The 72089-nt window shown below is 34.7% G+C and overlaps 5 protein-coding genes across 15 annotated transcripts; 3 read left to right on the forward strand and 2 right to left on the reverse strand.

The window, feature by feature from the left end:
* Positions 1-4671: 4671 nt before the first annotated feature.
* LOC140880448 (probable trehalose-phosphate phosphatase D) lies at positions 4672-7224 on the forward strand. Of its 2 annotated transcripts, none has more exons than XM_073284895.1 (11): positions 4672-4769; positions 4873-5214; positions 5320-5463; positions 5566-5637; positions 5730-5822; positions 5946-6002; positions 6099-6200; positions 6308-6455; positions 6598-6668; positions 6813-6905; positions 7004-7224. In XM_073284895.1, exons 2-11 carry the CDS (start codon positions 4966-4968, stop codon positions 7058-7060), a joined length of 1086 nt encoding a protein of 361 aa, XP_073140996.1. In that variant the 5' UTR covers positions 4672-4769; positions 4873-4965; the 3' UTR covers positions 7061-7224. The 2 variants fall into 2 exon arrangements, with proteins under 2 accessions (XP_073140996.1, XP_073140997.1); XM_073284896.1 differs by having other exon boundaries at positions 5323-5463; positions 7004-7223.
* A 4751-nt stretch (positions 7225-11975) lies between these two features.
* Positions 11976-17145, reverse strand: LOC140881392 (uncharacterized). Of its 8 annotated transcripts, none has more exons than XM_073286665.1 (5): positions 15752-17145; positions 15464-15619; positions 14520-14675; positions 12379-12987; positions 11976-12299 (listed from the first exon to the last, which is right to left on the reverse strand). In XM_073286665.1, exon 1 carries the CDS (start codon positions 17014-17016, stop codon positions 15856-15858), a length of 1161 nt encoding a protein of 386 aa, XP_073142766.1. In that variant the 5' UTR covers positions 17017-17145; the 3' UTR covers positions 11976-12299; positions 12379-12987; positions 14520-14675; positions 15464-15619; positions 15752-15855. The 8 variants fall into 8 exon arrangements, with proteins under 8 accessions (XP_073142766.1, XP_073142764.1, XP_073142769.1 ...); XM_073286663.1 differs by having other exon boundaries at positions 15464-15659; XM_073286668.1 differs by having other exon boundaries at positions 14520-14576; positions 15464-17145.
* Positions 17146-19432: 2287 nt separating this feature from the next.
* LOC140880459 (uncharacterized) lies at positions 19433-32658 on the forward strand. Of its 3 annotated transcripts, XM_073284918.1 has the most exons (4): positions 19433-21896; positions 21993-22054; positions 25559-26586; positions 32447-32658. In XM_073284918.1, exons 1-4 carry the CDS (start codon positions 21825-21827, stop codon positions 32494-32496), a joined length of 1212 nt encoding a protein of 403 aa, XP_073141019.1. In that variant the 5' UTR covers positions 19433-21824; the 3' UTR covers positions 32497-32658. The 3 variants fall into 3 exon arrangements, 1 of the variants encoding a protein (XP_073141019.1); XR_012149667.1 differs by lacking the exons at positions 25559-26586; positions 32447-32658 and adding an exon at positions 24958-25186 and having other exon boundaries at positions 21821-21896; XR_012149666.1 differs by lacking the exons at positions 25559-26586; positions 32447-32658 and adding an exon at positions 24958-25166 and having other exon boundaries at positions 19438-22054.
* A 30476-nt stretch (positions 32659-63134) lies between these two features.
* Positions 63135-64472, forward strand: LOC140884183 (uncharacterized). Its single transcript, XM_073290848.1, has one exon. It carries the CDS (start codon positions 63251-63253, stop codon positions 64253-64255), a length of 1005 nt encoding a protein of 334 aa, XP_073146949.1. The 5' UTR covers positions 63135-63250; the 3' UTR covers positions 64256-64472.
* A 473-nt stretch (positions 64473-64945) lies between these two features.
* Positions 64946-67575, reverse strand: LOC140884899 (inactive TPR repeat-containing thioredoxin TTL3-like). Its single transcript, XM_073291784.1, has 6 exons — positions 66756-67575; positions 66480-66675; positions 65881-66387; positions 65575-65776; positions 65392-65492; positions 64946-65207 (listed from the first exon to the last, which is right to left on the reverse strand). Exons 1-6 carry the CDS (start codon positions 67493-67495, stop codon positions 65052-65054), a joined length of 1902 nt encoding a protein of 633 aa, XP_073147885.1. The 5' UTR covers positions 67496-67575; the 3' UTR covers positions 64946-65051.
* Positions 67576-72089: the final 4514 nt, after the last annotated feature.

Genomic DNA, 72089 nt, shown 5'->3' on the forward strand with positions numbered 1-72089 from the left:
AAATTTTTTTTCCATAAATCAATAGTGATCAACATATAACATAGAAAATTACAAAATCATATTTAATATAATTTGATTAATATATCTCACTTATTAAAAAATAAAAAATAAATCATACATATATGAGATAGAAAATAAGACGAATTCATGGTACGAAGTATGTCATAATTTTTCAAGATTAATAAAAAAAAATAGAAAACTCATTCGAGCTGTAATAATTACATAAGTTTCAATATTATAAATATTGTGTTAATGTAAAACTACAATAAACGTAACACTTATATTTATAAGCTTACATGAATTATTGATAATGTCTTATTCTAAACTGTTAATGTGGATGTAAAATAATCATGATCGTAAATAATTAATTCAGTTTTGTCCGCTATCTTTATTTTTTTGGAAATTGTATTCCTTTTTCCGACATGGCGCTGATGTGGCACCAATTCAGTGCTGACATGGAGCTAACGTGTACAGTGTCACGTAAGCATTTTCGAATAAAAAGAACCGAAATTGCCAAAAATCAGAACATGCGGGACTAAAACTGAAATATGAAAACATAGAGGACCAAAATCGCAAAGTGACAAACATACAAGACCAAATTTGCAGTTTTCCCATATTTTTATTAGTTGCAATATCGAAGATTATATTGATTACATCACTAAGACATGTAATAGGCTTTTTTTTCAAAAATTATATATTATTACCATGAAAATCATTTATTAACCGCGTGTTAATATCTTCTCATCTCAATTAATTTATTTAACAACGTTTATCGACAACAAAAGATATTTCCACGTGCATCGCACGTAACTTTTACTAGTATTTTAAAAAGTAAAAATTGTAAGTTTGTTAAGTTATGATTTGACTCTTTTTCGATTCTAGTTTTCTGTGTTGTTAAATTTTAGTTTTAATATGTCGTTTTTGTATATTTTTTGTTGTAATTTTGATTATTTTTTTGACATGACGTTGAAATATATATAAATATTCTTTTAAAAAGGACTAAAATTGTGAAATAATTGAAAAATACGATACTAAAACCCAATTTAAAAGACACGAGACTAAGGTAGTGTTTCAAAGAACTTTTAGGAATTATTTTTCAGTTTTTTTTTCATTAAATTTTTGAAATTTTATGAAAAAAAATTTAAGAAATGTTTCTTAAAAGTGCTTCCAAACATGAGCTAAAACGACAGAGCGAAGGAAATTGCAATTTCCTTTTAAAAAGATGAAAAAGTTTGAGTGATTTTATGCATGATTTTTAAATCAACATATCTTTAACTTTTGTGCTATTGGACCAGTTGAGAATCCCCCAATGTACATACAACACATTTAAGGGTTAGGTAACCCCCACAAGAGAAAAAAAATTAAAAATTGATTCCATTTTGTCTAATTCCAATCGAAGATTAACAAGGTAGCATCTTGGAATCGAATTTGCCTAACTTTCTTTTTGACAATCTTCTTCCTTAAAACTTCGAGCTTATTTTCAAAATTCAGCTATCTTTTGACTAAGAAATATATATATATTCCTTGTTCGTGTAAAATGTATATATATGGACAGTATTCAAGGACGAAAATACTACTACAAATTTATTATTTCAGGTATTATATTATTTACCTTTGCCTCTTTGACTCGGTCACATTTACGAATTACGTAACACAAAAGTCTTTGTTATCCACCTTCCACGCAACTTCGTAGCGTACGAGGATTGCTTAATAAATTAAAAATTTTCAACGTATATATGTTCAAATATCAGACTTATTAAAATATTCCCAATCAACTAGCTAATTAGTATCTGAAATACGTACACAGTCATATTATTCTACAATACGATATATTTTGCACTAATGAACGAACTAAACAAGGGGTTCGAGATATATTCTAATATTCTTTGATACTCTTACTCGCATTTCTAGAAATTCTGATTGAATTGAATGCTATCGATGCATGCATGTGATTGTGATGCATTAATTCAAACTTTAAACTTGCTCACTAAGAAACGTTAATTTATGTACGACGAGTGGTTTAATATATGATTGAATTATAATTTTTTTTAGGAAAACTTAAAAATTTAAGCTTAAACGAAGAATATTTTACTATATTATTACAGTAGAAAACCTTTAATTAACGAAATTTTAGGGAGCTTTTAATTAACGAACTTTCAATAAATTGATATGAGATGAGATTACGATTATATACTAACTTAATTCTCAACAAAACCAAAATTATTAGAGAAATTAGTCATTTTATATGGTCATCTCTTTTTTTAGCTATTAGATTTTGTCTTATTTACCAAAATGACACTCGCTGTCTTTGTTTCTATTTTAAAATTTTTAGATTAAATATTTATCAGTTTTAAATTTTTTTTGAATATCTAATTCACCATATGAGTTTTAAATTATCACTAGTGTATACTATATATATATATATATATATATATATATATATATATATATAGATCGAATCTATCATTTTTCAAATCCTATGAAAAGGCGGTATTCAAATTATCGATGAAATGCACTTTTCACCTAATAAATTAGTTCCTAAACGTTTATAATTCATGATATATTTATTCTTATTCTTGATTTTTCCAAAGCATATATCGAGGAACCTCGTTGTGAATCTTGGCCTGAAAGCATGTTGATATATTGGTATCATCTAAATATATGTTATTCACATTCACTTGTATTGCGTCGGGGTGTCGAAAACATCTCGAAAAATTAATTTTCAAAAATCTCACTACTTCACATTAAAATTTTCTTTTTTGAAACACATTTCAAAAAATATTTTGAGGTAGAGAATTAAAATTAAGAATCAGCCAATACGTCGCAATAATTACTAAATTAATTAGATGGGACCTCAGCAAGAGTAGAATTCATTAATTTGCAAGCGGTTTGTACGTAGCAATGGAAATACAACTTAAAATGGAAGAAAGGACATCATATATACGATCACCTTTCTGTCTGAATTAACTCCAAACAACATACATTGCAGCTTGTTTTGAGCCAACAGTTTAGGTTGAAGTTGTTGGTTTTAATAAAAATTTCAAGGGGTCGCTCTAATTCAAATATATATATATATATATATATATATAATTCAAATATCTAAATATGTGGGATATTTGAATTTCTGTGGCTATTTTAGTCATCTAATTCAAATTTAATTTTAACATGAAACAATGTACCGGAGATCACATTTTGTTTAATCGTCATATATATAGAGAGTTGATATTTACACTCTATTTTGTGTTATCTACACTCTACTTCATGTATAAATGAGAGTGCAAATTTATTCACAAAGAGTGTAAATAACAAAAAATGTAGTATAAATATCAATTTTATATATATATATATATATATATATATATATATATATATATAAATTTTGTGAAAAATATATGTAATGAAAACAAATATGGATAATGTAATAATGTAACTTGTTTCATTCCAGGAAAAGGGCTTAATAATGCATAATTACGTACAGTTAGTTCCCACTAGCAAATTATACAAGGCAAAGGATGTAAACTCCACAACTAACATTTCCCAATATTTTACACCATATTCAATAATTGAATTTAATTTTTTACAAGTCAGCTGTAGGCTGCTTAATCTGTCAATAAATAAAATCATACATTATTAATTATTCATTCATTGTAAGAACCATACATAGTTGGTCCATATATTCTTACCCATTGGATGGGATGGGGTCATGGGAAGGCTTGTCTTGTGATGAATCCCACCCTAAAAATAGTTGGGGTCCATGCCCAGTTATATTATATTTTGTACGAACTTTTTCCATTATAATAGTAAATAATAATTGGATCTTTTAATTTTTCTCCTCCCAAATGATTGATAACATTAATAACACATATTCAGTTGTTTTATTTCAAAATAATTTCCTCTTTATGGAAAATTCTAAACAGTGTACTACTGTATAATCAAAATAATATGATTGCTGCCATAATTGAATAACTTTTTTCTTTTAAAAAAATCCGTTTAAAAAACAATAGAACTCCAAGCATTAGTTAGTTTAAATATGTATTTGAGTATGCTCGAAAAAAAAATATATGTATTTGAGTTAAAAATTTTCGTTTTTACAATATCCCTTTGTTATGACTTCAAATAAATGTTTTTATTATACAAATAAATATAATAATTATTTTGTCAAAACTGTTACATCAATTTACATTAATGCTACAAGAAACATTTCTGAAAGTGGAAAACTAAATAAAAAATTAATCGAGCAAAATAATGTGATATATGTAAATTGATAATAAGTGAAAAATTAACATGACAATGTGTGTGTATAGTGTAGTTGGGTTTGGATAAAAACCATCTCCTGATTGTCACAAGAAGTTAACGTAGGTATTTATCACAATTGAAGGAAAACTTGATTTGGCACTCAAAAAGACCTGAAAAAGAAAAAGATTCTTAAAAGCCAAAAAAAAAAAAAAAAGAAGGAAATTAAATTAAATATTAAAGAGAGAGGGAGAGAGGGAGAGAAAAAAGGGGCATAATGACTCCAAAAGAGTACTTGTAAAATATGAATTTACCCACGCATAATTATTAGGGACTGAATTGTACTAGAAGAGTTGGAAAAATAAAAGTTGGTCTCTATTTTGCTGGGAAGTTACTTATAAATTCAACCACAAATCCATTCATTTGTCACTTGTAACATTTGCCTCTTGTCTTGTTGGCTTCTTTGTTGCATTCTCTCTCTTTATTTTCCTCTGTTTTTTCATTTCATTTCCTGCAAACTTCAAGCCCTTTTCTAGGTACTTTACATTCCATTGTATATTCAATAATTTTGTTGACGATATCAATGAGTCTTGATTACAAAAATTATTATTATTATTTTGACCCTTGATGTCAATGCAGGCTCACAAGGTAGCTGCTATATAATCTTATATATAAAGTGGAAGTGATTTCAAAGAGTATTAATTCATCGATTGTCATATATATCATTTGATCATGACCAACCAAAACATGGTTATTTCCGATGCTAAATCCTGCCTGACCGCGATCGCGGTCGCCATGCCCGACTCGACTATGTTCCCGCAGACTGTTTCACAGAACGGATACAGCTTGTCACGAAAAAAGTTGTTAAAGAAACTCGAAACCTGCGGGAATGGAGCTAGGATCAATGCCTTTCTCGATTCAATGCGAGCTTCTTCGCCCACTCGAAGGGCATCTGATACCAAAGATCAAAGTTCTTGGGATGTAAGTACACGAAAATTAAAGCATTTGTTTGAAATCACTTGATGAATATTTTATTGACGTGGATGATTGACACATGTTAGTTTTTTTTATTAATACAAAATGAAGCAGCTTCACCATCCCTCTGCTTTGAGCATGTTTGAAGAGATGATGAATATTTCCAAGGGGAAACAGATTGTGGTTTTCTTGGATTATGATGGCACATTATCACCTATCGTGGAGGATCCCGACCGCGCTTTCATGACCGACGAGGTTCGACATATGTAATGTAACATCACTATTTTTTACTCGTCTCGACTCATGAAAAAAAATAACATTCTAACTCGTTTAATTAATCTCACGTGGAATAATCAGATGAGGGACGCAGTAAAAGACGTGGCCAAGTTCTTCCCAACGGCCATTGTCAGCGGGAGGAGCCGAGCTAAGGTACATTTTTGTGTTCGAGTTCGTGCCAACAACTATTAAATCTAGTAATTAATAGTATTTATAAATTAGTTGGGAAATTAATTTTGTCGCAGGTGTTTAGTTTCGTTAGATTATCAGAGCTTTACTACGCCGGTAGTCACGGAATGGACATCAGGGGACCGACAAAAGGACACAAACAAGGAAGAGTGAGTATTAATATATATATATATATATATAATTATAATTATGCATTTGATTTTTAATTTAATCTTGTTTATTATATTTTTCCCAAGAAAATAATATCTGTTTGTGCTATAATAATTTTTCAGGAAAATCAAACTGTCATCTGCCAACCGGCCAGAGAGTTTCTGCCAACAATTAATGACGTTAGCATCACTTAATTCTCTTACAATCAACACTAATTTTATTGTGAAAATTAACTTTGTCACTAACACGCCGAAAATATGGCTTTGATTCATTAGGTATACAAAACTTTGATAGAGAAACTCAAACACATCCCAGGCGCTAAAGTTGAGAACAATATATTCTGTCTGTCGGTACACTACCGTTGTGTTGAAGAAAAGGTACATACATACATATATACTGATTAAATTTATATATTCTTCTATTTATAAAATTAAAAATTAAAAGATTAATATAAAAAAAAAATTTGAATATAATTTACTTGCAGAACTGGGGAGATTTGAGTGATCAGGTGAAATCAATATTGAAGGGGTACCAGCAGCTTAGAATAACTCAAGGAAGGAAGGTCATAGAGATTCGTCCCACTATCAAATGGGACAAAGGCAATGCACTTGAATTCTTGTTGGAATCATTAGGTGAGCAATTATGAAATTACTCTTAACTACATATGTGTGCACAGTCATACATATATAATTTATACAAATCTAGCCAGGAATTTTTTTTTTTTTTAATATAAAAAATCTCATGCATTATTATATATTTCTCGATATTCTTCAGGCTACGCGGAGTCGAACGACATTTTCCCGATTTACATAGGAGATGATCGCACCGATGAAGATGCATTCAAAGTAAGTTTTGTGATTTCGTATATATATATATATATATATATATATATATATCTATATATATATATATATATAATTTCCTTTGCTTCACTATATTTTCGATGTCGATTTGAGCTTATAATTAATGAAAAAGTATATGATGATCAGGTTCTACGGAGGAAGGGACAAGGCCTAGGAATTCTGGTATCGAATGCTCCGAAAGAAACCTGTGCATCATATTCTTTAAAAGAACCATCCGAGGTAAGTACGAGGAAGATCAAATATATATATATATATATTTGTGAATTTGAAGATAGGAAATATTAATGGGTGATTTGTTTGATGTTGTTATTCTACAGGTAATGGACTTCTTAACACGTTTAGTGGAGTGGAAGCAATCACAGTATCCCTATTAAGGGCTCTAACTGAGGAACCAAAAACTTACCCTATACCCCAGATGTTTTATTGGAGATCATGGGGTCGAGATTATATGATTTTCTAGCTCTTCTTTCTTTTATTTTTGTAATTGTAATTGTAATTTTAGCCCCAAGGGATTGTTCCCCTTTTCAAAGAAATTGTGAATTAGTCTCTTTTCCATTCTTATATTTCTCCTCAATCTCATCTTATGTTACATAAATGTCGACCCAATCAGAAGACAAATGAACGTTGGTAAAACCATAAAACTTATTAAATCCGTTGTTAAAATCGAGTCTCGATCGACTTCATTTATTTGTGTGATCTGATAAGCGATAAGGCATACCCCGTAGTTCTATTTACAAGAACCCTAAGCTGATGATTAAGACACATCGATCTAACGAATATATGTGCAAACTATTATAGATTCTTAATATAAGTATATATATGTATGTTTGGTAAGTATCGTTTTCATTATTATTTGAGAATTTAGAACAAAATTAAGAAACAAATTGAAATCATGAATGCATATTTATATCGCACGTGCAATCCTTTTGTTCGGTTTCTACTTGTAGATTAAAGTTCTTGGGACCTTCTGAAAATGTATCGAAAGTCTTCAATGGCAAACCAAGCAAGCATAATTCGATTCGTTGCTTTTGTCGTATTTTCAAGGCATTCACATTCAAGCGTGCTTAAAATATGTTTTAATTGATTTTTTTTTTTTTTTTTGCTTCATCAACTTTTATATATATTAACGAGAATATTCCATAAGATACAAGAAGTTATTATGCGTATAATTTTATTTTTTTAAAAGTTGTCGTGCTTTTAAAATTTCATAACATTTATTGAATTTTGAATTTTCTTGTTCGACAAGTGCCGGATGTTATTTTCTTATGATGACTTTTTAATTAAGCTGCCAGTATTAAATAAAAAATGAATATTTGAGTCGGAATATGTCACAATAATTTCAAGTAAATTTCATAAATATATTATATATTCCGCATTCTAAACCATTTACAAAAAACTTCACTCTAAATTATTCTCATATGTGTGTGTGTAAATGTGTGTATTATGTATGTTGCACATGCCTTGATTCTCTGAAACATTAAAGGTGGAGACCTTTCGCCGGTCAAAACATTGTATTCTTGATTGTCTTTTCACTCTTTTTAGGTAAAAAGTTTTGGTAAGAGTATATTTAACTTAATCTACAAGTAATTTAAATTTTTTTATATTTAAACATTCGTGAGATATTATTACAAGTAATCGGCAAGATTTAAGTTTCAAGTTAAAACTTAATTGTAAAAGAAAATGAAATAATTTATAAGCCATCAAAATACCTCTCATATACGTATCAAAATCTTCTATAAATAGTTCGGAAAAATTTAATCCAACCAGCTTTTGGTTATTTAATAATTATAACTATGGGATCTAAAAAGTTGTGCAGAGGCATTAATTCCCCGGCCCGTTATAGTGGCAATTACACAAATAAAAGGTGTATCTTCAACTTACAAACACACTATTTGCTCAGCGGATGTGTTAAATAGAAATGTCACATTTAATTTTTCATCGGGTCTAAATTTATAGTTCAATTTCTATATTTAGTATTATGTTATTTATTTATTTATTTACACATCTGCCTATATAATTAAATATATTAACTATTTTTCCAAAAAATTTATCATATTAAAATATTCATTAGATAATGGTAAATTAAAGTTGAATTTTTTTATAAAATTTATTTTTCAATAACTTAAACTCAAACATAAAAAATATGGGACGTAACTAATTCCCAAGGTAGCTTACTGGAAACTCATGATGTAGCCTTTGAGTTAATTAATTTCGTTTTCCCCCTAAATCGATGCGCGATACATGCATGTATATGATTAGAAAGAAAAATTGTACGAGAGAAATCAATATATTATATGATACTTTAAAATTATAAGCTTGATCATATGACAAAATTAGTGTTTGTTACAAAGTGGGAATATATAAAAGTAAAGAAATCGACTAATATAATTACACCTGTAATTACATATAACAATAGAAATAGTGAAAACTACTTCAACTAATTATATATGTTCCACACATTATTTTGATTGTGATATGAAAAGAAATCTAACAAGAGTACCTTCTATAAACTCTACCATCACAAAAGTACCACGTGCGACGAAATGTTGAAAAATAGTCAGCAGTTCATGAATATTAACCAACTAGTGTCACGTCTCATGAAGCCAATGATGATCGGTACAAAAAACTCAAAATTAAATTTACATATAATTTTTTTTGAAAAAATTTTACGTTGTATCGAATTCCGCACAATATAATGCATAGATAAAATCATAAAACCTCTAAAATCATAGGTAGTACACTTGTACTATTATATACAATAATTGACGACATATTCATCACAGATGAGATCAAATCGATCAATTATATAAGATGTCTTTTTAGCATGATTAACTCTAGCACAAAAATGGCTAAGGCACTCATCCACGGTCATATTCCTAAAAGACTTTCCATTTTACGGATAGAATGATTTGAAACCTGTTCATAACAAATTCTTTTGAGATCATGATGAGTACTAATGAATAATGATAATGTAGGTGGAAATGATATTGGGAACATATGTATATATATAATTTGGTATAAAGAGCATTTATATGAGCAACAGTTGATTTGACATTCACCTATTAGATATATTAACCAGACTCCACATCGATGATATTCCCATAATGTCCACGATAGCTCCTCATGATATATCAATAAAGAAGAAGTGTTGAAAAATTTTAATGTTGTAATTAAATAAATAGGTAGAGAGATATATGATGGGTGGATATATACTTGGAACTAAACGATTGCTCTCACAACACAATCAATATAATTTCACTATTGGGCGCTTGGATTTGTGAGTGCCCACCTCAAAAGATGAAAAGGAATCTATAAGTGTATATTTTTGTTTATGGATTCCATGCCCTCCTTTTACTTTATTGGTATGATTATTTTTATAGGAGAAGTGTTAGGTGGTTGAAAGTGAAAACCCCCCACTTCCTTTGAATTTAGAGGAAAACCCATGAATATTTGTTGAAGGAGGAGTTGGATTCCACTCCGAGTGCTTGATTTATGTGAACAATACATGGGTTTTGGGACACCAACATGCTCCCAATTCATAGAGATAAAAGAATCAACGTTCAAGAACTATCAACTTTTTTTTTATGTAGACGTGTAAAGAAGCCCTTCCAATCTATACATAATTGATGGAAGGGACAGACACAAATCGATATAAAAAAACAAAATGTAGAGTCACGAGTCTTTGAAAACAAGCTTATGATTTTTCGAATAACATAGTTTACATTTTTTTCCCTCGAGAAAACGATCGATATTAATCGTCACTATTAGTATATATATATATATATATATATATATATATATATATATATATATATATAGTCTCTACTAATATATTTCCGTCTTGATTGGAGGGAGGCCTAATGCAAAAAAAAAAAAAAAAAAAGGTTCAAGCAAATAATAATGCCATATCGATCGATGGACACCAATAATTGGTGGAAAAGGCGCATATATATAGCCTTCCCATAAGTACCACATTAAGCTCATAAAGTAATCCACTAATTCAATTAAAGAATGAGCATTTAGATCTCGAACACGAATTAAAAAAACCGCAAGTGAGCATATTATATGCCTAATCTTTCTCATTGGCCTTAATCTAAGGAAGATCTCAAGAATATTCAAGAACATATTTTTTTTTAAAAAAAAAAAGAAAGTTGTAGTCTAACTAACGTGCAACAATAATGTGAAACACTCGGATTACCTCTTGAATAAGAATATAAAAATGGTGTGCACACATAATTCGAGCCATTTGAAGGGCTATATTTCGTGGAACGTGTCCGAGTAAAGAAATTCGGGTCCCCACATCGATGCTCGAGCCGAGGTGGTAGTACTGTTGATTCATTCTGGGTTTTGTGTTTTGTTTTGTGTTTCATTTCCATGTGATCAAAAGTGACCAGGTTGGAGGCGACAGTGCCATATTATGTTGGGATGCTGGAACTTCATTTCCCCTTTTCACCTCTCAAGAATATTCTCCATTTTTCTCAATTTCTTTTAGGCCTTTACTTTATTATTTCACAAATCGAACTCGTACGATTCACCATATATTGAATCTCGGTTATTAATTATTGATTCGATTTGTTAAGAAGAGATTCTTGATTTTATATAAAGATTGGTTTGGTTACTTTCGGCGGGCGAAGGTGTATAAATGTAAGCATGAAATTGAGTGATATTGTTTGTACTTGAAAGATTGATACGATAAATATTTTTTGATATTTTACAATCATGCATTATGTTTGATGAAATTGTGTACTCAGACTGGGGCTATTTCTTAAAGATGGTATTAATTATTATGGGATAAATTTAGTGAAAAATGAAGGGATATAACATACCATCGGGATTCTGATTTAAGAATCGGGACTTTTGGGTTGGTGGGCTGATTATGTTTGGGCCTGGACTGGATTTGATTGAGAATCGACGAGACATGGGATTTGCCTTATCTGACCCGGTTCGTTTGTTGCGGTGTTGTACCAAATAGATGTTCAACGATGGTGGCTATTTATGTCATGATTCCTTAAACAAATAGTGAGAAACATTTACAAACTAACAATATTGAAAGTATACCCAATATCATACACATCGATATTTACATCTATTATATCACAGAATTTTGTATTAAATGTATCATGAAATTTTGAGAAATGATTGTATTTATGTAGCGTTTGAGAAAATTTTGTTAAGAAAAAATTCAGAAATACTTTCTAAAAACTCTCTCAAACACTAACCTTAATGTGATGCGAAGAGTTTTAGTGGATAAAAAAGACGTACAAAGTTATTAGCGAGGAATAGAAATTAACCATGGAAAGTGTCATTTTTGTTCCTACACTGTTGTATATTCTTCAACTACATCTCGTTTCTGGTTCAATGGCTTTAGTTACAACATAAGCATTCAGATTAAACAAGAAACACTTTCAATTTTTATTTTTATTTAAAAAAAAAAGAACATATACAAAATTTAAGAAGAGCAGGAAGAGTGTAGTTCTTTCCACTGGATCCACGCATTGTGAAATCCACAAACTCTGCAATAATTGTTGAGCCCAAAAATCTTTGGCATATAATTTAGATATCGCTATCAGGTTTCTGAGTTGCTGCACTCTCTTTTCTTCGCGAGCCACCGAACTGCACGCGATGCAAACCATGTTTATGTGATGGATTTAAACAAATTAGAAGGTTGTATTCTAAAATTCAGGATACTCACTGGGAAGACGGAACAACAAGATGGACAAGGGAAACAATAAGATCCCTTGTGCTTCTTTTGAAGGGCATGGCGTTCCGCCAACATTAGGGCGTGCTCGGGTGGAGGGACACGGTAGATTTGGTCTTTGGGAACTTGAACCACATACGTTGCTGGTTGAGATGATACGGGTAAGGGGTCGTCATCTTGCGTAGCTGAGCCGTTTTTGGTGAATTCGGGTAAAGGGTCGTCCTCTTTTGTGTGTGAGATGGCTTTTGTGGCTTCATGACTTTGGATGGTTTCTTGACTTCCATCATAAAGAGGTCCGTTTTTCTCATCGGAAACCGACCTCTCCCGCTCCTCCATGGGTGTGAGAAGGGGAGAGAAGGAAAATTGTTGGTGAAATGGTGGGAAAGGGAGAGAGGGGTGTCATTTACAAGGGAAAGAATGTGAGGAGCAGCATGAAATTAGGAATGTCCAAAGTGAGACCAAAAAAATCTTGAAAATTGATGAGTCCAGGAGAATTTTTGATGACCCGATACGGCATAGACCGTTGGATAGCTCATAGCATTTGGACCCCATATGTATAATCTCACATCACTTGACCAGTGGCAGTTTATCACACCAGAGCTCCTAACATAGCCAGAGAAAATAAAATTTGAATGTCGCATTTTACAACACTCCAACAAGAAAACTAAAATATGACGATGATAACATATAATTTCAGGTTTCATTTAGATTGAATGATTATGATTTCAGGAAGTATTTTGTGGGGAAATTTTGGAATGACTTCATGTTGAGACGGATTTTAAATCCAGAAATGACTAAAAAAATAATGATTTGAGATTTGAAATACAATGACACGTGGATTTGTCGAAAAATCAATGTTTCAAAAAGCGATAGACGGGTGGTTACCCACCGCCTAGCCGGTTTTTATCTTTTTAACTTAAATATCTAATTTGCCTATATGATTTTTAACTTAAATATCTAATTCGCGTACGATTTTTTCTTTAATCTAAATATCTAATTCTTCTTGTTCATTTTAATATTTTTTCAATAATTTCTCTTTATCGAATTCAAACTCAAAATTCATCGGATATTCATCGTCTTCATCTGATACAAAAATCTGTCAAATGGTTTTCTTAAAAGTTTAAAATTAAAAAAATATTATATTTTAATCTAGGCGGATTTTGAGCAATCTAGGCGGACAATTAATGAAATAGTAGCGAGAAGCATCAACTGTCTAAATATCTGGGCGGTGGGCAACCGTCTAGCGCCTAGGCGCCGCCTTTTAGAACAGTTCAAAAAAACCAATGGATTTTCTGTTATGTATTTTAAGTCTCTAGCTTCAAATCTCCGAGATCAACAAAAATTCACGGTGTGTTTAATGATTTAAAACAAGAGACTGTATAGAATAGATAATAGGGGAATTTTAGATCAGTAACTACTTAATGTACAGTAGAATAGTCATAGTTTTTTTTATTTTTTTATTTTTTTTATTGTAGAATAGTCATAGTTGATGATCTTGTCTTGAATAAGCCTTAAAATATATGTTATTTCTTGTATTCCACATTCTGTAAGTCCTATATGTTATTATATTCCTCCAAGAATCTTATATTGCGGCAATGATTATACCATATAATCCATACCACAATAATCAAATAGTTCAACAAACTACAAGCAAGAAAAAGCAAAAGAAACCAGCAGTGGAATAAATGAAGAAGGTGAGACGATTTTATCTTCGAACTCTCGAACATAATACATAGCAACAAAAGGTTGCAGGAAATAAAAGTAATTAAGCTTGCAGATAGTGGTCCATTCCTCATTCCTAGATGGCCTTAAAAGATGAGTAACGAATCGTTCGGAAGGTTGTGTAAATATTTTCTAATGTGCATCATATGGGACCTGGGAATATGAAATGTATGAAAGCATAGACTCATGTGCAAAACATACATCGTTTGATTGCACTTAATCAGGACAGAGAGAACCCCTCATTCCACTTTTCTGGAAGGGCAAGTTTTAAGTAGATGGGACTTTTGTGGTTGCTAGAAGTAGCAGCACTTGAAAATTCAGAACAACAAAGAGAAGTTTTCGAATCTCGTGACAAAGAATCTATTGATTGGATGCAATCACTTACTCCAAGTAAGCTAAGTGAAAGTTCAAACCTTATGTAACATGACAGCACGTTGCCAATAAATGATGTGTGCTTTGCTCTCTCTCGCCTGAAACAGCTTGAGCAGATTGAGGCTCGGAGAAAAGAGCGGGTTGGAAAAAAGATGATCTCATTTCTCATTCAAACACCGTCAAATTAAGAAAATGTTCTGCAATTTATTGAAAACTTTTAATCGCTGACATTCATAGGCAGCCAATGGGAGTTATATGAATCTTAGATGTTTTATTCAGTAATCATTTAAAAAAAAAAAGTAGTATCGACAATTATTTGCAACAATGCACAACCTGCCTGAAAAAATGATGATGTCATTTTGTATATTTTTTGTCAATGTTAGATAAAATCTAATTTTGTTGAACTGGTCTCACACTCGACTTGACTTCACCATAGTTATATGCTTCCATTTAGGACAAAAACAGAAACAGTTATAAAACTTGAGATGCAAAAAGAAACTCAAATTGAATAAAAAAATGTGGCCAGTCAACCAGCTCAAGCACTGAAGTAGTTTGTTTCCTATCACTAAGTCAGAGGTTAAGAGTCACAATGGACGCATGAAATATAGCTAAAGAAGCATCAGTTTAAACTTTAAAGTAATTCCAGAAAAAAACTAAAGCAGGTCTCATAAGTGATCAAGATTCTGGGTTTCATAAGGGCAAATGCGTTTTGTTAGTTCCATTCTCTTCTTAGTCCAATTGATTTGGGGAAAATCGATGAAAATCCCACAGTCGAGGGAAAGGGAAACAGTCATTTGTGGTATGTCAAGAAAAACACTTATAGTAAGTTACCTATATACAGGACAAGGACAACACAGGTTCGTAACATACTTCAAAAAGTTCCGTATTACTCAATTCAGAAGAGAAAAATATTTAGAGCCATCATGTAAACTGTAAACATTAGTACTACCGTAACACCCGGCATAAAAATGCATAAGCAAAGTACCTGTTTCTTCAGATAAGCTTCCACAGGTCACAGAACCAACCACCCACTAGTGAATTAGGAAAAGACTTGATCCCAGTATTGTAAGCAGTTGATAAAAGTTTCTAATGTCTTTTGAGCCCGCGATAGCACTCCGGGATATGTAGTTTGTCAACTTTACTAAAATAAGGATCAACAAATTTCTTAAGAAACTCCTCATCTGTCATGCCGCATAGAATTCCAAGACTAGGTCATTCGTCTAAACATTAGTACTACCGTAACACCCGGATTAAAAATGCATAAGCAAAGTACCTGTTTCTTCAGATAAGCTGCTTTCACAGGTCACAGAACTAACCACCCACGAGTGAATTAGGAAAAGACTTGATCCCAGTATTGTAAGCGGTTGATAAAAGTTTCTAATGTCTTTTGAGCCCGCGATAGCACTCCGGGATATGTAGTTTGTCAACTTTACTAAAATAAGGATCAACAAATTTCTTAAGAAACTCCTCATCTTTCATGCCACATAGAATTCCAAGACTAGGCCATTCGTCTAAAAGATTCGAATTTTCCAAATGTTTCAAAACTTGCAGCCGTGGCTTATACCTCTCAGAGCTATACATAAGTGATGTGGGTCTGTTAACAATACATAAAGTATTGTACTTCCCGGTAGCAAGCAGAAGTTCACTAATATTTTTAATCTTCTCCTCCGATACACAAAATACCTGAGGCGCCTTCCTAACCACTTTCAATATGTCATCTTCCGAAAATCCCAATATCCGAAAAGCCTGCAACTTGTGCTCCCATATCTCATTGCTCATAGAAGAAATAATCCTAACAGCATAAATATAACTTTTAGAGCTCCTAGTAACTCCCATTTCATTAACCTTGTCAACACATTTCCTCAAAACTTCCGGTTTAAGTAAAAAAAACCTCGGACAAAAAAATATATGATTAATAATGAGCTTCCTGGGTATGCCACAGCTCTCCAAGAACTTGACATTGGGTAACAAATTCTTTTTCAGATCCACAGAAAGAAACCAGGTTGACTTCTTCAAAACCTTAGCCACGTTGGTCCTGGATCCAATGATGCTCTTTAAAACAGCTAATGACGGGATGACTCTGTTTTTCGCACTAGAATACAATATTGTCGGATCTTTCGAGATTATCCGGGCAGTTTCACTAGAAGAAAAGCCAAAATCATGAAAAATCCTAACTTTAGGTTTGATAATCCTCTCAAGACTCGACGAGAGCAAGCAAGGCCTACTCATTAAGATTTTCTCCAAGTGGGTTTTTGAAAATCCATTTTCTTTCAGAAATTCAAGTATGGAATCAGATTTTTCTGGGTTTTTTAGACGAGTAAAAACAGATGCAACTCGTGAAACCGTTTCGGGAGAGAACTGGTGTTTGTGCAGCAAGAAATCAGAAACAGAACAGGTCTTAGAAAAGTTCCTCCCCCCCGAAGTACAGAAACTCTGAAGGAGAGAAAGTGTAAAAGAAACATTGGATCTGCCAAGATTTGAAGGATTCTTCGAAAACGTAAAGATTAAACTTTTGGGTATAAGTATGTTCATCATCATAATATTAAAAAAAAATGAAATGTAGTTGTGATTATGTATGAAAATCGAATGCGAGAAAGAGGGAAATTTACATGGCCGGACCGCCGAAGTACGAAGATTTTCAGCAGGACGACGAGTTGGGGATGCCAATGGCACTACGCTGTAATTTGTTGGAATCACATAGCAACGTGCGGGTCTATTTAAACCCGATTGCGATAATATAACTCTAAACGGATCTGGATAGAATCCGGCATCCGTTACATTGTTTTTTTTATTTATAGTCAAAATAATTTGTTTGCTTTATTATTTGATTCTGTAAGTATTTAATTTTGGGTTTTGATCATGTAAGTTTAGTTATATTTTGGTTTTTATTTTTTTTTATTTAAGCAATGTTTTTTGAGAGAATTTTTAAAATGGTCTTCTATAAATTCCTATAATGAAATTTGGCCTTAACTTGAGTTAATTTTTAAAATTAGCCTTTAATTATGTTGAAATCCAATTATATCTTTAAACCATTTAAAAAAAACCTCCTATAAATATGTATAATTACTTGTATTTGTATTTACATGCGGATTTATTTTATTTTTTCTTTATTTAATTTATATTATTAATAGTAAGACTTTAATAAAATTATAAATTTAAGTATGTCATTTTCATTTTGTAAAATGTGTAATTATCGTATTTCAACAAATAAATTTGTTGAAATCATTTTTTGTTCTTTTCAATAAGTTTTTCAAATTAATAATAATATTAATTGTCGATTATCATAGCAAAAAATTATTTAACGCAACTCACTACAATATAAATACGTTAAACACTCTTATTTCTTATTGTTAACAATATTGACACATATATAATATACTAGCTTATTAATTATATTTTCTATTATTCGGTAAATTTCTTAATAAAATTATTATTATTATTTTATGATTAATAATTTATTTTTTATCATTTTGTATTGTACGGAATATATAACTATTAATTTATTTTTAATTTTATGCATAAATACAACTATTTTTACATTCATTATCAATAATGTTATTAATTTATTTATTATTATTTGAATAATAATATCATATTATTATCATCAAATATTTATTAAGAAAATAAATAATGCATATTGAAATGAGTATGTATTAAGGAAAGGATATTTTAGGATTATTAACTTATAAAAGGCTATATTGAATAATCATTAATAAAGAAGGCTATTTTTAAAACTAAGTTATTAGCATAGGCTATAATAAGTAATTTCTCATGTTTTTATAATCGGACTGTTTTAACCGGATGGTCGAATCGAAAAAGCCGTTTATATAATATAATATAATTAAAAATATATTTTAAATTATAAAAACCTAAAAATTTTATATAAATAGAAATATATATTTATATAGTTTGAAAACTAAATAACTATATAAATATATTCAAAAAATATGTAAACTATAATATTAATAAATAATATTTTTAATGAAAAAAAAAATTCAAATAATCATGTATATTTTTAATGTTATTAAATTAAGATTTTAAAATAAAAAACTAATTTTTCAAACAAAAAAATCGAAAAACAATTTTTCGGTTCTTGACCAGTTATGCCGGTTCAACCGTTAAAACGGTTTTTTGGAGTGTTTCGGATCAAATCAGTAACCAATTTTAGGTCGAACCGGTTGAATCGATCGGTACAGTCCAGTTTTCAAAACATAGCAATTAATTGTTAATATCACAGCAAACACATCATCATTTTTAATTTCACTTAAACATTTTTTGTTGTCACGTCATTATTTTCTTATGCTACATCAACATTCTATGAAGAAAGGATTAAAAACCAATTATAATTTAACTTATAGGACCAAAATCCAAAATTAAATACTTACAGGACCAACACACAAAATAGGCAAACTTACAGAACCATTTTGACTATATTCCATGTTAAATAAACCAAAATTTGAGGGAAAATGTATTAAAATATTTAAAGGAAAAATAAAAATCCTTGTTATTAAAATATATATTTAAAAATATTATATTCTAAAACATTAGATCCTAAAAAATTTCATTAAAAGTGACTAGAGATTTAATCGAATCGAGTTGAATTTTTTAATGTTTGAGTTTGATTTGTTTATAATTGAGTTGAACTCGAGCTTTATTTAAAATATATATTTATGATTCACGAGCTTATTCGAATTTTTATTAAACTCAAATTAAATGAACTTAAATTATAATTTTATGAGAGAACAATATAATATTTTTATTTAAATTTGTACTTTTATTCTTATAAATAATTTTAAATTTTTTTTTCTATATTTCTTATAAGTAAAAATATAAAATCTATAAATTCAATAAAAAATTATTATTTTTTATTTAAGAGATAATCCACGAGCTTACTTAAAAAAAATATTGAAGTATAGTTTCTGACCAAAAAAAAAGAAAGAAAGAAAGAGAAAAACTCGACGAATTTAAACAAACTTTTATGGAATTTATTTGATTTGGGGTTTAAGGGTTACAAAATGATCGGATAGTAGCCCACACCGCCACTAGGTCATCCGTGCTCGTGTCTTTTCACCTCGGAGCTGAAGATCCCCAATCGCCATTCTGAGAGAAATCTACACGAGAGCTGTTTCTTTCACGTTTATGTGATTGCAGGCTAGTGATTTTATCATCGTTTCTGAATACATTAATAATTTGAACGCAATTGCAATTTTTGTTCGTGATGTATAGAAGTTGTATTTACCTGCTTTCGAGAAGTTATGCATCTGCTGCATCTCAGCGCCAAGCTTCTTTCTCTTTTTCTCGCCTTCGTTTCTTCTCTACCTCTTGGAAAGCAGCGCGACCCTCAAACGGTCTTTCCGTTTCTGATTACTTGATTCGAAGACACCAATTCTCTCACGAAACGGCTTCACGAATCGCCTCTGTTTTAACTCGTCTAAACGACCCAGAAAAAGCTGATTCAATTATGTCAACCCTGAAAGAGAGTGGATTTTCGAAAACCCAATTGGAGAGAGTTTTGACCTATAGACCTTTTTTGCTCTCGGCGAGTATCGAGAAAGTTATCAAACCTAAAATCAAGATTTTTCAGGATTTAGGCCTTTCGAAAAGTGAAATTGCCAATATAATCTCTAAAGATCCTGTGATTATGGGTTGCAGTGCAGAGAACAGAGTTCTTCCTTCGTTAGCTGTGTTGAAAAGTCTTTTTGGGTCCGACGCAGAGGTGACGAAGCTTTTGAAGGTATCTGGGTGGTTCCTCATGATGGATTTGGAAAAGACTCTGGTGCCCAATGTCAAATTCTTGGAGAGCTGTGGTATTCCCAAGAAGCAGATTGTTGATCATATCTACTTTTTTCCGAGATTTCTTTTACATAAACCAGAGGTTTTAAGGAAATGTGTTGATAAGGTTGATGAAATGGGGGTCAGTAGGAGCTCTAAAAGTTTTATTTATGCTGTTAGGATTCTGCGTTCATTCAGCAATGTGAATTGGGAGCTCAAGTTGAAAGCTTTTCGGGATTTGGGTTTTTCTGAAACTGAGATTTTGAAGATGTTTCGGACCTCACCTCAGGTGTTTACAATATCAAAGGAGAAGATGAAATTGGTAAAAGAGGTTATTCTGACCACTGGGAAGTACGATCTGTCCTGTATCGTTCGTTACCCTGTTTCACTCATGTACAGCATCGAGACGAGGTATAAACCCCGGCTGCAAGTTCTAAAGATTTTGGAAAGAAAGAAACTTATAGAAGATTGGCCTAGTCTTGGACTGCTTTGCACGATCTCAAATGCTCAGTTTTCCAATAGATTTCTTGCCCCTTATTTCGATGAATTGAGTAAAGAATCTATTGACGAACCCGGTGGTAAAGATAAAATAAACATGAAACAATTAGCATCTTTGTGGGGAAAATTAAGATGAGATCTTGGCGTGTGTTGTCCGGGACAGTGTCGGTGCCTGTGGTGGGAACTGATTGAACCTAATAGGTTCCTTGTTTTTCCACAGCTTGGCTTGTAGTATTACCCAAACTTTCATAACAGATGGTTCTTATTGTCACTAGACTTGTTTTAGATTTGATTTACACCATTCTCTGCAGCTGAGGCGTTGCTCATTTCATGTTCATTGGAAATTAATATTTTTATTTTTTTTTATCCGTATTTCTACTAATTTATGGAAAATGTTCAGACATTTAATTGATAGTAAAACACGTTCTGAACGTGATATACCTCTGTTCTTGAAATCTTGGAGTTTATTCATGGCAAGCACATGAACACTTTGTCCAACACTGCTGTTGAAATGTCTCTTTCATTTTCTTTTCTTGTCCCTGTTGCTATCGGCGGTATGAAGTTTTAGCAGGCAATTGTCATCCTTTGGAGACTAGTGTTTACTGTAGGACTTCAAAAATACACTGCGGGTGGTAAAAAAAGTTTTGATGCCTGATGCTCCTCGTGGTTGTTCCAGAAATTTTAAAAATTTTGACGTCCTGTTAGGTCTTTGTAGTCGGATGTGATGAAACATTTTCAGAATGAGCACACAATCAATTAGTTCCTTCTCTTCAGACAGTCATGGATACCAAATTGGCTTATTCCTCTGCAGTGTAACACCTGTTTACTTAAGCTAAACTTCATTCAAGTGAGCTACATTCTATTCTGGTGGAGGGAGATTTTCTTCTTAGTGAATTTCATCAAATTTTCTCTTCAATTAATGTGGTGTTACTCTGATCGCAAGAAAGAACTGTGGATACACTAGCAACTTTAAAGGTGCCGACTTCAATTGTAAGGTAGCACTCAGAGGAAAAATTATTGCATCTTCTTTGGAATGCTAACTGGATGCTTGGGTGCTGCTGAATTGGACTGCCACAATGTGGTTGGCTGCAAAATCCTTCAAAATTCCTTTTGCTGCGGGCATACCAGATATGTGCGCTCTCAAACGAGTAAGCAATATCTCATTTTAATGGTGCCTGTGGTTCTGTCATCTAAATTAGTCTTGAATACTTCGCTTAACCATCCATAATCTCCTGAGGATCCAGTCAAGAAGTTCAGCTCACCGTGTATGGGAACCGAATGAGATGCAATGTTCATCTGGTTGCAGGTAATAAGTTAGTAGCTGTTTCTATCTTGTACAAGTATTCTGGTTGACATGTCTTTGTAGATACTGATTCTGCAGCATGGAAGTACTTTATGAAGCCCCCTTCATTGCTTATAATACTGCTTCGAATTTCTTCCAGCAGAAACGTGAAAATTAGAGTGAGAAGAATAAAACCCCTGCTTTATTTTCAATCATCTCCTTTCAAATAAAATGAATTATAAAATAGGTCGATTAAATTATCACCTTTTTTTTTTTACTTTTTCTTTTTTTCATATTGTTCGAGTTAAAATTAACATTGCATATAACTATTAAATCTTGGAAAAATCATATGCGCGCAACAAATTAATTCACCGGAGTTGATACATGTAAACACTAAATTATTTAAGTAAAGATTGAATGCTTCATTCTCATGGTTAAGGCACACGAACTGAGTCGAGCTTGACTCGAAATTAATTAAATATTAATTGAAAATTAAATTTCAAGGTCGAACTCGATTTGTGAAAATATCGAGTTATTTGAGCTCTTGTTTGAGAAAGTTAAAAAAATGTATGTAGCATTATTTTAGAGTTTAAAATTTGTATTTATTTGGACAAAATTAATATATCTTCCAAAAAAAATTATACAGTTATTTGAGTAGCTTAAGAACTATTCATGTAACACCCGATATTTTTAATACGTAAATTCGCATGCATAATTAGGGATTTTATTTATTTAGAATTTTAGATTATGGGTTAAATAATTATGTGAAATTATTTGTGCATGATTTAAGTTATTTTTAAGCATTTAACCCATAATTAGTGATTTTCATGATTTATGGATATTTAATTATTTTATCGCGTTGACGGGACCGTGGACGGACGAGATGACAACTTTCCATCCAAATTATTTTATGAGTCTTTTAGGAGTCCAAAAATATTATTTTGAGTTTTATTTTCTCAAAATTTTCAGTATTTAATTTTATATATTTTTAGGAGTCCGTTTTTATTTAAATTAAGCCAAAATATTGACTTTTTATTATCTTTAAAATTCCCAAAAATTATAATTTCGGGATTTATGTTTTTTTTTAGATTAGTAGGTATTTTAAAAGTTTAAAATCTTATTTGTATGTTATATTATCTACATAATTATTTTTATTCTAAATTATTAACCTATTTTAAAACCTAGACTAAACCTACCCCCAACCCCACGCCCTTCACCATCAGCCGCCCCACCTCCACTCTCCATCATCTTCTTCATTGTGTCAACAGCCAAGGAGACTCCATAGCCACGTTTTGAAGGTCCAAAGCAAGCCATCTTCGTCCCGTCGTCCCGGAAACGTCTACGCAATTTCGTTCTTTTAATTCTTCGGTGAAAGGCATGATTCCTTCTCTATTTTTTTCATGACATATCAGTGTTATTATGTGTGTGTTGAGTTTGCATCGAATCCTTTCAAGATTTTTCAGAAATTCACTCGGTATTGATGTATGCATATGGTTCTTGAAAATTTTGATCATATTCACGTTTTTACTAGCCATGGTGGTTCTAGCTGCTGGTTGAGGGTTCCTAGGTCGTGTGAGGGTTGTCTAGACTCGAATGGCTCGAGTGGTTCGAGCCAAACGAGCCTAGGAAACCAGCTGGTGCAGATCGGCTCCTGTAGGCGCGCAGGTTAGGGTTGTGTGGAAGGGGGCTCGTGTTGGGTCTCGTGGCTTGCATGGGGTCAGGGCTAGGGCCAGGTTCGAACCGCCCAGACGTGGGCTACGTCTGGGCGGCGGGGTTCCGGCCAGGGGTGGCCGGAGCAAAGCGGCAGCAGCCCTAGAAGGGCTGCTGCCCGCGTGCGCAGCAGAAACAAGGGGGGGGGCCGTCGGGTTTAGGTGCTAGGCTTGGTTCCGGGTCGGGTCAAGGGCCTGGGTCGGGTCTGGTAGGTAGTAGGGTCGGGTCAGGTGGTTCGGGTCCGGGTTCGGTGGGCCGGGCTCGGGTATTTTATTTTTTTAAGATATTATTTAAGTTTAAGTGTTAAATGGGCTTAATTAAATCTCAAAAATTTAATTGGGTTCCATTTAATTATTTTGAGTCAAATTATTTATTTTGGGCTTAATTAATTTAATTAAGGGAGTCCATTAATTTTATGGGCCTTGGGGGCCCATGGAAATTATTGGGCCAGTCTTTGGGCTTTTGGACCCATTGTGCCAGATTAATTATTTAATGGGCTTAGAAAAATTAATTGGGCTTTAATAAATTAATTGGGCTTAGAAATGTGTTAATGGGCTTAAGTATGTTAATGGGCCAGTCTCAGTGTTAATGAGCCAGATTTAAGTAAATGGGCTTGAGAGTGTAGGGCCAGCAGTTCAGTACAACCCATGAGAAATTTCATGTGTCCTGATTATATATTTAATTATTTTATGCATGAAAGTTATTTTAGTATTTATATGTTAGTATAAAAATTAAATTAAATATATATGAAGGACACACATTTTATTTAAGTACATGCATTCATGAAATAATTTTATGCATAATTAAATGTTTAAGGTTGAGCAATAATAAAATATTTTATGTTGGAAGTTGAAGTAGTGTGACAATTTAAGGGGGATTCGTCCCCATATGTGAACTATTGAAGTGCAGTTTACTGCCAATTTAAGAGGTGATTCGTCACCGCCACGTACGTTGGTTTTCACACTGATCAGTATTTAATGTATGATTTAAGGTTACACTACGGATACAACCATGCGATGTTAGAAATTTAACTGCTCAACAATATGTATGTATTATGTTATTTAAGTTAATTTAAGTTATGTTTATGCCATGATATTTTTTAAGCATGCTCATTCATGTATATGTTATGTATTAATATTTAATTGTTTTAAATTATTTTAAACCCTTGTTATGTTAGCATGTTGGGCCTCTAGGCTCACTACACTGGTATGGTGCAGGTGAGTTCGTAGAGGAGGATGTAGCTCCCACCGGCGGCGAGGACATATGAGCGGACATGCAGTGACCCCGTGACCGTGATAGATGTCTGAGTCATTGCATGTTTTAATTATGTCAGCATGTTACACTTTTTAATTATTTTTCAGTGGTTGTGGTTGAATATTTTCAGTGCATGCAAATTTTTACATCATTGTTCTTATGCAGTATTTTTTAATTAAATGTTTGACTCAGATATTTATTTTATTTAAAGAATGCAATTTTTATTTAAGTTATTTATTTATTTATTTATTTTAAATATTTTTATTCTGTGCATGTATGTATGGGCATATATGTGCATATTCTATTTAGTAAGTATATATAAAAAAAAAATTTTCCGCATATTTATTTATTTAATAATTATAGAGTTAGGGTCGTTTCAGTTGGTATCAAAGCACGGTCCTTGGAGGGGTCATTACTGCTATGCGAGCTCAGAAATCCACGCTACCGGTCTGTAAGTTTTAAGTGTTTATAGCATGATTTAATTTTTAGAATTTAAGTTAGCATTAATTTTAAACCACTTAGTTATGCATGGCGATTTACGTAAAGAAATATGTGGTGGTGCAGAATGCCTCCTAGACCGATGAACAGACGTGGGGGATCTCCACCTACACCTCCACCTCCACCTCCGCAGAACCCTCTAGCAGCATTGGAGCAGGACAATGCGAATATGATGGCAGGGATTACTGCTCTGTTAGAGCAGCAGGCTACTTGTCCCAGGTTGTCCTATGAGGAGGACGTTGCTGAGAGGTTCCAGAAGAAGGGACCCAAGGAGTTTGTTGGTACCACCGATCCTTTGGTGGCTGAGGGATGGATTCGCTCTCTGGAGTTCATCTTTGCGTATATGGGGATCACAGACACCGACAGGGTGAACTGTGCGACGTACATGCTGAGGGGTGACACAGCGCTATGGTGGGAGGGTGCTGCCAGGGGAGTTCACATTCCTACGCTGACATGGACAGAGTTTAGGCGTATCTTCTACGCCAAGTACTTCACTGAGGATGTGCGCAGTCGCATGATCCGTGAGTTTATGAGTCTCTGTCAGGGGGACAAGACAGTGGTTGAGTATGTGAGACAGTTCGAGGGGGTCTGTCACTTTGTGCCTCTGATTTCAGATAGTCCACCAGAGAAGTTGAGGCAGTTCGTGGAGGGTTTGAAGGTGGATATCAAGCATGACGTTCGCATGACAGACGTCCTTACTTATGAGTCTGCAGTCAGTAGAGCCTTGCGTTCCGAGGAGGGTCGGAGAGAGATCCAGAGGGAGCAGCAGGGGAAGAGGCAGTTTCAGGCTGGGTATCAGCGACCATCTTCGCAGCCTCCTGCGAAGAAGCAGTTTACAGGGCTGGCTAAGGGCCCGAATACACAGCAGAGGCCACATCAGCAGAGGGGCGGGGCCCCTAATGCCATAGGTTATCCTACTTGCCCGAAGTGTCAGAAGATGCATTCGGGACCTTGTCTGTTGGGAGCAGGAGTTTGCTACCACTGTAGGGAGCCAGGGCATCAGATAGCTAACTGCCCGAGGAAGAAGAACACCGCTGGTAGGGTGTTTGTGATGCAGGCCGAGGAGGTAGATCCAGACACATCCTTGATCACCGGTATATCTTACCCTAGCATTTTAATAATTTTCCCTTGGTTAAAATTTCGTCTTTATTTTGGAATTTTTGTTATTTGGGTATTTAACTGCATGTTAGAATAGGAAGCATGTTTTACTTGTGATTAGAATTAAGAATTAGTAGTGTCTCGTTGGGGAAAATTTAGTAGTGGTATGAAATTGTTGGGAATTTTCTGCGTGCAGGGAGAATTCTAGTTGGAGGCAACTCCACGTTTGCGTTGCTAGATTCAGGGGCTACACATTCGTTTATCTCCCTGGAGTTTATCAGACGGGTAGGCATCACACCTGAGAGTAGTGACAGTGGGTATGATGTTACTATGCCGTCAGGGCAGATTATTTCTACCTCGAAGGTTATTCGAGGACTGGAGTTGGAGCTGCAGGGACACTCCATTCGAGCAGATGTGGTGGTTTTGCCATTGAGTGGATTCGATTTGATTTTGGGCATGGACTGGTTGACAGTCAATGGAGCTTCGATTGATTTTCGTTGGAGATCAGTGTCAGTGAGACCAACAGTAGGCGACCCGTTCACTTTTCATGCATCTCAGAGCAGTGATATTCCTCAGGTGATATCTCTTATTCAGGCGAGAAAGTTGTTGACACGGGGCTGCCAGGGGTTTCTAGCGAGTATCGTCACGAATTCAGAGCCATCTAGCAGATCATTATCAGAGATAGAGGTGGTTCGTGACTTTCCGGATGTCCTTCCGGAGGATGTTGTAGGAATTCCACCAGTGAGAGATGTGGAGTTCAGCATCGACTTAGTGCCAGACACCGTGCCTATCTCTAAGGCACCGTACAGACTTGCTCCTACCGAGATGAAAGAGTTGAAGGAGCAGATTCAGGAGTTGTTAGAGAAAGGCTTTGTTCGTCCTAGCTTTTCTCCGTGGGGAGCTCCGGTGTTATTTGTGAAGAAGAAGGATGGCAGTATGAGACTGTGCATCAATTACCGAGAGCTCAACAGGGTCACAGTGAAGAACAAGTATCCACTGCCAAGGATAGAGGATTTATTTGACCAGTTGCAGGGAGCTTCAGTGTTCTCCAAGATCGACCTGCGATTTGGTTATTATCAGTTGCGTGTTAGAGATGCAGATGTGTCCAAGACTGCTTTCAGGACACGATATGGGCATTACGAGTTCTTAGTGATGCCATTTGGGATGACCAATGCTCCAGCGGTTTTCATGGATCTCATGAACCGAGTCTTTCAGCCGTATCTAGATCAGTTCATCATCGTCTTCATTGATGATATCTTGATCTATTCTAGGAGCATCGAGGAGCATAGACAGCATCTGCAGACAGCCTTGCAGACTTTGAGGGAGCATCGTTTGTATGCAAAGTTCAGCAAGTGCGAGTTTTGGCTTGAGCAGGTGGCATTTCTTGGCCACATTATTTCGAGAGATGGGATTGCAGTTGATCAGTCGAAGGTTGAGGCAGTGCAGAATTGGGGTATTTCGAAGAATGCTTCGGAGATTCGCAGTTTCTTGGGTTTGGCAGGATATTATAGGAAGTTCATCAAGGGTTTTTCCTCTATTGCAGTACCCTTGACTTCCTTGACCAAGAAGAATGCGAAGTTTATCTGGAGTTCAGACTGTCAGAGGAGCTTCGATCAGCTGAAGGAAGCACTCACTACTGCACCGGTGTTAGCAGTGACAGTACCACACGAGGAGTTAGTGGTGTACACCGACACGTCTAAGCTAGGTTTAGGCGCAGTGCTTATGCAGTGTGGTAAGGTTATTGCGTATGCGTCGAGGCAGCTGAAGATTCACGAGCAGAATTACCCGACGCATGACTTGGAGTTGGCAGCAGTGGTTTTCGCTTTGAAAATCTGGAAGCACTATCTGTATGGAGAGAAGTGCAAGATTTTCACAGACCACAAGAGTCTCAAGTACTTCTTCACACAGAAGGAGTTGAACATGAGACAACGCAGATGGTTGAAGTTGGTGAAGGACTATGACTGTGACATTAGCTACCATCCGGGTAAAGCTAATGTAGTGGCCGATGCTTTGAGTCGGAAGTCGTCAGTTGTATCATGTTTGACCGTACAGTTACCACTACAGAGCGAGATTCAGAGATTTGGCTTGGAGTGTTATCCGAGTGGCCATGCACCGAGCTTGTCAGTGTTGACGGTGCAGCCAGTTCTGCGAGATCGGATTAGGGAGGGACAGTCTACTGATGAGGAGTTGCAGCGATGGAGACAGAGAGATGAGGCTCGGGGTAACCTCTTGTATACAGTGGTGGATGGTATCGTTCAGTACCGTGGTAGTATGTGGGTACCGAACGTCGATCAGTTGAGAGCTGAGATTTTAGCAGAGGCTCACACATCTCCGTACTACATTCACCCCGGAAGTACGAAGATGTACAAAGATTTGCAGCTATTGTATTGGTGGCCCGGGATGAAGAGTGACATCGGGAGAGTGGTGTCAGAGTGCTTGACTTGTCAGCAAGTCAAGGCAGAGCATCAGCGTCCAGCAGGACTTCTTAGACCTCTTCCTATTCCGGAATGAAAATGAGAGAATATTACGATGGATTTTGTGGTTGGCTTACCGAGGAGTGCCAGAGGTTGCACAGCGATTTGGGTGATTGTGGATAGACTCACCAAGTCAGCTCATTTCTTGCCGGTGAGGACTACTTATTCTTTGACACAGTATGCAGAGCTTTACATCAGAGAGATTGTTAGACTGCATGGCATACCAGTGTCTATTGTGTCAAACAGAGATCCGAGATTCACATCTGCGTTTTGGAAGAGTCTGCACACAGCTTTGGGGACTAGGCTTTTGTTCAGCACAACATTTTATCCCCAGACAGATGGTCAGTCTGAGAGGGTGATCCAGGTTCTCGAGGATCTTCTGAGAGCTTGTGTCATTGATTTTCGGGGCTCTTAGGAGACTAGACTGCCATTAGTGGAGTTTACCTATAACAACAGTTTTCAGTCGTCTATAGGTATGACTCCTTATGCAACATTGTATGGGAGGAGATGCAGATCTCCTGTGCATTGAAATGAGGTTGGTGAGCGGATTTTACTGGGTCCTGAGATTGTGCAGCAGACAGCTGACATAGTGACTCAGATTCGAGATCGGATGAGGACTGCTCAGAGTCGGCAGAAGAGTTATGCAGATGCCAGACGACGAGATTTGGAGTTCGCTGTAGGTGATCACGTATTCCTGAAGGTGTCACCGATGAAGGGAGTAGTGCGTTTTGGCCGGAGAGGCAAGCTTAATCCGAGGTATATAGGGTCATTCGAGATCTTGGAGAGAGTTGGCACGTTGGCCTACCGGTTAGCTCTACCACCGGGGCTAGCGGCAGTACACAACGTTTTCCATGTATCCATGCTTCGGAAATACGTCTCCAACCCGTCGCATGTGTTGGATTTCGAGCCCTTGCAGTTGCCACCAGATCTAGTGTATGAGGAGAGGCCAGTGCGGATCTTGGCTAGGGAGGAGCGGAGGCTTAGGACGCGGGTCATACCGATGGTCAGAATCCAGTGGCTGAATCACTCGGAGGAGGAGGCTACTTGGGAGACCGAGGCAGACATGAGGACTCGCTACCCGGAGTTGTTCGGGTAAGTACTTTAATTTCGAGGACGAAATTCAATTTAAGGGGGGGGGGAGAATTGTAACACCCTTTATTTTTAATACGTAAATTCGCATGCATAATTAGGGATTTTATTTATTTAGAATTTTAGATTATGGGTTAAATAATTATGTGAAATTATTTGTGCATGATTTAAGTTATTTTAAGCATTTAACCCATAATTAGTGATTTTCATGATTTATGGATATTTAATTATTTTATCGCGTTGACGGGACCGTGGACGGACGAGATGACAACTTTCCACCCAAATTATTTTATGAGTCTTTTAGGAGCCCAAAAATATTATTTTGAGTTTTATTTCCTCAAAATTTTCAGTATTTAATTTTATATATTTTTAGGAGTCCGTTTTTATTTAAATTAAGCCAAAATATTGACTTTTTATTATCTTTAAAATTCCCAAAAATTATAATTTCGGGATTTATGTTTTTTTTTTTAGATTAGTAGGTATTTTAAAAGTTTAAAATCTTATTTGTATGTTATATTATCTACCTAATTATTTTTATTCTAAATTATTAACCTATTTTAAAACCTAGACTAAACCTACCCCCAACCCCACGCCCTTCACCATCAGCCGCCCCACCTCCACTCTCCATCATCTTCTTCATTGTGTCAACAGCCAAGGAGACTCCATAGCCACGTTTTGAAGGTCCAAATCAAGCCATCTTCGTCCCGTCGTCCCGGAAACGTCTACGCAATTTCGTTCTTTTAATTCTTCGGTGAAAGGCATGATTCCTTCTCTATTTTTTTCATGACATATCAGTGTTATTATGTGTGTGTTGATTTTGCATCGAATCCTTTCAAGATTATTCAGAAATTCACCCGGTATTGATGTATGCATATGGTTCTTGAAAATTTTGATCATATTCACGTTTTTACTAGCCATGGTGGTTCTAGCTGCTGGTTGAGGGTTCCTAGGTCGTGTGAGGGTTGTCTAGACTCGAATGGCTCGAGTGGTTCGAGCCAAACGAGCCTAGGAAACCAGCTGGTGCAGATCGGCTCCTGTAGGCGCGCAGGTTAGGGTTGTGTGGAAGGGGGCTCGTGTTGGGTCTCGTGGCTTGCATGGGGTCAGGGCTAGGGCCAGGTTCGAACCGCCCAGACGTGGGCTACGTCTGGGCGGCGGGGTTCCGGCCAGGGGTGGCCGGAGCAGGGCGGCAGCAGCCCTGTGCGCAGCAGAAACAAGGGGGGGGGGCCGTCGGGTTTAGGTGCTAGGCTTGGTTCCGGGTCGGGTCAAGAGCCTGGGTCGGGTCTGGTAGGTAGTAGGGTCGGGTCAGGTGGTCCGGGTCCGGGTTCGGTGGGCCGGGCTCGGGTATTTTATTTTTTTAAGATATTATTTAAGTTTAAGTGTTAAATGAGCCTAATTAAATCTCAAAAATTTAATTGGGTTCCATTTAATTATTTTGAGTCAAATTATTTATTTTGGGCTTAATTAATTTAATTAAGGGAGTCCATTAATTTTATGGGCCTTGGGGGCCCATGGAAATTATTGGGCCAGTCTTTGGGCTTTTGGGCCCATTGGGCCAGATTAATTATTTAATGGGCTTAGGAAAATTAATTGGGCTTTAATAAATTAATTGGGCTTAGAAATGTGTTAATGGGCTTAAGTATGTTAATGGGCCAGTCTCAGTGTTAATGGACCAGATTTAAGTAAATGGGCTTGAGAGTGTAGGGCCAGCAGTTCAGTACAACCCATGAGAAATTTCATGTGTCCTGATTATATATTTAATTATTTTATGCATGAAAGTTATTTTAGTATTTATATGTTAGTATAAAAATTAAATTAAATATATATGAAGGACACACATTTTATTTAAGTACATGCATTCCTGAAATAATTTTATGCATAATTAAATGTTTAAGGTTGAGCAATAATAAAATATTTTATGTTGGAAGTTGAAGTAGTGTGACAATTTAAGGGGGATTCGTCCCCATATGTGAACTATTGAAGTGCAGTTTACTGCCAATTTAAGAGGTGATTCGTCACCGCCACGTACGTTGGTTTTCACGCTGATCAGTATTTAATGTATGATTTAAGGTTACACTGCGGATACAACCATGCGATGTTAGAAATTTAACTGCTCAACAATATGTATGTATTATGTTATTTAAGTTAATTTAAGTTATGTTTATGCCATGATATTTTTTAAGCATGCTCATTCATGTATATGTTATGTATTAATATTTAATTGTTTTAAATTATTTTAAACCCTTGTTATGTTAGCATGTTGGGCCTCTAGGCTCACTACACTGGTATGGTGCAGGTGAGTTCGTAGAGGAGGATGTAGCTCCCACCGGCGTCGCGGACATATGAGCGGACATGCAGTGACCCCGTGACCGTGATAGATGTCTGAGTCATTGCATGTTTTAATTATGTCAGCATGTTACACTTTTTAATTATTTTTCAGTGGTTGTGGTTGAATATTTTCAGTGCATGCAAATTTTTACATCATTGTTCTTATGCAGTATTTTTTAATTAAATGTTTGACTCAGATATTTATTTTATTTAAAGAATGCAATTTTTATTTAAGTTATTTATTTATTTATCTATTTATTTTAAATCTTTTTATTCTGTGCATGTATGTATGGGCATATATGTGCATATTCTATTTAGTAAGTATATATATAAAAAAAAAAATTTCCGCATATTTATTTATTTAATAATTATAAAGTTAGGGTCGTTTCAATTCAAGTATAGACTATATATTAAAATTCGAACTTGACTCGAATAAAGTTAAATCAAGCTCGAGTCAAAATTTAATCGAGCCGTTTATAAGTATCTCGACTCGTTTTATGCTTCACCTTGTCCAAATATTATGTCCACATTTCAATTTGAAAATTGAAGTAGAAGAAATAAAATAGTTCGATCAAAATAGGAGAATATTTTGAGTGTCGAATGTAAATATATATATATATTTAACAAATAAAATTAAGGTCATTTAACAATTAATGGTGAAGCTTTTTTTATACCTTCAAAAACACCCTCTAACCATCTAATTATATATATAACATATTTTATTTTCACTTGTAAAAATTCCAAATTAAAAATTCGATAGGTTTCATGTTAATTTAAATAAAAAAATCACTTCACTATTTAATTTTCTTATAGAAGACACGCTACGTGCACCACAATTCACTATTATATATATGAAAAATGAGTTGAATTCATTATTGTACATGTATTAAATATAATAAAAATCAAATAAATGTAATAAAAAAACAAAAATAAAAATGACATGTCTTATTTTAAACCGCAATATTAGTTTGATATGAAATGAGATGAAATAAGACGACCAAAACATGTGGCCTACTTTAGGAAAGAACGAAAAGGGGATGAATTGTATTTGGCATAATAATACTAAAAACGGGTGATTGGTCTTGCATTATTTTCTTCCTTCTTTATTTTCTAATTTGGATTTCATTTTATTTTGTATGAATAGTATATTATTTCGTTAGATAAATTTAAACATGATAAATGATAATACATACACACATATATATATAAGGAAGGTCGGACCAACCCAATCTTTATGTGGAGTGAGAAAAATAATATTTTTTATAGGTCGAATTGACTAGAAGATTCGTCTAAAAAATTAATCTGTTAGTTGGTCTCAGATGGTAGAGTTTTTGCGATATATAAACATAAATTTATATATAGTCGATTTCTTTGAGACGGTTTCACGAATATTTATCTTTAAGATCTTTCGATTTTTACAATAAAAAGTAATAACATTGACACTAAAAAAATACTTTTTAATGAGTGACTCAAATAAGAAATATGTCTCACTAAATCAATCTATAAAACCGTTTAATACATGATATAATTTTCACATACTTTTCATAGCAAGTAAATTCTTACATAATGGAATTTATTATATTTGTCTAAGCTACGAAGTGTGTGAGAATGAAATTGAAAACCCGTCAGTTAGTTTTTTTTAATATAAAGTAAAACAAAAATCTATAATGATAAATTGTTTTTATTCGTTTATCTAACAAATCTCACATATCTATTTGAGTATTCATAAATTAAAACTTTATTTCTCAACTCAATATAATTCATAGCTTTTATTTGCTACGTTCACGTGAATTTGTTGTTTCTCATGATAACTTTTGATTTATTAAATACAATCTATAATTTATGGGGATGGGGTGCCGGGTGTGTTAATATCTCAAAATTGGAAAGTATTAAACCTTCCAATATCTGAGACAGTTTATTTATAGCTGTATCAGGCGAACCAAATATAAATTATCTATTTCAGCATGACAAATATATCACAATCAAACTGCAAGCATTAACAAAAGGTTATTATAAAAGTTTTTTTTTGAAAAAAAATAATTTTTAAAAGTTATTTTAAGAATATATATGTTTTTTATAACTATTCTATAAAAATATATTTATAGCTAAATATAGTTTTAAAAAACTTTTGAATAACTATTTTATAAAAATATTTTAATTATAATTTATTTTTCTTAAATTTTTTTATTTGCGATTTATATATGTGTGCGTGCGTGGGGAAGACTTGAATTGCTGCAAAGAAATGAACATAGTGAAAGTGTGAAGGGCATTATTATGTCGAGATATATATATATATATATATATATATATATATATATATATATATCTTTCCATGAAAGGGTGTTTGATAGCTTTATTGCTACACTTTCTAAGATTATTGCAAATTATTAAAGTAATCTGCCAAAGACCTAACCATATTATTAGACCTATTCTATCTAATAATTATAATTTATCCAATAATATCAGCCAATGTTTTTTTTCCCTTTTTTATTGCATCAATGGGGGGTGGGACTCTATTTTGCCCATTTTGTAGCTTATGAGATGAGATTTAGAGTTTATTACAATGAAACTCTCTGTCCCACCACTGTGTTTCTTTTTTTATTTTTTATTTTTAGGTACAAGAAAAATTTGTTACAAACGATTCTGAAATTCGATAAATTGTCTCAAACTTGTGATAAGCCATCGACAATACATCACTGGTACGAGTTGGTTACAAGTGTTTTAATTTTAAAAAGATTTATATATGAAGTCGGAATCTTCACCAAATTATACAAGTAACATATAAATATTATCAACCAACCATTTATTCACTATAACCACTATACTAGTTCCAAAACTCAACTTGATCCCCTCCATCAATGAATTTGTCTGCCAACCCTAATACAAGAAGCAAAGACAAAAGAGCGTGCACTAAGTTGAAACTTTACATCCTTTTATGCATTTATTTCAACTTTTAAGTCCTTTCTTAATATTGGTGTTGGTCCACATGGGTTTAGTTTGGTATCTCTCACTATTCTAAACACAAAATTTCGTTACTCTATACAAAGATATATGATGCATCAACACGGTGAGGACTTTGGCCAAAGATTATCCAAAATTATATAATTCGAGAGAATATATATATATATATATATATATATATATATATATATATATAAATTAATCCATTATTATGTAAGGGAATGAGGGTTGCACATAAACTATTTGAGATGTTGTCACAAGATGTTGACCATACCTACAATAACACCTTGAGTTATAACTTGCAGCGGAATAAAATTAAAGCGTAAATAAAATAAACAAGCAACCAAATAAATAGACTCAATATGATTTAAGCAAGAGTATAAAATACTCTTGCAGCGCCTCAGGGCAAAAATTCACTAGAAAATAAATCAAAAAGTTTTACAAACCCTAACACTAGTGATTATTGTAAAATTCAATTTCTCAAAACAATTGAGAAAATAAACCATAAAAATAACTCCTAAAAATTCTATTTAAGATAGAATAAATAAAATAGAGTAAGAAGTTAAAAATCTTGATGCCAAAAACTTGTATAGTCGAAACACTCTTCAATCAATTATCTTCAAGTGTTCTTCAAGCATCAAGTAACCTTGACCGATTTGAGCTTTCAAAGATCTTCAATCCTTCTGTCAATGTACGTGTATGAAGCTCTTGGGAAATCTCACGGTCTCTCTCTATCTCTCCTTTCTTGTGAACGCCTATTTTAAATAAATAGACCAAGAATCCTTCTTCAATATATTTCCTTGTAGGCGTAGGATTTCTTTGATTTGATCATATCAAATCTACACAAATAAAGAAAGATAAATATTAGATATGATATGTTAAATATTCTAATCAGCTTATCAATATCGCAAATAGGAAATAAATCACATAAATAAAGATTACTTCATGTCCGAGAAAGACAAAAGATATTTAATAAACTCTTTTTCAAAATAGGATGATTTTAAGGAATAAAATATTCCTTTCAATCTCCCCTTTTTGCCTTTCTGGACAAAACATATTTAATTCACAAACATATCAACTAAACTCCCCCTTAATCAAAACTCCCCCTTAATAGATTTTCCTCCTAAGTATATCCAGAGGTGTTGTTGCAAGATGTTGGCAACATCTAGCTTATGACACCTTAAACAGAAACCATAAGAGCAAGGAGAAACACAATCAAGAAATCATATCAGAGTTAAAACCACATAAAAGACAGTTTTGATTATGATTAGGAAAAAACTAAACAAATAATAAACAAAAATCTAAACTAGCAAAACCAACAAAAAAACTAAAAACGAAGATTAAATTTGATTGCTCTCAGATTCAGCTTCTTCTGCTTCACTTTCTTCTCCCCCTTTTTGTTCAGAAGGGCCAGCTCCGGTTAGTAGTGATTCATAGTGAGCATTTAACCCTTCATAATAGGCTAGGTCAGCCTTTGCTTGTGCAATATTCTGCTCAGTATGCATCAATTGAGCTTGTATGAATGCATGATCAACATCATGAGCAGTAGAGGGGGGGGGGGGGTTACAAAAACAGAAGTGGCAGAGGAGGTGTTGGCAGCACCTGCCACAACACCTGCGGCATAAGCAGACTCAGACCAAGGAAGTTCTATCTTCCGATTTCCTTTGAGCAAAGCAGGTGCGATCTTTAGCAACTCTCCTGGAGAAATAAGTGCTTCATCATCATCCTTCTCAATATCTTGAGATAGCATCATAGAATAGATGAGTGATGGATAAGGCAACTTCAATGTAGGTTGAGCACCATCTGCAAAAGCCATGACTGTGTCAAACACAAGTCGGCCGTAGTTGAATGCAATTCCAGTGCCAATAGCATACAAGACAGGGGCTTGATGCTTGGTAACCACACTGAAATTTCCGGATGGAGTCCAAGTCTTCACAGCAGTTTTATGGAGGACAGAGTAAAAAAAAGTGAGCTTGGCTGCTGATAATTTCATAGGATGAGCTGGGTAAACAGTGACATGTCCTCCAGTGATGACAGATGTCATCTCATCAGTGGTAGGCAGAGCAGCATCATCAGAGGCAAGAGTTTGAAGAAATCCATTTATAATGGCAGGGGTGAAAGCGAAGATCTGCCCACGCACATAGACTTTTCCTTACTTCATGTATCTAGGATCCTTCACAGCTTCAGTGAGATTGCAGTAGAACTCACGCACCAGTTCTCTGCAATAAGGACCAGCAGTAGTAACAGTAGACAATATGTTCCTTACCTCGAAAAATCTCACCATGTTCTGAGCTCCATAGCTCTCAATATCAATGTTATGCTCCTCCAGAAACAGCATAGTTCTCCCAGCAATCAGCAATCTCCTTGGAGTAAAAAACAGATGAATAGAATGAGTTTATCTGGTATTCTTCGCCTAAGGTGTTGGTTGTCCAGGGTGTCGGCAACACCTTCCTCAGCACCATCCTCTTCTTGTTCAGAGTCATCAGAATTGGACTCTTCTTCCAACTCCTTCTCAGCATCTGAATCTTCACTCGAATCAGAGCTGGAACTATTAGAAGGTTGAGGGCGGTTGTCAGCAAATTCTGCGAGCATCTCCTCGTCTGGTTCATCTTCAGATTCTGGGACAGGAGCAGTACCAGTGGATGTAGGCTTCTTGCCTTTAGACTTCTTCATTTTAGCCATGAACTGGGCTATTGACATTTCTTTTTCATCGGACAGAACAGGAGGAACAGTAGATGTCCCCACAACAGTAGGTATAGATGCAGGTGCATCTGCTCTCAACAACAGTAGCAGCAACAAGTGGAGTTCCTGATTCAATGGACTCACTCTCAGAGGAATCACTTGATGATTTACTTTCAGCGGCAAAAGGAACCGGAATAGCTTCTCCAGACGGTTCTTGGGTACTTGAATTTCCTTTTTTTCGGTGTACAAGTTTGAAGTCTTCATCAGAGCTCTCATCCCCAGAGGTGAATTCAGTGTCCACCAGAGATGGTCTTGATGGTTGTCCTTTTCCACGGAATCGTTTGAAGGCAGTGTAATCTGGGTTGTATCCAGCTTGTCTCTTGGATCGGCGAGTTAAGGGTTTCGTGGGAAACACATTATTCACCACGCTCATGTCTGGTAAATTCTCTACATCGATGGCATTGCCAGGCTCTCCTGGAGCGATGGAGTCCAGAGGCATAGGTTCCTCGGCAACATGAATGATTGTTTGCTCAACCACAGGGTGTGGTGATGTAGGTGCCATGACACCTTCCGCAGCATCTTCCGTATATCCCATCTCAAAACAAATATCATGTGAATCAAAACATTTTCTTGCCATTAGAATGTGAAAGAGTGAACAGAGAAAAAATTTTAGGCAATAGAAAAACAGGGAGTACAGAGGATACAATGGTGCGAAACAAAGCAAGGAGATAATATTTTTCCTTAAACAGATAAGCACACAAACATATAAGGCACCAAATCTTTTCCTATTCTAACTCGGATTCTGAGTAGGCCCCAACGGTAACAAAATCTCCAACGGTAACTATGAGGAGAACGGTAACAAATCCGATTTAATTTGGCAATAAATCTCTTTGATTTTCTCCGATAATTTCGGCCCAAATATTTCACCAAATATTTCTAAATTTAACTCCTCATCTGAATATAACACCACTGAAACAAAATCCAATCACATTCAAATTAAAAAATTCAGAGGATAGGGCAAAAATCACAAATTTTGTTCGATCAGAATTTTTAACCTTTTGACTTAGTATATTCACAAATATGCATGCCCTAATTATGTCTAAAAACAGAGTGTGACATAAAAAATAAAATGCAATTTTATGTACAAATAAATGTTGACAAGTGAGGTCTTATCCACGATGTTGGCAACATCTCCCAGCAACACTTCAGGATTCAGAAAAATTATTATATCCAATTCATTATTTTTGCAGAAGTGGTAGCCTGCACACTAAAAAAATGATCTTCAAATGGACCCCTTTAGGTAGATTTTTCCATTTTCTTCTGATTATCAATCAAATTTGATGATTGATTCAATTCAAGCTTCATCATTTTTTTTCTTTTGTTATTCTGAATTTACAAAGTCACTTTTCACTTGGGACAAGATCATGGAATACACGAACGTCCCTCCACTACTTTATGACAAAGTCAGAACTCTTCTTTGATTAATCCACATTAAGCTGTAAAATATTTTGATGAGAATCCTGAGTGAAAACTAGTCGATGGTTACAAAGTATCAACCACATCACAAAACAGAATGAATGCATGAATGCAGTATGCCTAAGATCCTAAAAATGCACATGCATGAAAAGGTGTTGTCATAGGGTGTTGGCAACACTCTTGACAACATCTCGGTTCTGTCTATAATGCACACATACTGAGAGACTTCCTTAGACTGGAAAATCTCTCGAAATCCAAAGCTTTTGTGAATATATCAGCTAATTGGTTATTAGTTCCAACAAACTCAATTAAGATCATGCTTTTCTCGACCAAATCTCGAATGAAGTGATGTCTAATGTCAATGTGTTTGGTTCGAGAGTGTTGTACTGGATTTTTGGATATATCAATGGCACTTGAATTATCACAGTACACAATAAGAGTATCACTCTTAACACCATAATCATTTAGCATTTGATTCATCCAAAGGAGTTGTGAATAGAAACTACCCACAGCAACATACTCAGACTCGACAGTAGACAGTGAGACACAATTTGGTTTCTTACTATACCAAGATACTAAGTTATTCCCCAAGTAGAAACATCCTCCCGAAGTGCTCTTTCTCTCATCTAAATCCCCAGCCCAATCAGCATCACTAAATCCTACCAAATTAGGATTGGTTTCTTTAGTGTACCACAAACCCAAATTCAAAGTTCCAGCCACATATTTCAGTATACGTTTTACGGCCTTCAAGTGAGTAATTTTTGGGTTAGACTGGTATCTAGCACATAGACAAACACTATACATGATATCAGATCTAGTAGCATTTAAATATAAAAGACTATAAATCATGCTTCGGTAGAGGGTGTTGTCAACACCTTCGGAAACATCCTCCCTAGATAGTTTTTCATTAGAACCCATAGGTGTGCGCATGTGTTTAGTGTTGTCATTCAGAAACTTCTTTAAAAGATTTTTAGCATACTTGCTTTGACACAAAAATATACCATCATGCATTTGTTTCACTTGCAAGCCCAAGAAATATGTTAACTCACCAATCATGCTCATCTCAAATGTAGACGACATGCACTTCACAAAAACATCAACAAGATTATCATTTGAAGCACAAAAAATTATATCATCCACATAAATTTGGCAAATTAATATATTGCCTTGAGACTTTTGCACAAACAAAGTCTTATCAACTTCACCTCTTTTGAAGCCAATATTGAGCAAGTACTCAGTAAGTCTCCCATACCATGCACGTGGTGCTAGCTTCAATCCATACAATGCCTTTTTCAACTTATACACATAGTCAAGATGATTTGGATCCTCAAAACCCTTAGGTTGTTTCACAAAGACTTCTTCATTTAGGATCTCATTCAAAAAGGCACTCTTTACATCTATTTGAAACAGTTTCATTCTCATATAACATGAAACAGCAAGCAAAAGTCGGACTGACTCAATGCGGGCTACAGGAGCAAAGGTTTCATCAAATTCCACCCCTTCAACCTGTGTATACCCTTGAGCTACCAACCTAGCTTTATTCCTAATGATGTTTCTCGACTCATCAGTTTTATTTTTGAAAATCCATTTAGTTCCTATGACATTTCCATGAGCAGTACGCGGTACTAAGTACCAAACATCATTCCTAACAAATTGTTCTAACTCTTCATGCATAGCATTGACCCAAAATTCATCTTTTAAAGTTTCTTCTACCTTTTTGGGTTCAATGTTTGACACGAAACAAGAGAATCTTACCTGAGAATATGTAGAACTCATGCACAACAAACCTGCCATCTTTCGATAATCCACTTTCTCTTTCCTTCGAGTTTGCAAGTCTCCATGCACATCTCCAATGACCTGTGAGGTTGGGTGATTCTTTTGAATTCTGCTTGGAACGTTCTTTCCAGCTTCATTTACCTCACTGTTCTCATCAAAATTCTCATCAGTAGGCTTTTCAACTTTTGATTCTAGATTTTCTATAGGAGATGTTGTCAGAGTTGTTGGCAACACTCCTTTGACAGCATACCAGAATTTTCAAGCAGATCATTAACTTCATCCTCAGCTGTTTTCTTCTTTAGATCTGCAAAGTCATAAAAAACAACATTAATTGACTCAAAAATAGTCCGTGTTCTCAAGTTGTACATCCTATAGGCTCGGCTATTTGATAAATATCCCAAGAACATACACTTATCACTTTTTGCATCAAATTTAGCAAGATGATCCCTATCATTCAAAACGTGACATATCCAAAAACATGAAAATATTTAAGGTTTGGCCTCTTTCCCATGAAAATTTCGTAGGATGTCATAGTAGTACTGTAACGTCCCAATTTAACAATCGAAACGTTACTCAAACATACATACTTAAATTTAGTAAAAATAAAAATTTTGCGGAAGCATCATCTTCTTTATTAAAAGGAGCATATAAAAATTGCACATAATAAAATAGTATCTAAAATTTTTTGCCAAACATGGCCAACAACTAAAGAAAATTAAACTTGTTTGCCTCTCATCAAATAAAAAATAAAACAAATATTTTTAAAACATCTCCCAAGCTAAAGCGTTCACACTCATGCATTGCCCGTTGGACCGACCCCGGCCTCTTCTTCATGTTCGGTCATATAATCATCAATATAAGCATCCACATCATCGTTACCTGCACCATTCAAGTATAGTGAATCGAAAGACTTAGCAAGAACAGGCAGAAAAATGATTTTCTACTTTAAAAGAAAAACATTAACTTAAAATTTCATGCAATAAACATAACTTGATGTAGACATAACATAAAAATATTTGAGGTGATGAAGTATGAGTAGTGTGGTAACCGTCATAACGAGCCATTCATGGTTTCCTGTTGATCAACAAGCATATGACATTACGCCCGTAACCTTTCATTCTTTGGATAGCCGCTTCGGCGCTCATCCCGAAGTGCATACCCCATATAACCATCCCGTGAGCCATGTTTGGATAGCCGCTCCGGAGCTCATCCCGAAGTGCATACCCCATATAATCACCACAAAATGCATAATTCATCAAAATATTTTTCATGTATCATATCATTCATCTTATCAAATCATATCATATCATTTTCATAACCCTCGTAACATGCTCATAAAATTTTTCGTGATGCTACATGTTTAAATTCCTTCAAAACATTTCATGAGAAATTAGCTTTCATGAGAAAATCGCATAATCATGCAATACATAACTTGACCGATCCACGTGAGGCATTCCGTCCGTTTCGGACCTTGAAAACTTTAAACTTCTTCATGGACATTCTTAAAAAAAAAAAATTAAAATACATTAAAATATCAAAATCATGATTTTTAGGACTCAAAAACTCATAAAATGGGGTGGGAAAATTGAGCCTGAGGCGCGGGCGCACCGTCACGGCGCTGCCATCAGCGCGGCCGCGCGCACAACCAGCGCGACCGCACTGACCGCTCGCAAAAGTGCGGGCGCGCTGCTTGGCAGCGCGGGCACGCCTCCTGTGCGCAGACATGCGCGACTCAGGTGCGGGCGCGCTGCTTGGCAGCGCAGGCGCGCCGTCGCGACTCCTTTTTCCGAAAACTGATCTTTTCTGCACTTTTTCAAAACCACATTGCTTAGGGATGATTTTCCATCAAAAATACCATTCAACAACATAAAAATTTCAAAATAACTTGTACCAATACATCAAACATTCAAAGATTTTGAGTCACAAACCTTCATAACTACTTTTACCCAAAAATCTGATATATTGCATTCAAATCTTTCAAAACTCAATAAACATGAACCGAACACCTCAGGAATGCTTCACGTATCACAATCAAGCAACATACTCATAAAATTTTCAAGAAACATTCATAGATCATCAATCAACACCTAGGGTTTTATCTTGAAAATATCTATATTCTTGAATGGGTTTAAAAACAGTAAAAACTTGCCTGAATCGTCTGATTGGGATTAACATGGACGGCGGAACGATCGAGGTTTGAGAAGTGAAAGAACCCTAGCCTGAAGATCGCAGTGTTCGAGAGAGATTTTGGGAAAAGAAAAGTGAGAGTTCAAAATGAGTGTTCAGAAATAAATTCTGAACGCTTTTATTTTGTGACTAATGGGCTCCAACACGGCCCATTAGTTACTTTTAAAATCCTTTAATTTTTTTTTTACTCTCCCACTTAAATAAAAATACACTGCATCCCTTTAAACTTAATTTAAAATGTTTTCTTAACTCGTTTCAAGGTTAGACTCGTTCCTGCGACCCAAGATTAATTCCAACATGAAAACTTTAAATCATACATATGCTTACAATTTCAGGCATTTAAATTAATCACATAATTAAACATAACAATTAAACATTCTAAATAACATGCATTAAATCATATAATTTAATCAATTAACCGTGATTAAGCTAGTGGACTTTTTGGACCTTACAAGTACCATTCCTCAAATAAAATCTATTTGAAATATGACATGCAGTATTCAAGGCTTCAGCCCAAAAACGTTTTGAAATATTTTTCGAACTCAACATCACTCTTGCCATTTCTTCCAAAATCCTATTTTTTTTTTCAGCAATTCCATTTTGTTGTGGAGTTTTAGGAGCAGAAAATTCATGAGAAATACCTTTTTTATCACACAGACTAGCAAAAAAAGAGTTTTCGAACTCCTTACCATGATCAGTGCGAATACGGATTACCTTCAGATTATGTAGATTCGTAATCTTAGTGAGCAGTTGTTGTGAAAATTCCTCGCAAGCGTACGAGTGTCAAGTTTTAATATAGTGATTAAATCAAATATCGATCCCTCAGGGAGTAAAATGAAAATATTTAGTGCTTGTAATTAAAATTGTCTAAACTTTATCTAGAAAATCAATAATCAAGAATTTTGCAATAAAAATAAATAATCAGTGAAGTTTTTATAGCACGCACACAACTTTCAGGAAAAATCAATCAGAGAAAATTGGTCTAGAGGTATAGATTTCACCTGGTTTCAACAACAGTCAATCCTAATTAATTAATCTTCATGAATTTTAGTCAATTAATAGCCAAGAACACTTAAGTTTATTATTTCCCTCTCCCGAGCAACAAATAATGTTTATCAACTATAATTCAATTCCAATATTTCTATTAAGAATTTATCGCAGTGATCTATCACAAAACAATGTTCTTTTTAAAAGCTCTGTTAAAATCATACACTCTCCCGAGCTGTATAAATAATTAACAGTGTAGTTTCTAATGTCCTATTCAAAATCCTCTCTCCCGAGCAATGATTTCAAATAAATATAACAAATCAATTATTGATCAGATAATTTAAAAGACAATCAATTCTAGAAAAAAACAATTAATCTAGAAGAAACTCAATTCAATAAAATCAAAAATTCATGAAAGCGTCTACACCAGGTTCCATCCGACCTCTAGACTCTAAAAATTTAGTTCATAATAAAATTTTGAATAAACCAAAACATGTTCAAAAATCCAAACATAAATTCAGAATTAAATAAATAAAGATAAAAGAAACAAATCTGTCGTCGACGCCGTGTCCGGTCTATCGAACTCCGTCTTCGTTCTTCAAGTTAAAGCTCAAAATCCTCCAGAAATCTTCAAAAATCTCCCGATCAAATCTCTGATGTGTAGTGTTTAAGTGTGTGGCGGCTCTCCCTCAATCTGACAAAAATCCTTTTTATATGGTGCACAAAAGCCCACTCAAAAGCCCATAAAAATTATTTCCCGATATAATAAAATTTCCAAATCACAGCGACGGGGCGGGTGCTCTAGTGAAGGCGCGGGCGCGCCTTCTGTTCGACTTCAATTCTCTCGCCTTTTAGGAACTTGCGCGTTTGCTCTTGAAATCCTTCTTTAGCGCTAACTTTTAGCGCTAACTTTTAAATCCCATTAAGAAAGCCCATTTTCTTCCTTCTCTGATCGTTCCTTTCTTCTCTTCAATTTTCTCTTCTTTTCTTTTCCCTTTCTTTTATTCTTCTTTTCTCCTTTTTCCTCTCATTTCCACATAAATTCAATAAATCACTGTAAACACAAAAATAACAAAATACCCACATAAATCTGCTCGAAACAAATATTTAACAATTAAAATCATATATAAATTAAGTGTATAAAATACACTTATCAGCAGTTTCTTGAAGGCATCAAATGTGTCCGATTTTTCTCTCAGAAAATTTACCCAAGTATATCGTGAGAAATCATCCACACAAACAAAAGAATATTTCTTACCTTAAAGAGTGGGTGCCCGGTGAGCCAACTTGTGGCTAAGGGCTTTTATGACTCTATGTATAAACAATCTTTTGTTTAATGTAATTTACACTTTTATAATGGCGTTTACTTTATCTTTTATCATATTATTATGTTGTGACATACTATAATATGTTTAGATGAAGACCTTGAATATACTATAGTGTATGTAAGATGTGGTGGCACATGGGGATGGCTATCATGAAACACATCTTATAGTCACTGTATATTCTAAACAGTTCCTAGTCGATTGAGCCGTCCGTTAATAATGATAAGGATTGCTCGAGATTGAGACTAGCATTTGCGATGCCGAGTACCACGTTTCATTGGTATGGAACATAGAGATGTTCAAAGCATGCAAATGGATATTCATACGATGAATGATCGAACTACCCTATCCGAACTTTCCAAGTGGTTATCACTTATCGAGTAGATAAAGTCCGCGGTTTTGGTTGTACACCATTAGTCCTTACTACTTGAAACATCATTGAGACTCTATATGCTAGTACTGTACTTTGACTCGTTTACCGACTCTATTGGGGTCATCAGGTGTCGGGATTGGGTACAGTTACGACACATATAGGAGTCGATGCTTTGTTGTCAAGGATTCACCACATACTTGCTAGTATGGATATCCTATGCAATCTGAGGAGATATTAGTGTGACGAATCTCTGGCCAGAGTACATGATGTGTTTTAAGAAATGGTTTCTTAGTAGCACATGCGATGTCACTATTTGATCTTCAAGATGCATTGCATAGTTATCGAATCTCGAACGACTCTCAATTTACCAATGGTTGTTGATTCGATCGGGATATATTGATGAAGGGACAGTACTGTATGCTAACCAAAATCTATTGGTTCTTGCAGGCACTATCAGTGATACCTAGGGAATCATGGGGCGATGTTGCTAGGCGCTCTTACCATGATTCGATGGGCAAGTCGGAAATTGTTGTTCCGAGTCACAAGGAGTTGTGAGCCCACGGCTAGCTGTATCCCTGAACCATTGAGGGTCACACAAGTAATAGATTTTTAATCCCCGTTGAGATAGTTAAATTTAAAGAGTTAAATTTAATGAACAAAGAAGTAGGACTTCTTATATCAGAGTAGAAGAGTAAGATTTCCTAAAATGACATAGGGATGGGCATTTTTTGGAAATCACTGAATTCGGATTCAGAAAATTTATCTTGACTCTAAAAGATGCAGAAATGGTTTCTGTGGACATTGGTGAAATTGGTTTATCAATCTGAGTCACGATGAATTTTATATTAATTTCTGAATATGCGGGCTTTGCTTGTCAGGCTTGAACTTATGACTAATGGGCCCTAAGCTGTTAGCAGCCCACATTATAAATAAGTTATTGCAGTACAGAAATTACACAACAGAGGCTCATAATTTTCGAACACTAGGGTTTTTGAGACCTAGAGTGTCCGCCCCTCTCTGTGTTTTCTCTCTGAAATCCAGTCTGTGAATTTCGAATTTGCAGTCTGGTTTAACAGATCAAATTCGTTAATTCTCTTCGTAGAAACTTCTGATAGATTTTCTAGTGCAATCTATCAGAGGGATTAAACTTCTGTTCGTGGACCTGATTGAAGAATTGTTCGTCCATCAGTTCCTGGGATATACAACAAGAGCAGAGTTATCTGTTGGTGTCCATAATCTCGTTTCGAGATTCAAGGTAAAAATTTAATTGTTATTTAATTTTTACACGCACAATTTAATCGTAAAGTTTTGATACCCATGATATGAAATCGTTCCATATAAAATTTTAAAACTTCTGCTGCATCGGGTATCAATTCTAATTGATCTGAACACCGTTTTCCAACAGTGGTATCAGAGCCAGGTTGCTCAGATCAAGCGATTAAATTAATCGATTGTACAAAATTTTTAAGCCTCGGTTTTTGAAACAAAACAAATTTTAAAAATTAAATTTTTTGACGGGCAAAACACGGGCAGCGATTGGATCGCTGCCCAGGGCAGCGATCGTCGCTGCCCGGCCCGAGCCCCTTTTGGGGCGCGGGCTGCCCGGGATCGTCCCGGGCGGCCCGGGAAAATTAATTTTTTAATTTTAATTAAAATTTTAATATGTTAAAATTCTATTTTTGGTCCGATCGAAAATTGTTTTTGATTAATCCACGAGGCGTCGGATCGAATTGTTTGAGTCCGAAAATTTTAAAATTTATTTTTGGATAAATTTGAATTTTTGGAAAATTTATAGATTTTATCCTTAAATTAGATTTTATGAAATTAATTATTTTTGGTACAATTGATGATAAGATATGATCTTATGGAAATATTGAGTAAAATATGATTTTATGTATAAAATTGGATTTTATATGTAAAATATGATTTTATTTGATAAAAAGATAAAATATGATTTTGTATGTAAAATAAGATTTTATATATGGAATATGATTTTATCCTTTTTAATTTAATTGCCATTGCATGTTATCCAATAAATTAATTTTGAATTAAATATTATTGGATAAGGATGATCGATTGCCATGACCAATTTTGTAGGTGTATGTTAGGGAATTTACATTTGTTTTTATTGTTGTTGGATTTATTAATGGGCCTGGTTTATGGCCCAATATGAATTGTCATATGTAATAAAAGTGGGCCTGGTTTATGGCCCGTTCCCACCCCTTAAAATGTATCCCCTACTTGTCATAGTTATTTATTGTAAATACATTATACTTAGTGGGAGATGAAGATTTGAAGACGGAGGTGGGCCTAACAGACAATAAAGACTGAAGAAATGTAAATTGGAAGCACAATGTAATAGGATTGCATTGCATACTTGCATATCACCTAGGATTGGACTTAGACTCGTGATTGGCAACCACGGGTCGATTAGTAATGGAATCGATCATCCTAAAATATAATATATGATATTATCGTTGTATGCATGTTTAGACTAAATTATATGAATCCCGCAAGCATACAAATTTTAAATGATGAGACAAATTTTCAAAAAATAAAATCTCTCATTTTAAATATGATTTAAAATTGATATCAAGATAAATAAAGGGAATTTAAATATTGTTTAAATGTTTCTACCTTCCATCAACGATCAATGTATGAGATGCTACCCGCGGATATGGTCCGGCTCATATTATTGGGGGGGCCCGTTCGTCGGAAAGCTGTACATTGGATCGACAAATGTTGTAAGTTGGGTGGAACTCCCATGGGATCGGCTCATATTATTGGGGGATCCACATGGCGACCGTCCATCACAACTTAATATTGATGAGTCATCTTGACGTGTCACAATAAACGGCGTCATATTATTGGGCCCTTATTGGACATGAGGTAAAAACGTGGAGGTTGCTTTGGAAGCAATTGGGCTCTACCTTTTGAAAATTATGGTTGGCTGATATTATTCGGGACCATAGTTTGTTAATTGGACTCCATGTTCCCACTAAAGAAAATGTTTCTCGTTTTCACTAGAGGGTAGTGAAATCGTTAAAATAGTGGGAGTGAGATTCATAAAATAAATTTTGCCTATTTTATGTCTTAGTAAATTAATTAAACAATCACTGATTATTGTCTGTTTCTTTTCAGTATTTCATTAAGATGAATTCGCGCAATCCACTATTCTCTATTCTCGAACAAAATAAACTGACTGGTGCAAACTATACGGAATGGTTCCGTAAGTTGAAGATTGTCTTGACCTCGGAGAAGATGCTCTACGTGTTAGAAAAATCGCCTCCGAAGGAAGCACCAGCTGATATAAGTCCGAAAGAGTTGGCCAAACTTGATATATGGTGGGACCATGATATCAAGGCCAAATGTTATATGCAAGCTTCGATGTCTGATGAACTCCAGAGGCGATTTGAGGATACCGTGAATGCTGCTGACATTCACGTACAACTCAAGGAACTTTTTGGGGCTCAATCGAGAGCTGAAAGGTTCGCTACTGTAAAAGAGTTAATGACGTGTCGCATGCGTGAAGGGACTTCGGTCCGTGATCATGGGGTACGAGTGATTTGGCTCATTCAGAAGTTGGTAACGCTTGATTTGGTATTGGAGCATGAACTCAATGTGGACTTATTACTTCTCTCTCTTCCTTCATCGTTTGACGATTTTGTGGTGAATTTCAATATGAACAAGATAGAGGCCTCCCTTGAAGAGATGGTCAATATGCTTGTAACTTATGAAGCCACTTTAAAGAAGGATAAATCGGTTCTCTTGGTGGGCTCCTCTTCTTCTGCTAAGAAGGGGCCAAGTACAAAGGGTAAGAAACGTTCTGCCCCATCCAAGAAAACCGACCCCGAGAAGAAGAACAAGACAAAGGCTTCAAACATGGAAAAGTCCAAGGATGTTTGCCATCACTGCAAGAAACCCGGTCATTGGAAACGTAACTGCAAGGAATATCTAGAGCAGTTGCGAACTGCGAAGGGTATGTTTTATATTGAAATAAATGTTTCACTTAATACTACTTCTTGGGTATTGGATACCGGATGTGGATCTGTGCAATGATTTGCAGGTGATGACAAGAAGTCGCAAGCTTAGAATGGGTGAGACCCAGCTGAGACTCGGAAATGGTTCTAGAGTTGAAGCCAAAGCTGTGGGAGACGTTTATTTAATTTTGCAGAACGATTTTAAGTTACTTTTGAGAGATGTTTTATTTGTTCCAGACTTGATTAAAAACATTATTTCTGTTTCTATGCTTGATAGAGATGGTTTTTCTTGCAATTTTGTGAATGAGATTTGCAATATTTACAAGAATGAATGTTTGATTGGAAATGGACAACTTGAAAACGATCTATATAACTTAAAATTAAAAGACGTTCCAATAAATTATGTTGATAAACCGGTAACAACGAACAAAAGGAAAATCGATAGTCAAAACCCGGCAAACCTTTGGCATGCTAGGCTAGGTCATATTTTCTCAAGGAGGATGAACAAGCTAGTGGGAGAGGGCATGTTTGATATGTCTGATATTAACTCTCTACCTACTTGTGAATCCTGCCAGAAAGGAAAAATGACTAAATCTCCATTCAAGGGGAAACCTGAGCGTAGTCAAAATCTGTTGGATTTGATCCATACAGATGTTTGTGGTCCATTTAGAATTGGTACTCAATTTGGCCACACCTACTTCATTACCTTTACTGATGATTATTCAAGGTATGGGTATTTATATTTAATGAAATATAAGTCTGAAGCATTTGAAAAGTTCAAAGAATTCAAGGCTGAAGTAGAAAACAAACTAGGCAAAAGTATTAAGGCACTTCGATCGGATCGTAGTGGAGAATACTTAAGTGCCGAGTTTTTGGACTATCTAAAAGAGAATGAGATTCTCTCTCAGTGGACTCCTCCTATGACACCACAGCTGAATGGTGTTTCGGAGCGTCGTAATAGGACCTTGTTGGACATGGTTCGATCCATGATGAGTTTCACTGAGCTCCCACCATCGTTTTGGGGCTACGCGCTTGAAACAGCGGTTTTGTTGTTGAACAACGTTCACACTAAAGCAGTAGATAAAACACCATACGAGTTATGGAATGGCAAAGCTCCTAAGTATTCGTACTTGAGGATTTGGGGATGTCCTGCTTACGTGAAGCAGACAGTGGGAGATAAGTTGGATAGTCGATCCATCTTATGTTATTTTGTGGGGTATCCGAAGAATTCAATCGGATATTATTTATATCATCCTGCTGAAACAAAGGTGTTTGTTTCAAGGAATGCCACCTTCTTGGTGAAGGAATTATTATTGGATAAGAAAGGCAAGATGATGGAACTCGAAGAAATTCGAGAAGAACCCGAAATACAAAATAATGATCCCATACCTCAAGAATCTTCAGAGGACACGCCTATACTTAGAAGATCCGAGAGGACTTCTAGACCTCCTATTCGATATGGTCTTCTTCTTGAAGGGGATCAAGATGAACCCGACGTTGGATGTGATCCAAGAAACTTCAAGGAAGTAATTTCTGATGCGGATTCAAATTTATGGCTTGAAGCTATGCAGTCGGAAATAGATTCGATGCATACAAACCAAGTTTGGTCTTTAGTAGATCCTCCCGATGGAATTGTTCCAATAGGGTGTAAATGGATCTACAAGAGAAAGCTTGGGCCTGATGGTAAGGTATTGACCTACAAGGCACGATTGGTGGCGAAAGGTTATACTCAAAGACAAGGAGTTGACTATGATGAAACCTTTTCACCAGTTGCAATGTTCAAGTCCATAAGAATCCTTATTGCCATAGCTGCTTGGTATGAATATGAGATATGACAAATGGATGTGAAGACTGCATTTCTTAATGGAAACATTAAGGAAGAGATCTATATGACGCAGCCTGAGGGATACACATCCATGGGAAGCGAGCATAAGGTATGCAAGCTTCAGAGATCGATCTATGGTCTCAAACAAGCATCAAGAAGTTGGAACCAGAAATTTAATGAAACAATAAAGGATTTTGGTTTCATCAAGAACCCGGAGGAACCGTGCGTGTACAAGAAAGTAGTTAAGGATGCTGTGACATTCTTAGTACTTTATGTTGATGACATCCTACTCATTGGGAATGACGTAGGGATGTTGCAGTCAACAAAGATATGGTTATCAGGTAGATTCTCGATGAAGGATTTAGGTGAGGCATCCTATATTCTAGGAATTCAGATCTATAGAGATAGATCTAAAAGAATGATAGGACTCACTCAATCAACTTACATCGAAACCATATTGAAAAGGTTTTCAATGGATGGGTCCAAGAGAGGACATCTACCTATGTGTCATGGAGTTTCTCTATCCAAGTCCATGTGTCCCAAGACTGATAAAGAGATAGAGAAAATGACACATGTACCATATGCATCAGCCATAGGTAGTATCATGTATGGGATGATATCTACCAGACCAGATGTAGCATTTGCTCTGAGTGTCACGAGCAGATATCAAGCCAATCCCGGTCAAATGCATTGGAAAGCCGTGAAGGACATTCTTAAGTACTTACGAAGGACTAAGAATATGTTCATGGTATATGGAGGAAGAGAACTGAAATTGGAAGGCTATACCGACTCTAGCTTCCAAAGTGACGTGGATGACTCGAAGTCAACCTCTGGATTTGTGTTCATGCTCAATGGCGGTGATGTCTCTTGGAAGAGTTCCAAGCAGGACACCACAGCGGATTCCACCACTGAGGCAGAATACATTGCTGCATCAGCTGCTGCTAAAGAGGCCGTTTGGATGAGGAATTTCGTCCAAGAGTTGGGCGTCATTCCTGAAGTTGTTGGTCCAGTCCCGGTGTACTGTGACAACACGGGTGTCGTTGCTCAGGCAAAGGAACCAAGGTCTCATCAAAGATCCAAACACGTACTGAGGAAATACCACATCATCCGGGAGATCATGGAAAGAGGAGACATCACTGTCGAGAGAGTGGCCTCTGCAGACAATATCGCTGATCCACTTACTAAGCCCTTGCCAGGACCATTATTTGACAAACATCGCGAAGCAATGGGACTGCGTAGTATGATTAGTTGGCTTTAGGGCAAGTGGGAGATTGAAAGAGTGGGTGCCCGGTGAGCCAACTTGTGGCTAAGGGCTTTTATGACTCTATGTATAAACAATCTTTTGTTTAATGTAATTTACACTTTTATAATGGCGTTTACTTTATCTTTTATCATATTATTATGTTGTGACATACTATAAGATGTTTAGATGAAGACCTTGAATATACTATAGTGTATGTAAGATGTGGTGGCACATGGGGATGACTATCATGAAACACATCTTATAGTCACTGTATATTCTAAACAGTTCCTAGTCGATTGAGCCGTCCGTTAATAAGGATAAGGATCGCTCGAGATTGAGACTAGCATTTGCGATGCCGAGTACCACGTTTCATTGGTATGGAACATAGAGATGTTCAAAGCATGCAAATGGATATTCATACGATGAATGATCGAACTACCCTATCCGGACTTTCCAAGTGGTTATCACTTATCGAGTGGATAAAGTCCGCGGTTTTGGTTGTACACCATTAGTCCTTACTACTTGAAACATCATTGAGACTCTATATGCTAGTACTGTACTTTGACTCGTTTACCGACTCTATTGGGGTCATCAGGTGTCGGAATTGGGTACAGTTACGACACATATAGGAGTCGATGCTTTGTTGTCAAGGATTCACCACATACTTGCTAGTATAGATATCCTATGCAATCTGAGGAGATATTAGTGTGACGAATCTCTGGCCAGAGTACATGATGTGTTTTAAGAAATGGTTTCTTAGTAGCACATGCGATGTCACTATTTGATCTTCAAGATGCATTGCATAGTTATCGAATCTCGAACGACTCTCGATTTACCAATGGTTGTTGATTCGATCGGGATATATGGATGAAGGGACCGTACTGTACGCTAACCAAAATATATTGGTTCTTGCAGGCACTATCAGTGATACCTAGGGAATCATGGGGCGATGTTGCTAGGCGCTCTTACCATGATTCGATGGGCAAGTCGGAAATTGTTGTTTCGAGTCACAAGGAGTTGTGAGCCCATGGCTAGCTGTATCCCTGAACTATTGAGGGTCACACAAGTAATGGATTTTTAATCCCCGTTGAGATAATTAAATTTAAAGAGTTAAATTTAATGAACAAAGAAGTAGGACTTCTTATATCAGAGTAGAAGAGTAAGATTTCCTAAAATGACATAGAGATGGACATTTTTTGGAAATCACTGAATTCGAATTCAGAAAATTTATCTTGACTCTAAAAGATGCAGAAATGGTTTCTGTGGACATTGGTGAAATTGGTTTATCAATCTGAGTCACGATGAATTTTATATTAATTTTTGAACATGCGGGCTTTGCTTGTCAGGCTTGAACTTATGACTAATGGGCCCTAAGCTGTTAGCAGCCCACATTATAAATAAGTTATTGCAGTACAGAAATTACACAACAGAGGCTCATAATTTTTGAACACTAGGGTTTTTGAGACCTAGAGTGGCCGCCCCTCTCTGTGTTTTCTCTCTGAAATCCAGTCTGTGAATTTCGAATTTGCAGTCTGGTTTAACGGATCAAATTCGTTAATTCTCTTCGTAGAAACTTCTGATAGATTTTCTAGTGCAATCTATCAGAGGGATTAAACTTCTGTTCGTGGACCTGATTGAAGAATTGTTCGTCCATCAGTTCCTGGGATATACAACAAGAGCAGAGTTATCTGTTGGTGTCCATAATCTCGTTTCGAGATTCAAGGTAAAAATTTAATTGTTATTTAATTTTTACACGCACAATTTAATCGTAAAGTTTTGATACCCATGATATGGAATCGTTCCATATAAAATTTTAAAACTTCCGCTGCACCGGTTATCAATTCTAATTGATCTGAACACCGTTTTCCAACATTACCTCCAAAGCTTTCAACATCCATTGGACCCATCAAGTCCATATGTAAAAGCTCAAGGCAGCGTGTTGTCACAGATGTTGGCAACACCTCGTGTGACACCCTAGTCTGCTTCACTTTCTGACACGCTTCACACACAAATGAAATACCATATTTTAAGTTAGGCATACATCTGACAGCATCTAACTTACTTAAGTTCTTTAAAGTCTTGAAGTTTGCATGACCCAATTTTTTATGCCATAGATCAAACTCATTCAATTTTCTGTGCCTACAAGCCATCTCTTCTCCGAGTTGATAGCAGTTATCCGATGACCTTGTACCTGTCATGACACACAAATTTGAATCATCAAAAACTTTGCATAATTTCTTATCAAATTGCACATGCAAATTATCATCATAAAGTTGGCTTATGCTTATTAGATTTGCGGTTAATCCTTCAACATGAAGCACATTGCGAAGCTTGGGCAGACCAGCAACACCAGAGTTTCTTTTCCAACAATGTTTCCCTTTGAACCTCCACCATAGGTTACTTTTCCACTTTTTTGTTCAACATAGTCAGTGAAAAACTTTTTGGAACCTGTCATGTGACGAGAGATACCGCTATCAAAGTACCATGCACCTGAAACATTAGTTCTCAAAGCAGTATAAATCATATGACATTGAATATCAGCTTTTGATACCCAAATCTTTCTTACATAAGATCTGTTTCTAGGGATGTTGTGGGGAGGTGTTGGCAACACCTTAGGCAACACCTTCAATGCAGATCTATACCTGTAGTCTTCCTGCAGCTTAAAACAGTATGGTTTGATATAACCTGGTCTATGACAGTAATGACAGATGTACTTACGTTTCCTTCTAGATTTTGAAGGGGAAGCAGGCTGTGGCTTTGGTTTTGGAGGATCACTTGGTGATGCCTTTTTGCTTGAGCTTTTTGCATTGCTACTTTCCTTGACAAACACAGGGCCTTTTGAACTCTCACCAACCTCAAATATGCTTTTTTCAAAACCTAAATCAGCCGTACCATCTCTTCCCATCATGAGTAACGAATCAAGCTTGGAAGTGCTTGAATTAAACTTGGCCAATGTAGCATTTGCTTTTTCGAGTTCTTTCTTCACTTGGCTTAGTTCCATGTCTTTCTTACTCAGCATGACTTCCAGTCTTGACACATCAGCCTTTAGATCAGAATTTTCCTTCGAAAGAATAGTATTCATCTTATTCCTTTCAACCCAATCAGTATGAAGTTCTTCAAACATCATCCGAGCTTCTTCCATGGACATTGTCTCTTCACCTGTATCATTATCACATATGTTATCAGTAATGGAGGAATTCAAACAAACTGACCTTTGGAAGATGTTGCGGCCAGGTGTGGCAACACCTGCGGCAACACCTAAAGGATTGACTTGAAACTTTTTCTTACTCTTCAGTAGGGCAGATAAGGCAGTATGACTTTCTTCATCTTCTTGTTCTTCTTCTTCAGACTCTCCATCACTCAAGGACGTGTTCATCCCTTTCCTAAGCGTGTTGGCACACTCATTTGCATAGTGTCCAAAACCTTGACAAGCATGACATTGAACAGCGTCCAATTTCTTTGACACAAACTTCTTCTTCCCTTCCAACATCAGTCGAGGCTTAGGAGTATCAACAGGTTTCCTTGGTGATTGTTCTGGTCCATTAATCCTTAAAGGCTTGTTAGTAAACATTGGAGCCTTGAGTTTTTTATCCGTCTTTCTTGACTCTTTCATCTTCTTTAGATAATCATTGAATTTTCTAGTCATAAGAGAGATCGAATCATCTTCCAAGTCAGATTGATGAACTTCTTGATGAAATTGAACATACTCCTCGTATGAGGGTTTCGAGGCTTGAAGGACTATTGATTTTCCTTTATCCTTCTCTTGTTCTGAATTGTTCATCTCAAAAACTTGAAGGATGCTAATCAGTTCAGTCATCTTCATCTTTGAAGTGTCTTTAATTTCTTCAAGCGCCCAAATCTTCCCATTAAGCTTTTTAGGCAAGGATCGAAGAACCTTGTTCACCATAGTTTCACTAGCAATAGGTCCTCCAAGAGCATGTGCCTCTGTAGCTATCTCCCTAAGTTTCTTATCATAATCAGCAATAGATTCATTCTCATCCATCCTGATATTTTCAAATCTTGCGTTTAACAATCTCAATCTTGTTCTTCTCACGCTATCAGTCCCTTCACAGTGTTCTTGAAGAGCATCCCATGCATCCTTAGCAACAGTGCAATCAGCTATGATTCCATACATCCTCAAATCAACAGTTGCAAAAATTGCATTGAGTGCTTTAGCATTGTAGCTTGAACTTTGTGTTTTCTTGGCAGTCCAAGTTTCTTCTTGCTTGATGATGTAGTCTCCATCTTCATCTAGCGTCTTTGGAGGAGTCCAACCAGTCAGAATACTTTGCCAAGCATGAACATCCATAGCCTTAATAGTATATAGCATCCTATTCTTCCATAGTACGTAATTCGTGCCATCAAGAACCGGAGGTTTCAGGAACGAGTTCGCAACAGACGATGAGTCCATCTTATTCCCTGTAATAAAATAAACAAACCAAGATCAGTTCTTAGTGTATCAAGAATATGACTCTGATACACTTGTAAGGGAATGAGGATTGCACATAAACTGTTTGAGGTGTTGTCACAAGCTGTTGACAACACCTACAATAACACCTTGAGTAACTTGCAGCGGAATAAAATTAAAGCGTAAATAAAATAAACAAGCAACCAAATAAATAGACTCAATATGATTTAAGCAAGAGTATAAAATACTCTTGCAGCGCCTCAGGGCAAAACTTCACTAGAAAACAAATCAAAGAGTTTTACAAACCCTAACACTAGTGATTATTGTAAAATTCAATTTCTCAAAATAATTGAGAAAATAAACCATAAAAATAACTCCTAAAAATTCTATTCAAGATAGAATAAATAAAATAGAGTAAGGAGTTAAAAATTTTGATGGCAAAAACTTGTATAGTCGAAACACTCTTCAATCAATGATCTTCAAGTGTTCTTCAAGCATCAAGTAACCTTGACCGAGAATAGACCAAGAATCCTTTTTCAGTATATTTCCTTGTAGGCGTAGGATTCCTTTGATTTGATCATATCAAATCTACACAAATAAAGAAAGATAAATATTATATACGATATGTTAAATATTCTAATCAGCTTATCAATGTCGCAAATAGGAAATAAATCACATAAATAAAGATTACTTCATATCCAAGAAAGACAAAATATTTAATAAACTCTTTTTCAAAATAGGATGATTTTAAAAAATAAAATATTCCTTTCATATTATATTAAAGCCTTAAAGTTATGCATGTATTGATATGTGTATGACGACGAATCTATAGTAAAATTTTCAAACATATTGTACTCATGATGATCAGTTTTTATAATTATCATATTACTTTTATTTTTATTTAAATTACAAAAATATCTTCAGTTTACAAACTAATACAAAAATAGATGAAACAAAATAAATTAGAAACAAAACCATAATAGTATACAAACACACGCGTATTTCGAACGACAGCTAGTTAATATGATATACCTAATACCATTGATAGATTATGTTAATTCTAAACACCAGACTTCAGCTGACTCTTATAATTATTTATTATGATTCCAAAATCTTATTATACAAGGCCAGAACGTATGATAACAATTATTAAAATTATTTATGGTATATTGGCCAAAATTTATCAAGACCGATATATTTTTTTTTTCATGTTTTATTACCTGATTATTTACTATCAGAAGTAAATCAGATGTTAAAAATCAAATGATCAATCAAATTAGAATTAGAGACACTTCAATAAGGATGTAAACGAACCGAACGGTTCGCAAGCTAGTCGAAACTCGGCTCGGTAGAAAGCTCGTTAGATAAGCTTATCGAGCCGAGCCCGAACTTGATTTTGAACTCGACAATTTTCACGAGTCGAGCTTGAACTTAGGGATGTTCGGCTCGTGATTTTGCGAACATGTTTGTTAATAGGCTCGGGAGCCCGAACTCGGGCTTGGCTCGTTTTGGAGGCTCGCTAGTATCGACTCGAGCTCGGCTCATTTAGGAGGCTCGCGAGCTCCAACTTGGGTTTGGATCGTTTCGGAGGCTCACAAATATGTTCATTTAATTTATGTGACTTTATCTAGTTTGAGTTTGAATGGACAAATAAAAAATATTAATATTAATGCAAATGACATTATTAGAACATAATACTTTGTTGAAATAAAGATAAATTTACAATATATAGGATGTAGCCCCAATTTGTATTTTTTATTTTAACTTTAAAATCATTGTATTAAAATTCTCTTAAAAACACAATAAATAAAATATTTATATGTGCAATATTACTAATGAATGACAATTCAATCAATACATTTTTAAAGAACGTCTGAAATAACAATTTTATTTAAAATGTCTTACGAGAATTAGAACTATATGTGATAGATGAATGATATTAAAAAATTTTAGTTAAAAAAATTTGTGAAATTATCTAAATTAAATTTGTTGAGTTAAAACTTGTTAACTCAATATATGTATATATGCACAACATTTTAATAAATTTATATAATATCATTAAATAAAATATTTCATATACGGGCAGATCGTATCACAAGTAATGCTTATATCTCATTATAAAAAATAATAGTGTGGTGGTTTTTTTTTAAATATTTTAAAATAAATATACAATTTTTTGAAATCTAAAAAATATATTATAATAATTAAGCCACACAATGAAGTTTTATATACTTGTGAAATAAACATTGACAGTGTTGATTTCTTTCAAGGGTAAGTGCTCGAAACTTGGTTATAGGATTTTTAGTTGGGAGCTTTAGATTTTATTTGAAAGATATAAAGAATAACGAAGCTTGGATTTTGAGTTTATTAATTATTTTATCGTATAGTGAAATTTTTGAAATGATGAATATAATTGTGTACTATATATATAGAATAGGATAGTGCACATTGAACTTGTACAAATTAAAAGCAGTCGAAGGATTGTGGTTGAAATTTGCACTAGAATTTGATCTATAATAAATTCGGAGATTTCAAGATATATCATGACTTGAACAGTTAGTAATTATGTTGTAAATTCATAAGATCGAAAACTTTGATAAATGAAATTGGTGGATTTTTCGAATTGGGCTGTGTTGGAGGTTGAAGTTTTAGATCATGGTAAGCTTATAAATCAAGTTATAGTCAATTTGATCGAAAAATTATAATAAAAAAAAAAATTCAAAGTCGAGCTCTGTTATATATCTGACGAGCCTGAAAGCGAGCTCGCTAACAAGCCAGCTTAACGAGCCTGAACTTCCTCAACGAGCCTTGCTTAACGAACCCGAAAACGAGCTCACTAACGAGCCTGAAAACGAGCTCTAATGTGCCTGAAAACGAGCCGAACTCGATCCAGTCTCGTTTAATATGATAAACGAGCCGAGCCCGAGCTTTTATATATACTAAACGAGCCGAGCTCGAGCCTTATGATAAAATCTCGGATCGAGCTCAAGCCCTTATTTCTGTCAAACGAGCCGAGCTCGAGCCTGATAATGTTCGGCTCCACTCGACTCATTTACATCCCTATACTTCAAGAATAAATTTAAATAGAGTGATGATCAGAAACAAAGAGATTGCTCAATCAAATTAAGAAGCAGAACATTGCTAGCTCACTAATGTATCCAAAAAAAAAAAAAGAAGACGAATAAATAACTCATTAATTATTTAAATATTCCAAATCATTACCGACATCTTTATTGATATATATGAATTAAATAAAAAGGGAGATCAGTAATCAAATTGTTCAATTTCTTCTTCATAATTGTGCAATTATTTAATTTAATGCAATCGAGCTTTTCAATTAGCTTGATGATGCATGCATGTGGAACCACTTACAAATCAGCTTAAAAATTATGATACCGCCGTATTACAATTGATGATCATGATCAATATCTTAACTTAGTGAATGTCATATTCAGAGTCTCATGATGATTGATGGCATGACATCGAAATGAATATAGTATATAGCATTGGAGTTTTATTTATATTTAATGTATTGAACTTATAAGAATATATGTTTTCATATGGGTAACAAATACGTGTTTTTTCGGTCTCCTAATATTAAATTATTTATTTTTATCTGTCTCAATCATATAATCATGTTTTCATATTTAGTGTTATATTTTTTTTATCCATTAAATTAATAGCATTAACTATTTATAAATTTTTTTTATTATATTAAAATATCTATTAAATAAGGAAAAAATATATATAAAAATTACTTTATAAAATTCGAAGCACTTTTTTAGTTTGTGTCAAAACACACAAACCAAAATATATGAATGAGGCGGAAGAGAATATATATAATCAGTATTTTAAAAAGCTCGTTTTAACGATGCTTAAACTTTACGACACTTATACTCGATTCAACAATCATTTTTTAGAATGGAAGATTAATTTTATTTGTTTTTTTAAATCATGAAAACAATTTTAAAAATATTTATATTTATAGTTTAGAACTTAAAATATATATTAAATTAGCAACTGTGGCACATGCGATACGTGTATACAAAATATAAAAGATGAACGATTTTTTTAATAAAGAAATATGATTATATAATGTTGAATTATTTATAATTGTGACGGAACAAATTCAAACATTCTTTCACTAAAGAAAAATAAAATAAATTTTAAATAAATAAATTTAAAAAGTAAATCAAATTTGAATAAAAAAACAAAAGCCACAAAAAATTAAGGGTATATTTGGAATATTAAAAAAAGCCTCAATAATTATTATTAGGCTCTCTCCCTTTATTAATAGAATATATATTATATTCATGTTCATTTTATTTAATGTTTACCTTAAATTAAATAAAATAGTAAACATTGAAAGTTTTTTGTAATGCTTAAGCTCATACTAAATTCGTTTAAACTTGAAAATTTAAAAATTTTATATTTACGTTTCAACACACTTCACTTTTTTAGATGCTTGTATATAATATTTTGTAATAGCAATTTGTAGTGATCATAATGGAGGGCCCGATTTTGTGCGACGCTCTCAAGTGCCCTACTCCCTTCATAATGTCCTACTTAACCACTTTCATTAATTTAACTAAAACCTTTTTCACATTGGTCACTTTCGGTGTATATATATATATATCCTCTGAACCTTTTGGAAAAAAAAAAAAAATTCACTTCCACCTATCAAAACTAACAAAGGTTTTATATACTTGTATTTATTTATGCTTGGGGATCAGTGCGAGAACGAAATTTCGATCTTATTTTATTACTTTTTCGTCTGAAAGAAAATAAAAATGAAAATAAAGTAGAATATTACATGCTCTGGCAATGCCTTTTACTTTACAAAATCGAACATATAATTTGAGGATCGATCAAGCAGACGCATTATCATGAACAACAACAACAAGGGGAGGTTTTTGTTTGGTAGTTTAAACATTGAAAGTGGGGCAAAGCAATAGCATCATAGGTTGAGAATTATATATCATATATCTGGCATGCATGGGCTCACCAAAGTAATTGATAGGTTCATGAAACAAGGCTCGTGGGCACCAACTTTACTTCTTTTTTATCCGCCTTATTTAATTTGTTCGCCCTAAAAGTAGAGGCCGAGAAATTATATTGGCTCACAAGCTTGTGATTTCTGACCCCATTTCGAGCACAGAAAAAGCAAAAATATTAAATTTGCTCCAAAAAAAACTAAGGAAAACTTGCCCGCTAGCTGTCCCTCCACTCATTCCCCATAAACATAATATATGTCATCAATCAAGTAAGTGTGTGTGTGTGTGTGTGAGTGTGTGTTTTATATATATTTTTCAAGTGTGCTTTAGTATTACATTTACTTCACTTTTTGGGATTAATTAACCAAGTGATTTTAATTATATGCTTCGCCGAGTGGTGGCCCCTCGTTTCCTTCCTTTTTGAATGATCGTTTCGTTTCCTTTTAAAATAAGTCATCGAAACTCAATCTCCTCCCAAAATTTGATAGATCTAAATAAACTCTAAAGCAAGCCAAGGAACCAAAAACAAAGGGATATTACACGGAATACTATACAATGAAAGGTGGTAGAGATGGGAAAGGGCCTCCTTCTGCAGATTTACTCATCTGTTTTCCGTCTAGAGCTCACTTAACTCTGATGCCCAAACCAATCTGTAGCCCAGCAAGGCCATCGGAGCCCAAAAATTTCCACAATCACCGCCGTCACCGGAGGAGACCTAGCCACGCCAGTCCTCTGTTTCGTGCGAAAACTAAGCCCACCAATTCAGATATATCAGAGCCCACTTCCCCGAAAGTCACTTGTGCGGGCCAGATCAAAGTACGGCCCAAGCCCAGCTCTTGCAAGAACTGGCAGTCGGTTATGGAAGAGATCGAGAGGCTGCACAATAACAAGAAGCAGAAAAAAAGAGCTGCTTGGATGGAAGCTCTAGGGTTCAAGAAAGATGTCATGCAATTCTTGACATGTTTACGCACTCTCCGCTTCGATTTCCGGTGCTTCGGCTCGTTTCCTTCGGCTGAGATAACATCAGACGACGACGACGAAGAAGACGACGATCAATTCGACGATGCAGAGTATAATACCAGTGGAGAGAAAATTAATATCCAAGCCACTAATGATGAGAGTGATGAATCCAGAACAATCTTCTCTAAATGGTTTATGATTTTACAGCAGAATAATGATCGAAGCAAGGAAATGATCTCAGAAATGAAAGAAACGAAAAGAAAGACGATCAAGTCTCTGTTTGACGAAGAGTTGATGGAAGACGAAGACGAAGACAAAGCACCAGTACCATGCGTGCCTCCATCAAATGCACTGTTACTGATGCGGTGTCGATCAGCTCCGGCGAAGAGCTGGCAAGAAGAGAAAGAAGAGGAGGAAAAAGAAGAGGAAAGTGAAGAGAAATGTGGGAAAACAGGCGACGAATTAGAGAGTAAAGAAAGCTTAGTAGTTATGGCGTATGGAGCAGATTTCTCCAAGTTTTCATCTGATATTGTCAAGGAAACTTGGGTCGTCGGAGGAATCAGAGATTTACTGTCGAGAAGTCGCAGTTGGAAGAGATGATATTCTTGATTTGGAGATGATGATCCTCTGTTTTGATTCTCTGTTATTTGGGTTGTTTTTGTTTTCTTTTTTAATTGTGCTTATATTATATGATAATATATATAATTCTGTTTATACATGTATAAGTAATTTTAATATGAATAATTGTTATGAACTTGATTTATTTTGTTAGTATGATCATTTCTCTGTTTTTGAAAGTGTATTGCTACATTTGTACATATCAATAAAGTCTTTTTATTTTCTCATCTATGGATTCAAATTAATTGCTTGGTGAAATTTCATGATTGAGAATGAATATCATACTCAACCTTCTTAATTCTTTAATAATTGGTTTATGATAACCGTACTTGATTTTATTTATTTTAAAAAAAGGTGAAGTTATCTTTAGTTTGCAATTTTAATATGATGTTAGTTTGATTATGTGAATTTATTTACAAGTTTTGAAGATACAATACTAGAAAACAAATGATGGCAGTTCAATATTTTGCCGAATAAAAAAACATTTTTAAATTATTGATCGATCAACTCTAACACAGTGAGTCATGCTGAGATAATTAATTTTTAGAAACAAACCGATTCGGATCGTGCTCATAGATTGCTTTTAGTATTTATTAATAGTGGCGAGAATTCGTTTTTCAATATTAACGATACTTGACATATATATATTTTTTCTATCCAAATATTAATTAATTATATATACACACACTACATTTTCTTTCTGCTTTGATTCCTGCTCTCTTTTTTTCTTTAAAAAAAAAAACAAAAACTACATATGTTTCGAATTAACTTTCGTCTGCTAGCTAGCCCCACACAAGTTTAAATGTCTCTCCAACCAATCTATTCTGTCTCCTGGAATTTCCTTTGCTTTTGAACCGTTTTTGTACACTCTAAAAATCGGTATGGCTTTCACACCCTGTGATTTGATTATGCCTGAATTCTCTTCAATTTCCACCTGAAATCTCTTATAAATGTCAGCCACCCCCACAGAGTGCATGTTACTCAAAAACAGTTTATCAAATAAGATATAATAATAATATAATTAGATCTCATGCATGCGGTCCCCGTTAGATCATGTGTATTTCAATCATTAATTTGTGCAGTAGGTACTACGTAGAAAAGAGAATAAATTAATTAACCTTGAGAAAATTGGCACATGGGAATTTTTGGGAAACGTGTTGCAACATCTGCAAGTCTTGTTTGCTGCTGATCTTGCTACAGAACAGCACTACACATAACCCTGCAATACATACATTACTTGAAATAAAATAGTGATCATTTGTAAATTCGGAGTCCAAGCTAGATATTGCATCATATATTACCAGGTTGAGATAAAAAGTAAGTGAAATGCTTGTTGCCTGCTACCGATACAAGATTTCTCGCCTCTGTGCTGATATTGTGCGATGTATTATAATTGTTGAGCTGCGTTTTCGCATTCGACAGCGCGGCTTTCACGTCTCGGTCGTCAGGTGTTTGTTGCATCAACACCTCGTAATCCTCGATCGCGGCCTCCCATCTTTCCAGCTGATTGCATACAAACCAAGAAACCAGCAAGTGCATAACTGTTAGTACTTGTTTTGGTGTAACGTTTTCAGTTTTCCCAGCATAAAAATTAAAAAAAAAAAAACCTCAACATTGCAATTGGCTCTACGCAATCTGGCCTTGGTGTAATTCGATCGGACACTGAGAGATTCCGTGCAATCCTCGACGGCTTTCTCGTACTGTCCTAATTTGGCACGGCAAGCGGCTCTATTGCAAAGCAGAACAGAGTTGTGCGGATCATTCTCCAATCCTTTTGTGTATGCATACGTCGCCTCTGTGAACCTTGATGCCTTGAACAACCTGTTACCGTTCGATCGAGCTCTTGTCACGGACTTCACCCTTTCGAAGATCGACTTCACTTCATCGCTCGAATAATCCAGTTTCATTGCATGTTGAGCCGCAGTCATGGCATCCTCAAACATGCCGTTAGCCATGTAAACGAGGGCATGAACTAACAGTAAACCAGCCGTGGCAGAGCAGCCAAAAAACTTGGCATGGAGCTCGATTCGGAAACTCGGTTGGTTTTGAATTATGGAGTGGGCCTCTTCGTGTCTCTTTAGTTTCAGCAAAGCCTCCGCCTTCATTGCTTGTATCTACATTTATATCAACCAAGAAAAGTACTTTCCTCTGTTACAAAAAAAAAAAGGCAATGATATATATAGAAGGCGAGGAGGTTGTAATTAACCTGTGGAGCCGAATCTGCACCCATGTATAACGCAGCCTGGGTCTCATCAAGCAATTTGCTCCAATCTCCAAGCCTTTGTGCTTCATTGCACTTATCAACACAACTCTTTAGTGCTTGGGATTGAGCCAAGTCCTTGAAGCTAGCCTTCCGTCCCGATGACTTATAGTGCCAAATAGCTTTCTCTGCCACTCCCAATCTGCAAACAAAGGGAGAGTTTTTATCTATAAAATTAACTTTCAAATCATTTGAAGGAATGTGAACAAATTAATGCATCACCTTAAATACAGTTTTGCCAGACGATAATGTGCATTATGATATAAAGGGTCGATTCTTATCGCCTCTCTGCACTCGAAGATGGCCTCTAAAAGGCGGCCTAATCCCATCAATGCCGCACTCTTGTTGCTATAATAGCAAGCGTTGCATGGATCAATAGCAATTGCTTGATCGTACAAGGCCAACGCTTCTTCAAACTGCCCTTTCTCATACTTGTCGTTTCCGAGGGACTTCAGAGCATCCGAATCCATTTTATTCGCGCAACTTCTAACTACATTCCCAAACCCACGGCTAGCTTGAGTTGATTTCTTCACGACAGTACCGTCGATAACATGCTTAGTAATCATTTTATTACCAATTAACGACTGCTCCGTAGCATGTCGCTTCAAGTTACCTAAATGGCCGATAAGCATGACGTTACCCGTGGAAGCCCGATACATGTCTCCATTGGCATTTGCATCGGATTTTGGCTGATCCCTTGAAATGGTGAGGCTCAAGTCACTTGAGGTGAAAATCGGTTCTTTATTCATCTGTTCGGTGTAGGATAAATTCACTACTTGCGACGTTCTTTGATGTTGTAAAGGTGTCGGGTTTATCATAGGTTTTCTCGAAGGAGGCTTAGCAAATTCATAGGAATCCTGGATTGATTTTCTTGGCTTCGAGCTTCTTAAATGAAGAATTGAGGTCAGGAAACCACAACCTTTCTGAATTTCTTCCACTCTACATTTTGCAGTTTCCGCCATTATTTCAAGTACTGTGTGATACGCTTACGCTTATTTGCAGTGTAATACACAGGGAAAGCACATCGACAAATAGAGATCAGTGATCGAGAAAGCGAAGGGTTTCAGTGTGATAGCTAGTTGTAAACAATGGAAGTCGTATTTATATATCTTGCAGGCTACGGGCCAAGTCAAACATCAAATGGGATCAGTCAATGGAGAAAATTTTACCTTTTTTTTAATCTTAAAACATGGAGTTGGTATATATATATATAGCAACCGTGTCGGGAACTAAGGCCCCGTTTGGATTTGGTAGATATTTTTTAAAAAAAGCACTTTTTTAAGCTATAATTTTTGGATTTTGAAAAAACTCTAATTTTGACTTTAAGGACAACCAAACACTTTATTAAATGAAAAACACTTAAAAAAGTGTTTTTTTGGTCTAACTTTTGAAACCAAACGGACCCTAAGTTAATCAAAATGATTTTAACATTCTTTGAAACAAAACGAGTAGGCCTATTAATTTCAATACATTTATTTTTTTTTTTTGTTCTTAAATGATCGAAATAGTTTAAGTCCCAAATATAGAGCAATCAGCGTTGCAAAAAAAATAAATATCTCCTATGACCAAGTCGCAGGAAAATGAACTGTTCAAACAACTAAACATATACGATTTGATTCTTAAAAAGATTATGTCTGTCGGGGAAAAGTTTAGAAGGTAAATAAAAGCTCACTTTTAAGATCGATGGAGTTGATCTTACATAATACCGCAGTCTCATAAATGTATATTCGTCACCGATCCATTCGATCTATACTCAAAATAAAAAATAATATTTTTTTTTCTATAAATATGTGTGAGAATAGTTTTTGTGTTTGTCATATCCTACACGTAAATTAAAGTTGCCCATCAAAATTTTTTCACCACATGAAAAAGCATGCTAGCTGTCAACTATTGCCATTCAATTTATCCGGATTGTCAATGGGTAGGGTAGGGTAAAGATCTACTTTACAAGCATTTTCTTTTGACCAAAATCCTAATAAAGTTCTTATTTTTCCCGGCCCCCATATCAGTATTCAAACTCCAAAACAAGCACAACATTAAATATATATATCACTTCCATTAATGAAAAGCAAATTTGTGTTGATATATATATCGTGTCGGGGAATAGGATGGAGGACTCATTTCCTAAGTCAAATTTGCACGAACGGCATGAATTGTTTGCGTCGGCCTGCTTCATATGTGTCGGTGGTGCCGTCTTATGCGCATTATTTGTGTTTCGTGGTTGGTGCCATTATCTCGAGTTCACTGGTATTATCGATCGAGAAAAAATACATATTATTTATCATTTCACCCGAATGATCATAACCATTAATTGGGTATATAGTCCACCCATTAATTTGTATGAGCCTCGTGTTCAAAATACGATGAATGTTGCATCGAGCGAAAATCACTCGATATATGACATTTTTCTCTTTTCTTCCTCTCCATATAACTTGAACGAAACTGCAGTGTTGGAAAACAAACGGGAGTCGGCAGCAACCAGGCAGTAATAATGAGGAATCTTCGAAATAGTGATGCTGAGTAAACCATGCATCATTGTGTCTCGCAGAATTCTAGTATAATAATTTGAGCATTGACTTGACAAAATTAGAAAATCGTGTATAATGTTGGAGTCGGCTTCTAATTTATTTTGCCTAATGCTTCCAACCAAATGCGGCCACAACACAAAATCCATTAATTATTTGATGCCTTATCTAATTAAACTAATTTTACTTTAAAAAAATACAAATTCCATATGAATTGTTCTTGCAAATTTTTTGATAAAACTATTCTTTGGCAGCAAGGTTGACATTAAGTGGTTTCATTATTTTAAGAAAACAAAGACTTCTGTATTATGGTTTGCTTTATTTGCCGACATAAATTAATTTCTCACTTAATTGATGGTCTCCTCGGAGATTAACGAAAAGCTAATGATAGTAATTGGCAAGCATACTCCACAAATTATGAAAGGTGAATGAGATGTGTTAGTTATGGTGAGATATAAATTTATTTATAATAATATTTTTTATTAAGTTCGAATTAATTTTGTTTGAGATGGGTATTTTTGGTATACCAAAAAATACACCATGCACCATGATCTAAAAAATAATTACTTTAAAGGACTCGCATCTAATATCATGGTAAGCATTAAATATATATAGATGCCTATTTGCGTGAATAATCAAACATGTTATGAACCATCAATATAAAAAAAAACGAAATTCATCTTTGTCAATACATTTCTGATTTTCAATCATTCAAAGCAAAATTCTTTAATTTATTTTTTTGTTAAAAAATAGTAAAATGGAACTTGTATATAGTTAAGATTAAAGACCCAGTATCCAAAAGTAAGATTCCAGGCCTACTTTTTTCGGCCCAATAGCTCGCTTTGATTGTAATACCCTGCCACCTCACCCAATCTGGGAAATTCATTGACCCAAAATCAAGTGAGTCGCACATGATTAATGGAGAAGATTATAATTTTTAATTATTTATTTACTTTGTACATTTATCCATTGTACTAATATATGTTTACAAATTAACTTAAAATATTAAAATTCCGGATTATCAAACTCAATAGATCGAACCGTTTCATTTCCTTTATTATTGTTTTAAAAATGAATATACGATATGACAACAATATTTAGATATCCATTTGTCTAAAAAATATTTCATTCGATTTTTTTGAAGGGAAAAGTCGATATTGTACCCTATGTATAGCGTGACAGGCTTACCTTGGTCAAAATCATGTGGGTTCCACGTGATTTGATGTGGGACGCCCACATGATTTTGCATGTGTGGCCACATAGATATGGATTTAATAGGGTTAATAATAACTCATAAGTAATGACGGACGGATGTCGATATAACAATAATGAAATATATAAATATATATAGACACACGTCCAAATTCTTTACTACGAGCTCGTTTGAATACAAAAACATTTTGCTTTTAAAAATGGTTTTCATGTTGGTTTTGAAAAGAGCTTTTAAAAATAATAAAAACTGTAATAATTTTGTGTTTAGATAAATAGATAATAATCACTTTTTTAATTTAATTTATTTATTAGAAAAGCATTTAAAAACTATAAATATAATATTTTTAGGGGAAAAAGGCACTTATTTTAGTTTAATTAAGTGTTTTAAAAAAACACTTTAAATTTATCCAACGTATAAAATAATAAAAACATTTTTTTAAACACTTTTTGTTTGTTAGCTTCTAAAATCCAAACACATTCTACATATTATTTTACGGATAAATTTTATTAGAAAGATTTATGTCTCGACTCAACTCATTAAAAATTAATATTTTTTATGTTCAAAATATTATTTTTCACTGTAAATATAAAATCGGTTGACCCAGCATTTTTTTAGGCGATCTTGTCACACAAAACTTATTTGATTTACTTAACTAACGTGATTTACATTTTACAACGTTAGTATGATGCATTTACTCAATATATATCAAGAATATAGATCTTGGATTCTCACACAATTAAATTTAATAATATAAATAATTGAGACAAATATACTAATCTGCATCGCACACACTTATCTCCTTTTTTCCAATTTACGATATGAACCTTTATTTTACCAAAAAATTTAAAATTTATATCTCTTAGTTAAATAATATTTTATAAATATTAAATAATAATAATATATTATTATTATATCAAAATCGTTATCTAACTATAATTTTTTTAAAAAGAGGCTCAAAAGTTGAAAATATTAACGAAAACTCCGAGTTTTCAACCAATGTTTTAGGCTCCGTTTGGTATCAAAAGCCAAACAAAAAAAAATTATTTTCTAGTTTGTAATATGTTTGGATTGGCTGTTTAGTGCTTTAAAAAACACTTATTTAACTTAAAAAGGAGCTTTTTCAAAAGCCCAAAATTAGAGTTTAACAATGCTTATTTTAAAAAAAAAAACTATATGAAAAGCAAACGTACTCTTAATTATTCTGTTTTTGAAAAATAAATTAATCTTTTGCAGGCCTTGTTGAATTTATTTATTTTTTAATGTACCCGAATAATTTCTAATGCCATATTTCTTTTCCAAAGTATATATTTGATAAAAAGTTTCAGAGTGATCTATAAAACTCTTGCTTTCCTCAAATAAATAAAACTCTAGCCGTGACGGCAAATGAATGTAGTGGGGTTGGCCATATTCGATTTTTTTTTTATTTTTTATTTTTGTTCAACTGACATCATTATTATTATTTTTATTTGATTCCGACTAATTTAATTAATATGTGGATGCAGCTGAGCTAACCAATTGTGGTTCAACTAATCAACATATTATTATTACTAGTGCATTGCTACACGCTGCGTGTATGTACATTATATTTTTATTAATGTGATATAAAATTATCGAGAGATTAAAATATGATTTAAAATATTGAAATTTTAAAAAAATAGAGAAAGAGTAATTTTGGTAAAACAAAATATGATGTCTAAAGGGGAGATTTTTTATATATAGGGAAAGATAGTAACACTCTTGTGAGACGGTTTCATCCGTAATACGGGTCAACCCTACCCATATTTATAATAATATTAATAAATAATATTTTTGGCATAA

Source organism: Henckelia pumila, chromosome 2 (assembly GCF_033568475.1).
Source record: "Henckelia pumila isolate YLH828 chromosome 2, ASM3356847v2, whole genome shotgun sequence".
Classification (NCBI taxonomy): domain Eukaryota; kingdom Viridiplantae; phylum Streptophyta; class Magnoliopsida; order Lamiales; family Gesneriaceae; genus Henckelia; species Henckelia pumila.

Excerpts from the sequence above, each read along its gene's own strand:
- LOC140880448 (XM_073284895.1), top strand. The coding sequence starts at position 4,966 with ATGACCAACCAAAACATGGTTATTTCCGATGCTAAATCCTGCCTGACC. Across the intron at positions 5,823-5,945 it reads AAGGACACAAACAAGGAAGA|GAAAATCAAACTGTCATCTG; the intron begins GTGAGTATTAAT and ends ATAATTTTTCAG. Across the intron at positions 6,456-6,597 it reads ATTCTTGTTGGAATCATTAG|GCTACGCGGAGTCGAACGAC; the intron begins GTGAGCAATTAT and ends GATATTCTTCAG.
- LOC140881392 (XM_073286665.1), bottom strand. The coding sequence starts at position 17,016 with ATGATGATGAACATACTTATACCCAAAAGTTTAATCTTTACGTTTTCG.
- LOC140880459 (XM_073284918.1), top strand. The coding sequence starts at position 21,825 with ATGTGGTTGGCTGCAAAATCCTTCAAAATTCCTTTTGCTGCGGGCATA. Across the intron at positions 21,897-21,992 it reads ATATGTGCGCTCTCAAACGA|TCAAGAAGTTCAGCTCACCG; the intron begins GTAAGCAATATC and ends CTGAGGATCCAG. Across the intron at positions 22,055-25,558 it reads CAATGTTCATCTGGTTGCAG|AATGCCTCCTAGACCGATGA; the intron begins GTAATAAGTTAG and ends GTGGTGGTGCAG.
- LOC140884183 (XM_073290848.1), top strand. The coding sequence starts at position 63,251 with ATGAAAGGTGGTAGAGATGGGAAAGGGCCTCCTTCTGCAGATTTACTC.
- LOC140884899 (XM_073291784.1), bottom strand. The coding sequence starts at position 67,495 with ATGGCGGAAACTGCAAAATGTAGAGTGGAAGAAATTCAGAAAGGTTGT. Across the intron at positions 66,676-66,755 it reads CTGGCAAAACTGTATTTAAG|ATTGGGAGTGGCAGAGAAAG; the intron begins GTGATGCATTAA and ends CTTTGTTTGCAG. Across the intron at positions 65,208-65,391 it reads CATGTGCCAATTTTCTCAAG|GTGGAAATTGAAGAGAATTC; the intron begins GTTAATTAATTT and ends AAGAGATTTCAG.